General features: G+C 40.4%; 3 protein-coding genes and 1 non-coding gene across 4 annotated transcripts in view; 2 read left to right on the top strand and 2 right to left on the bottom strand.

Moving 5' to 3' along the window:
* LOC131248010 (transcription factor MYB53-like) overlaps positions 1-1,762 on the bottom strand; it is a 2,211-nt gene extending 449 nt beyond the window's left edge. Inside the window, exons 1-2 of the mRNA XM_058248042.1 lie at positions 1,346-1,762; positions 21-821 (exon numbers count right to left, since the gene is read on the bottom strand). Of these exons, the coding sequence (XP_058104025.1) occupies positions 21-821; positions 1,346-1,608 (1,064 nt within the window). The 5' untranslated portion in view covers positions 1,609-1,762. The remainder of the gene's footprint in view (positions 1-20; positions 822-1,345) is intronic.
* A 53,716-nt stretch (positions 1,763-55,478) lies between these two features.
* On the top strand, positions 55,479-57,540 carry LOC131248009 (norbelladine synthase-like). The gene is made up of 2 exons (XM_058248041.1): positions 55,479-55,740; positions 57,127-57,540. The coding sequence occupies exons 1-2, from the start codon at positions 55,494-55,496 to the stop codon at positions 57,426-57,428; spliced, it is 549 nt and encodes a 182-aa protein (XP_058104024.1). The 5' UTR covers positions 55,479-55,493; the 3' UTR covers positions 57,429-57,540.
* A 6,116-nt stretch (positions 57,541-63,656) lies between these two features.
* On the top strand, positions 63,657-66,662 carry LOC131249465 (norbelladine synthase-like). Its single transcript, XM_058250277.1, has 2 exons — positions 63,657-63,977; positions 66,406-66,662. Exons 1-2 carry the CDS (start codon positions 63,683-63,685, stop codon positions 66,660-66,662), a joined length of 552 nt encoding a protein of 183 aa, XP_058106260.1. The 5' UTR covers positions 63,657-63,682.
* Positions 66,663-70,444: 3,782 nt separating this feature from the next.
* On the bottom strand, positions 70,445-70,518 carry TRNAI-AAU (transfer RNA isoleucine (anticodon AAU)). The gene has a single exon. It is a non-coding gene; the product is annotated as a tRNA-Ile (tRNA).
* Between the last annotated feature and the right edge of the window lie 1,571 nt (positions 70,519-72,089).

Genomic DNA, 72,089 nt, shown 5'->3' with positions numbered 1-72,089 from the left:
AAAAGATGAGAATTGCTTACTCTATGATGTCTGCCCAGCAATAATCACTTGGTTGATCATCTAAGTTGAGTTCTCCCCATGCATCTAAGGTCGTCGAGGTGGATGAATGGGCAGATATCTCAGTTGGGTTGTTTTGATCCTGCATTGGATTGATTGCTGCAAGCTTGGGAGAGGCTGGAACCAAGCAAGGGGTGGGATTTGCAGATGTAGTGGCATAAGAATCAGTCATGCTGATATTGTTATGATTAGTGCTGTAGGTGTGCATATCTGAGCCCTGCCCATTAATTGCTGCCGGTCCTTCTTGTCCATCGAAGCTAATGCATGGTTCCGCAACGGCTAGATAATCATCAGGCATTTTCATGGTTCTTGAATTTGGAAAATTGTGAGGCATTGGGATCGGGTCATGAACATGGCCAATGGGACCATCAAGAAGCCCATCAAATCGGTGATTTGAATGCAGGAATTCATTGAAATGGTAATCGTGAGAGGAAGGCGATCCCATGATCAGAGCAAGTGCTTCCATTTTTGGAGGAGCATTATTAGTTATGGCATGTAGCACAGTTTGTAAGATTTGAATTCTGGCTAGATGTGCCGCGTCCTCCCGTAGTCTAAGCGCGTTGTCCCAAGGGCTGACTGAATTGTGAAGGTTGGAGGCAGAGAGCAAATGTGAAAGACTTCGAAGGAGACTAAGATCGCCCCTTGGCTTGTGGGTAACTGGGTCGATGCCCATCTGAAGGAGCTTTTTCTTCATACGAGTGTTCCAAAAGTTCTTGATTTCATTATCCGTCCGTCCTGGAAGTCGGGCAGCGATAGCAGACCACCTGAAGCACAAGTAAAATAGAGAAAGAATGTTACAGCTCAACTATTTTATTATGAGTTTAGTGAAGGGATGATGGTTCCCTATTGGCAATAAGCAAGCATCATTGGATAGTTCCAGCGTCCCATTATTTCATTAGATTAATGTTCGGGCTGACTAATGGACTAGGCCACTACCCTTTGGGTGGACTAATCAACTAGGCAACTACCGTTTTGGCAGACTAATGAACTGGGCCACTGTAAATTACTACTACTCTATACCAAGGACACTTAATTTTAGGTGCTTTCGATACATGGACTTTGTTACGAATTTCTAAATTTGAGAAGTCATGAGAGTTTTACCAGATGCGATTTTGGCATTTGGATTTGTTAGATACTAGAAATTTAATTATTTCATTTTGGTTTGTTATGAATTCAGAGGAATCGTTTTTTAGAGGTCACCCATCTTAGTACTACTCTTACCCAAACACCCTCACCTATAGGACTCAACTCAAATAATGAAAGAAAGAAAAAACAATCAAAAACTTACTTATTTCCAAGAACCGAATGAAGGTTGACAATGATCCGCTCTTCTTCACTGGAGAATTTTCCTCTCTTGATATCAGGCCTCAGATAATTCGTCCACCGAAGCCTGCAGCTCTTTCCACACCTATTCAGGTCCGCGAGCTTCGGGAGTGCTCTCCAACTTCCATGACCATGCTTCTCAATGTAGTCCACAAGCCTTTGATCTTCTTCTGGGGTCCATGGACCCTTCTTTACAACATGTTCATCACAACAAGGAGACCTCCCCATCACAACTATGGCTAGAGAAATCAATGACAATGATGAAAAAAAAAAGAAAGAAAGAAAAGAAAATCCCTCGATTTCTTTGGCTTTTCTCAAACTGATGTGAGATTAGGAAAAGCAAGATTAGTGTGGGAAATCCAATTTCGTTGTGCGATTTTTATAGCCCAGTGTTGCAGTTTCTGCAAGTTTTTGTGTATGGGAGACGCAGTCATATATTGTAATTTTATATTTTTATATTGGAGGTTTGCTAACTCCACACGCTTTAAGGGCCTTAAATATCCACACACGAGCCTACAAAACATGTGTGAAATCTGAGCTTTCTGTAAAGCTAGAAAGGGATATTCTGCCTAAAAGGTAAGATGATTTCTCTCTTCATGTGGGTACGGCGTACAAAGTATAGATTGGCCGTTTATGCTTTTTTTCTGGCCATTCATTTATTTTGATACAGTGGGACCCACCTGAGATGTCGAGTAGCACGACGTTTTATTTAATAAGATCTAAACGGTCTCACATTATAGGAAGCTCAAATCTCACACGTCAGATTATGACGTCATAGGACTCGTTGTATGCGTACGCCCTTGACTTTTTGCAGAAGTAGCAGACTTTTAAGAAAAAAAAAATGCTATTCCATGTTTGCATTATCTTTTCTTAATTTCCAAATAACCCCACATCACGTAAATTATTCTAAGGAAATCATCTCTACTATATATGATACTGATAGCTTTGGACAATTTTACCCATGCAATTAGTTTTATATTAACTATAAGGTTTAAAATTTAAAGAAGTATATATTGAATAGGAGAGAGTCTTTAAGTGATTCAGTCCGTGTACCCTCACCCACACACTCTATACTCTTCAACTTCTTTTCTTATTCTCTCTTTACATGTAGCTTATACCTTTTTATTTTTATTTGTACAGGTTTGCCTTTTTCCTCCAAATCTCTTTTCCTTTTTTCTTTCCATTAATGTTACATACATTACAATAACAAATAATTTCTCAAAATTAGCAATTAGAAAAGGAACTTAATGTAGACTAATAGGACTTGAGAGAAATGGATTCAGTGAGGCCTTTGCATAACGAGATTTGATTAGTCTATCATGCATGGCAACGGTGGAGTATGTAATCTACCGAACCACTTTCAAATATGCTCGGCAAGGCCTTACAATCAAATATCACCATGTTCAACCCTCAACGGCATAACCCAGTCCGGTTCCGTACTTGAAGAACCTGAATGGTGGAGAGTTGTTTTGGTAATTTTAATAAAACGTTCCTTTCATTATCAAGGCAGTCCAGGTACGTTGCCAGGCCAACTGCTATTCCAGTATTCTCTTCTCAGGAGCTTTCTCTGGTCCATCACCATCATCCCAATGATCATTTACGAGTCCTTGCAAATCACCATGCCTTTCTATACAGTTCACGAATCCAGAGCTTCCATGCAGTGGGCCCTACTGTGGATGGACCACCTTGCGAAAACTGCAGCAATTAAACCATCCTAATTATCCAATTACTGGACATGCTAATTTACCATCCGTTTTAATGGCATGCATCAGACGGGTAGGATTATCCACTAAAAGTAGTTTTTCTATGGTGGGCCATCCATGGAAGGGCCACCAGAACAACGATCTGAATCAACTGACTATGGAGCCACATGTACGGGAGTGAGTGGAGATGAACCCAGAAAAGAATTAGGTTGGATTTTCCACGTGGCAAGTTATTATTGTGCGAAGCCATTGAATTTCCAACGGAAATAAAGAAGAAGAAACCCTCTCCCCCTAATTTCCTTTGTTGGATACAAATAATTATGAAAACAGGTCCCTAAGACACGCAAAAGATCTGCTAGTCTGTTGTGGGGCCCACCAACCCTTGAAGCACCCTACTAACGTGAATTGTCAAAGCTCATGAGGTATGTTTTGCTTCTCTTTTTATTCAACACTTATTAAATAAAGTAGCATTAGACTAGGTTTAAAATCCTATGAAAAGGATACCTGATCACCTGCAGGCGCACTGTACCGCAACAGCACTGGCGAGTGTTTCCGGCCACGATACAAACACGTTCTATGTTTAGTGTGGAACTCTAGAGAAGTCCCCAATCCTTTTGAAAGACAAATAGAATTCCCAATTATCTATCCAAACTGTTCATTCAAATGTAATAGAGCAAGCCAGGGTGCAAAAAAACACGTGGATAATGGGATGATCCTATCCATTTGAATGGGGTTAATTTATTACGACCTTCTATAGTTTACAAGCCATATATCACATGGTTATATTGGGGAATCCTAGAAACAATTCCCGAATTCGACATAGAGATATAAACACAATCAAACACCACATAAAACATGCAAATTTATGTGAAAAAACTTTGTGATAGAAAACCACGGCACAAAACGACAAGGAATCTACCATACAATATAAATTACAAGAGATGTGGAAACTTACCGTTTTGAAAAACCCATAAAATCTCTTTGCAAAACCTTATTTATGCTCTAGAACACCTTAGGAATGACTTAGCCTTGCCCTAATCCCGATTACACCTACTTATATAGTGTTACAATCAAATTATGAAACAAAATACGCATTTCCACAAAATCTTACGATTCTGTCAATCGGACATTCGATAAGATCAACAACCATCGAGGCTTGTCAATTGGATTGAAGAATGCCCCATGTTGAGGGTCAAATATTGCATATTAGACCCCAATTATCACATGATTTTGCGTACATGATAAGCTTAACGGCCTATTTTAATCGTGTTTTTGTTGCAGGGTGAATTTATGAGCTTAGACTACAAAAGGGTGTTAAAAGCATGAATTTAATGTTTAGAATTCACCAAAGCAAGGGACGAGTCTAGGGGACCGAGATCGATGAGTTTACACGCCAGAGATCTAAGAAAACCAAGCCGTTCATGTTAAACGGGCCTGAAAGTCAGCCAGAATGCAAGATCACAGGGTTCTCACCATCCGTTTGCCTCGAGACTTTGTATATGGCCTGAGGACCATAAATTAACCGTACACAGAAATTTTGAGCCAGTGGATCCCTATGGAAATGGCCCAACGGACAGATCAGACCCTCAAATCCTGACGTGGGGCCTAGCTGATGTATGGACATGCTTCATGTTTGGTTTGAACGCTTAAAATAAGATAGATAAGCATATGGTCGATGTGGATTATATAAAAACATCAAGGTATGACCCACCTTATGTGTTTGGCGTGCACACAGTGCACGTCCACTCGCATTGCACCGAACCAATAACGCAGTCAAACTACGTTTGACCGATCCTTTCTAAAAAGGGATTTAAATTCCTGTTTTTCGCCACTGCGAACGCCGAATAGAGGGACCTGCGGTCCACACTTGTGGGCCATCATCACGGTTCAAAAGTCTAATCTGAACCATCAGTTAGAATCTCAGGGTCCATATTACTAGGGCCTAGGTGTCGAAACTTCAAGAAGATAGCAAGAATGGTGTCCCAACTATTACAACATAGGATTAACGTCTGTAAGATGGATCATATGTACCACATCAACGGGCAGCTGGAACCATTCCTCTCGACCTAAAATCCCGACACATTCAATGAACGGTCTGGATTTCTCAGAAGATCTCCTTCATGGGCCCCACCGTCAGCCAGCACAAGATGTGCTATCTTTGTTACGCACACTCTGGAAGAACAGGATGTTTTGGAGAGGTGGTGGCCCACCACCATTGATCAGACCAAAGATCCGATCCGTCCAGATGAAGCCCAGGCTCAAGACGAGCACCACCAAAAGGCAGATGGGGAGTCAAGACAGTCAGCACTCTGGAAACTTGCTCCCAACTCCACTGACTGCGTAAGCAGTTTCTAAAAACACCTGGCTTCCGCAAGGCTCTGTCTCGCACGCTGTTTCCTCTTTGCGTAAGTAGTTGCATAAACAGCTGTCCACTTCTCCCATACACCGTCTTTTACACTTATAAAAGAGAGAGAAGGAAGGGGAAGAAGACATTCAATTTCTAAGGAAGGCAGCCATGGAGCAGACAGAGAGAGAGTAGAGTACTGCTTATTCTACTATTATTTCAATTCTACTGTTTTATTTATTTATTTTAAAGATGTTTAGCCTAATCATGTCTGGCTAAACCTCTTAGCTAGGGCTAAGAGGTGAAGCTTGTAGCGTGATGGGGAGACTTTGCTTATGCCTTTTGTTTATACTGAACTGATGTTGATTTTAGTTAATTAAGGAAATATTTTTAGTTTTTAATGGTCTGTTGTGACTGAAATTACAATGAGTCTGCAATAGCTTTGAGTATGTTCCTATTTCTTTTATGTTTATGACATCAGGAAGCCCTATTGTTCACCATCGTCCCCTGGGCATGGTCGGATGACGGTACCCTTCCTAACCTTCATAACATGTTGACTGGTTGGTAATTAGTTTAATTTTGTTGTTTACTTTGTCTCATGGGCATGCTTTGGTGATGGAATCCATTCTAATTCATATACCTTTTATCTCTTGAAAACTATATCAAATGAAGTTCAGTTTGATGGTTACACCCTTCAACTGGATGAAGATAGGACTTTAAGTCCAGTTGAATTCTTGAAATAGGCATAAGATCTCCCTAATCTCTACAAGTGGATCCTCTGAATCCCTAGTGTCATTTCCCTGAATTCTTTAAGTTTTAGATAATTATTTTATTATTATTCATCAAATTACACTCGATTTAGATTTCATCTCATTCTAGTTCTAGTTCTATTTAGTTTCAGATTACGTACAGGTTTCAGTCTCTTGGGATTCGACCTCGGTCTCACCGAGTTTGTTACTACATCACAACCCTATACTTGGGAAGTGAACACCCCAAAAACTGTCCAACAAATATAGGAAAAATTTTAAATTTTCTTGATATCTTCGATGGAATAGAGTGACCTATCAATGACATTAACAAACCCTTGTTCTAGTCAGATTGAAAATATCTGACAATAATCTCCACCCTGACTTCAATTATCACGATCCATAGCTCCAAGCTCAATCTTTCATCTCTAATCGCCTCCATCATGCATCACCATTGTTGCTTTTAGTGCACATTTCGTCTTCATTAAACTTTCTGTAGGCCTAGAGAAATCGAACAAAATTAGAATTTCTGAGTGGGAACTACCTTTTTAAGCATGTCTATCGGATTCCTACTCGCATGGATTTTCTCGAGAGCAACACTGTCTTCTTTAATAAATTACATGTCGGATAAAATGATGATGAACATCAATATATTTAGTTCTAGAATGGTAAATCGAATTCTTTACCAAATTGTTCACACTTTCACTGTCATAATTAACCTGCATAGTCTCATGCTTAAGCCCGAGTTTGTTCATTATTCCTCTTAACCAAACACTTTCTTTAAAAGCTCCTGTCACTGCCATATATTTAGCTTCGGTTGTAGAAAGGGCAACCAGAAACTGAAGCTTCAACAATCAACTGATCGTTGTACCTGCTAGCACAAACGAGTAACCGAAAGTCAACCTTTTGTCGTTCACATTCCTTGCATGATCTGGATCCATGTAGTGTACCAATTTTTTCCCCTAACATCTAAAATGTTAGGATGTAGTTCATTGTACCTTGTATATAATGAAATATTCTCTGAGGCTAGCCGATATAATCGGATCTTACCCATAAGAAATCTTAGTCGATTAGTCGTCATTTTAAGCATACACATTGCATTCCATCGTTTTCTCGTATTTGAATGACAGGCGTATGATTTGAGACTTGTCGATACAATCGCAGCATGTCTATCAGACACCTTAGTCAGTTGGCCATTGTTTTATCATAAGCATCCACACAACATCATACGCATCTCATACATATACCTTGTATTTGATCGTTTCAAACGTATGCTCTGTAGCTTGCTGACATAGTTAGAACATGTTCATCAGAAATTTGGATTGGTTAAACATCACTACCGTTATATCGCATTACATTTTCTACACACGAGAACTACCATTATTCTTAAAAAATTAGTCAGATCTTGTGAAGTAGAGATTGTACATCGATCTGTACGGATAGAATGTGTGCCTAACACATTCCCTCTCGGCAATTACAATCTCTTAAAATCTTTAAAACATAAACTCACGAGTCATCTCAGAATTAAGGATCTATGGGTTCTTAATCTTAAGCATTTCTATAGGGTTTAACCAACTGTAGAATTGTAATAATTGGTTAGTGACAACTTTAGTAAAATATTACACCATTTTCCTTCTTTTACAAAAGCCCCTGAGCGAGACAACCAATGAAAAGAAGAGAGTAAATCTCCCATACTCTCGGAAAATTCGCCCACCAAAGTACACAAGGACATACTTGGTTGTCAAAATGGATTTCACGTAAAAATCAAGGTCAAGACTCACCTAAGCCTCCAACCACTTAGACAGTTAGTAAGGTCTCCTAAGATCTTGCTTGCTCGCAAGAGACTATTACAACGTATATCACACATATGCGCGCATTCACACACATGTGAGAAGCATCTAATGGTTGAATTAACCTAATATTTTAGGCCAATTTATTATAACCATTTGTCACTTACAAGCCACACATATCACATGGTTAGAATCATCAAACCCAAGTGTAGCTTTAAAATCATAAGCAATACAAAGTGGAATTTATCTACTAGATGTTCCAAGATAATGATTGAAGCTATTTTATTTCTTTGCTCAATTTTAGTTGTCCATTTCCATGCCATTGATGTGATGTATGATTATTTGATTGGCATGGTTTTTCAAACCATGGTATGCACCTAGGCACCTAGTATGAATGAATTAACAGTTTAGATCAATGATAAGTCACCCCACGTGGACATAAGCAAAACCATATATAGAAAGAGAGGCACTCCTCATAACTAGTTGTACCTCCAAGTTAACCAGTTGGCAAGTGGGACCTACCATGGCATTTGTATGACATCTCACCTATCCAACAAGGTCGTCCCTCCATGAAAATGAGATCCCAAAAGTCAGGTAAATCCAACTATCAAGTTGGGCATAGAGTAAAAATTCATGAATAAACACCCAAAAAAAGCATCTAATGGTGGGATCAACTGATTTTTCAGGGGATCCTATTTTCAGGTGAGACAAGCACACGGAGCGAAAATCTTGTTGGACAGGTGAGATATAATACAAACACCGTGGTAGCCCCACATGCACATACAGATACATATATAGATATATGCATGTATATGTACCTGGGGCGCGCACACACAGGGAAAAGTACCATGAAGTCTCATTCCATGGGCTCCAATGTGACGTGTGTCCGACATCCACACTTTGCATTTTGTGAGTCCCCAGTAGACCGTGAGATGTCTTAAAAATCAGCCATATCTGGAACTCAGTTTCACCACACTAAGGAATATTATGACTAAAATATCTAAAAGCACTTGACCTAATTTTTCGAATGGCCTGAAATTTTGGTGTAACACTTCATCCAAGTGAGACACACACAATAGATGGGCTGGACGTCTAAATCACATCTCAGTGCATTCTATAAACAATTAGAAAAGTTCTAATGTGTTGTCTATGGTGTAGCCCACCTAAGTCGTGGATTGACTTGATTTTTAGGTCGATGGACCACCATGAGAGGATGCATCTGATTGATGGTGTAGATGTCCATCACACATCATGGAGGTGCCCACATTGAGGTTGAATTTAAGAATACCTCCACCTCAAGTAATTTTTCTGTGACTGAATTAAAACGCACCAGTAGCCTATCAGCTACTATTTTCTCACCAACAGCACTTACACTATCGAAGAAGCATGTCTCCATATTACATTTCCAAGGTAGTGGTGCAGGCGGGTGTAAGTGATCTTCCCATGGTATATGATACCATTTAAACGGTGTAATAGGCCGTTTCATTCTTCTTCTTCTTTTCACTTTTTCTCTTTTCCTTTTACCCATCAGCTGTCCTCTCTCTCTCTCTCTCTTCCCATTTTGCCTTCTTTACAATTCTATAAGGGCTGTTACCTTGACATAACGGTAGGGCAATGGCCGTTAGTGAAAATGAACGCTGCATCAGGGCCATCGGATGCAAAACAAGAGTCTACTTCTTGCGTAGCACTGAGCTGGTAAGATCTCCTCGCCATATGTGCTTCTTTTCCAGGACTAATCCTATGTGGCCACATTGCATACTCATAGCCGTCCGATCAAAGGACCCTTGGCCTTTTAGATGAGGGAGTGACCAACCTTGAATTAATCTATGCACAATTGCACATGTTCCACACTGCAATTTGGTATAGTTCCTCATCAAACTATATATTCAGGGTTTCCTCATTTGAACTTTCGACTATCTACAGACACGACCATGTATGCCTAGGTGGTCCACATCTGCAAGCTCCTAACTGTCTAGCTAGCATGTGAGCCCCACCGTGTCCATAGATGCCCAAATCCATAATAATAAATAAATAAACAAAAATAAAAATCAGGCTGGTTTTGTTTATCCCATGGGCCACATTGCCTAATGGAAATTGAATTGACCAACATCAGACTTTTCTTTGGGGCCAGAGTGGCCCACCTCATGAAAGACTTGGATCTCCAATGCCAACCTTCCAATATTTCTCTTACGTACCATGGCCATTATGATGATTGAGACTCAAACCCAATGGGGCAATATCGAGTTCATGGGCCCCACACCATCTTAGCCAAACAAATCAAAACTATCAATCCAAGTATACCCATACCTTTGGCAAGCAATTAAGAAAGGCAGACCCAACTTAAAATTTGCATATTAAAACCCCAAGAACACATGATTGGCTTGATTTGGTCTGAGTATTCCAAGTTAATCTTGGTTTTTCCGCCTCATATTTTTCACTGAGTAATCAACATCATCGTGCCATTGCCGCAGCATCTATAATTTTAGAATAGTTAATTTTCATATTAAAAGAAGAACTATCACAGGAGAGGCGGCGGGAAGCTTTGCACCGCACGCACCGAATTTAGTTCCAACGAGCAGGGCCCGTCCTTCAATAATCTACTCCACTATTCTGTTCTGTCCAACTGTTGATAGGTCATGCCCAAAATCCTACATACCAGATCGAAAGATCCTAGCCACTCAACTATCGACCATTGCAATATTTCTCTAGATAATCGTCTATTTCTAGGCTTCAAACAAAAATGCTATATTCATCCAAGGAAACTTCTTTAGGATTTTTGGGAACGATCCACCCACTGTGAGAATGCAACAGAGTAATGGTCAGGATTACTGAAGAATGGGCCGACATACCAGATTCATGAATACCGTTGATCATTCCACTGAGTTGTACGTGATTGCACGGTTCAGCCTCCCTCTCCAAACAATTACTATTCTAAGGTCGTGACAGTTCCCATGCAAAATCCATTCAACGATGAATTTAAAAAATAAATAAATTTTTAAAAAAAATAAAATAAAATCTCGAAATGGTGATATCAGAATAAAATAACTCCCACCACTGAAATTTTAAATCGGGAGTCATGAAAATATGGACTGGTTGGATTATTTATTCTGGATTTGGTATACATCCCACCATTGTAGCTTCCTTCTCTATTTGATGTGATCAGGGTCTGCACACTGCTCTATGCATGGTGAATCCAGACCCTCTATCGGGTGTGACCTAATGCATGGACAAGGATAACCAAAAACATGGAGATTGGATGATCCCAATCATCCGACCAATGGACCCTTTTTTCTTCCCTTTGAATGTTGAACCTGGACCTTCCAAAATGTATCGCTGGTTTGGAGTTCACTGATCAGACAGCTAAGATTACCCCATTGGTGTGGTATTTCTACAGTCGGCCATGAACGGTGGGGCCCACAACCATGGATAATTTTGTTTCCATCATTATACAGATTCGTGGCGGTACAATGAATCAAGACGGTTCATCGTGATGCAACAAATAAAATTAATGTAAATTTTTTCTTATGCCACAACTTCGTGCGTGGGGTCCACCATAATGCTGGAACCGAATAGACTCTGTCCATCATGTGGGTCCCATCGTGTTATCTATAGAGCCCAAAAATCAGTGCGACCCAAAACTCAGTTGCGTCATACACAAGGTTAAATCATGACTAAAAGCTCTAAAATCAGGTATTGTGGCTGACATGAGATTTGGACTGGATTACTTTTTGGGCATTCCATTCCTCCAGATGGGACGTTTCTAATGAATGGATTGGATGACGTGCAACAGATTAATCTGGAAGGTTTCGATGGGGTCCATCCTCATCAAGTTTTTCACCGTGGTGTGACCTACTCGTGTCTTGGATCTGCCTGATTTTTAGTTTCTAATGAATGGATTGGATGACGTGCAACAGATTAATCTGGAAGGTTTCGATGGGGTCCATCCTCATCAAGTTTTTCACCGTGGTGTGACCTACTCGTGTCTTGGATCTGCCTGATTTTTAGGATTCCGGATTATCTTGAAGAGACGAATCTCATGGAGGGAGTGGATGTGGGTCCCAGATAGGCAGTTACAGGATACCCTTATTTTACAAACGTTGAACCAGCATCTTTCGAATAAAATATTTATGTTCACATCATAAAAAGAAAATTGTTCTACACGGATAAAGTAAGGCCGGATCCTCCAGTCTCTTCAAGTTTTTATCTGTCATGCGTGTAAAAGTTACTAACGTTAACGTATGTCTAAAACTTATTTACCTACCTATAAATGTTATTCAATTCTGTTCGGGGTCCACCATCTTGTGTGTATGCCATCCAACCTGCGCATCAGGCCGCATGTTGAATGGCCCAGATCTCTAACATGTGTGACAAGTTGGCAGACATGAGGCACGTGCGTTTGGCACCCTCAAGTAGCATCTTCCTCAATTAAAAATGAAGTAACCACCTATGATAAACGAGTGGACAAAATAAATTGAAGACTGATTACCTACAGCCAGCAGTATGCTCCCTTACCGCGCCGCCCCAATTTCCTACCAATGCGTCACACGTGTAGATCATCTGAACGGTGCCAAAGTTCGGCCACACTACACTCGTCACACATGTCTAAAATCATACGGATCCACTCGTTGTATGGGTCAAACCAGTGCGTTGAGCCAGACCATCAGCTGTCTATTTATTTCATGTTTGGCCAGTTCGCATCCATCAGCCGCTTCGTAACTTAGTTTGTTTCGAATAAACGCGTGCAAGACACTCAATGGGGATACCCTTTCGTAGAAATATCTATTATATTCTCTCAGAGAGTGCACATGCACGATGCTCTTGATTTTAATTTCAGGCAACTAGACCCCACATATCAGTGATCCGAACCGTTGATGTAATTTAATGGGCCCCAATCTGGATATTAAATGCTTTCAAAAATTCCCAGATTGATATCCACCCATTTTTTATTTTTTTTTGGTCTCTCTAAACAGGAAAGAGTCCAGTATTCTCTTCTTAATCATCTTTCCGCAATCCGCGGTGGTGCTGATAAGATCAACGGTCTGGATCACCGTTCCGTGGGTCTCAGTTTTTCGAAAACTTAAAAGGCTCGAATATCTTGCGGTGCCTTCTCTCCATACGGCTTGTTTTCATCCATGGACGGCGTCAACTGGAACAGGTGAAGGCTGCTGCCGTATCATTGCGAAAGACCTTCTTTTCCATGCTCTTCCCGGACCACACGCCGGTCTCCATCGACTATTACTCTAACGTGGCCCAATCAAATCTCGCCGTTTCTTAAACAACTGTGAGTCTGTGATTGGTGGGAGCCACTGAATCTGCGTGTCCCGATCGAGATTGTCACTTGCTTCCAAAACGACTAACATGCTTCCTTTCCTGAAATTACCGAAATTCCCCCGATCAGGTGTACCAAAACGTTTCGTGGGTCCACCGTGCTCAGTCTATCAGTTGCGCCAGCTTAAGATGCCAGTTTCAAAATCAAGAAGATTCAAAAGTAAAGAGGACCACACCACATGTAGTACTGCGACGCTCACCATTGAAAACTTCTTTGATCAGGTTGATGATTTTGTTTCCCTTCCGACTGATGGGACTCATTCTATGAACGGTTAGATGGCACATAAACATCCAACTGGACCCACGAACGGTCAGATGGTTTTGCGCCTTGCAGCCCATTTTTCCTGCTAACGTGCCGTCCATTTAGGATATCAATACCATGCAAAGTGTAGGCCCTGACGTGAGCATTACCTGTTACAAAAATCAGGCGGGTTTGCTCATTAGGTGGGCCACACCATTGTAATCAACCGTCTGACTAAACATTCAGATGTGGCCCACCTATGAGGGCATCGGCTTATTATTATTTGCGATGATTTTCAGGGAGGGGCCCACTTTGCAGGCAGCAGATGTCCTGCAGAAGTGGGTCTTGGTAGGAGAGATGAGGCTGCCTAACAAGTTAGTGTGCAGCAGGCTGTTTGCAGTAACATCTTGTAACTTATCCGGCACGTTAAGGGTAGGTTATGTTCAACAGGGTGCCGACAAAATTATAATTTGTGGTCCATGCTAGACACGCACACGTGGTTATTGTCTACTTGGGGTAGGTACATTACCCAACTTAAAACGGAAACGGGTTGGCTACTCCCCCTGCCACCAGCCTGGTGGCTGTTAAAGGGTGCTCTGGGGGCCCCACCATGATGTATATGTTTCATCCATGCGGTTCATCCATTTTTAAAGATCATTTTAGGGCTTGAACCCAAAAATGAGAGGGATATAAATGTCAGGTGGACCACACCACAGGAAAACAATAGTGATTGGATATCCACCATTAAAATCCTCCTAAGGTCCAATGTACTGTTTATTTGACATCCGATCTGTTGATTGGGTCGAAAAGACCCGGATGAAGGGAAAAAAACAAAGATCAGCTCGATCCAAAACTTTTATGGCCCCAAATTTTTTTTCATGGTTGACTATTCAATACTGTTTCTTGTAATGTGGTCCACTTGAGATTGGGAGGTACATCATTTTTGGTCTCATATGATAAAATGATCTATAAAAATAGATGGACGGCATGGATGAAACACATACATCACATCGGGGCCCACAAAGCACTGACCACTAGCCATTGGCTAGTGGGAGGGGGAATACCCAATCCGTTATCACTTAAAACTCTTGTCAATGCCTAGTGATGTATGATGTGGCACCGAAACAATACTACCATAGTTGAACCAAAAGAAGGTGATCAATTGTAAATTGGCCATAACTTGGGTATTATTGTGGGGCGTCCAACGTATCAATCTTTACTTAAGGGACCATCGAAGGTAAAACAACCCATGTTGTGGGTCGTGTGTCTGTTCGTTTTGCCAGAAAATGTGTACTTTTAATAATTTTTTATTTTTAGAGTTTTAGATTTATTTATTTTTTTAGAAATAATTCATAATCATGCTAGGACTTTTTTGGTGAAAGTTTATTTGAAAATTTTATTTTTAGAAATTAAGTTTTATAAGAGTTTACTAGAATTAGAATTTTTACTAAAGTTAGAATTTTGTTATTTTTGGTAATTATGAATTTCAGTTTAGATTTTTCTTTATTAATGGTATAACATGAATACATACATATTAAACAATCATCAACCAGTCTATTTTCGAATTTATTGTAATTTATTTCTATTTTCCTATTTTTCCTCGTAAATTTGAGGGATCTCTATGAGGAGTCCAGAAAAGCTCCTGGATTCAGAGTAATTATCCCTTGAGGAAGATGTTAGATCCCTGTGTCACCTAGTCACTAAGCCTCGAGAGCGGATTAGATGCGGGCCGGCCTCCTAAAATGGTGCGGCCCTTACTGTGGGGCCCACCATAATATATGCATTCTATGTTCTCACCATCCATCCATTTTTCCATATCATTTTAGGGCATGAGCCTAAAAATATAGCTGCTTCAATTTTTAGGTGAACCACACTATAGGAAGTGATGATGATTAGCCATTAATGGGCTACAGCTTTGGATCAAGTTAGATATTTGTTTTTTTTTTTTTTTTTTTTTTTTCTTCATTTAACTTTATATGACTTTATCAACAAGTTGATGGCAAATACACATTGTGTTAGGCTCAGGAATTTTTTAATGGGCATTCATCACCACTATTTCCTAAAGCATGGTCGATCTGAGATTAATATTTTCATTATTTATGGGATCATGCTTTAAAATGATTTAGAAAAATGAATAGACTGTATGGATCATACATAATAAATACATCAAGGTGGGCCTCGCTCAAAGTAAGGGCCACACCATCTTGGGCAAGGCTAGCCCCACTTAATCTGCTCTCGTAGGCCTCTGACTTGAAAACCGAGAGGAGCTGAAAGCTTTTCTGTATTTGAGACAACCCAAAGGAGTTGAATATATAGAGATTACAATCATCTATACAAGGAAAATAATAAAATCAAAATCCTCTACCTATACAAACGAACTATATAAGGTATACTAGCTATAGAAGGTATGTGAGACTGTCTAACATCCCTCCTCAAACTAATGATGGTCATCGATAAGTAATAGTTTGCTAACTAGAAATAAGTGACGTGCAGAAGTGAGAGACTTGGTGAGAATGTTGGCAATCTTATCGTGGGATGCAATATGTGGAAGAGAAATAAGCCCAGACTGAAATTTCTAGCGGATAAAATGACAGTCAACTTCAATATGCTTCGTCCGTTCATGAAAAATCGATTTAGAGGTAATCTGAATGACACTTAGATTATTAACATGGAGTGTGGTAGGATTCTGCAGAGGAATGCCCAAGTTGAAAAGAAGTCCACGTAACCAGACAAACTCATTACACGCAACAGACATCGCCCAATACTCGGCTTCTATGCTTGATTTGAAAATAGTGGCCTACTTCTTACACTTCCAGGAGATGAAAGAAGTGCCGAAAAAAATATAGTAGCCAGTGGTAGATCTTCGTGTGAGAGTGCAACCGGCCCAATCAGCATCCGAATAAGCACGACGGTCCAAAGTTGCCGTGGAAGAGAAAAACAGTAATCGATCTAAAGTTCCACGTAGGTACCGTATGATGCGTAACACCACAATCATATGAAAAGTTCGAGGAGAAGAAACAAAATGACTAACGACTTGAATAGTGTAGGCAATATCAGGGCGAGTCATAGTTAAGTAAACCAGACTCCTAACCAAACAATAGTATAAGTCGGGCTGTGCAAGTAGATCACCATCGTCACGGCCATATTGAACGTTAAGTTCTAAGAGAGTCTGAACTGTCTTATGATCCGTCAATAATGTCAAGGTGAGAAGATCCTTGGTATGTTTACGCTAGCTGACTAGGATCCAACGTTTAGAACGTGAAATTTCAAGTCCAAGAAAGTATGTGAGATAACCGAGATTTTTCAACTTAAAGGAGGATTGCAGAACTTTCTTTAAAGCCGAGATGTCAGTAACATCGCTACCAGTCAGAAGTAGGTCATCAACATAGACTAGAACAATGACAATTTCGCGAGCATTGGTGTATAAAAATAAGAATGGGTTATGACTACTTTGAGTAAAGCAAGCACCTGTAACAACATCGTGAAAGCATTGGAACCATGCCCGAGGTGCCTGTTTGAGGCCATACAGGGCTTTCTTTAGGCGACATACCTTATTGTCAGGGATTAAAGAGCCAGGAGGGGGTTTCAAATATACTATTTATTGGAGGTCTCCATGAAGAAAAGCATTTTTCACTTCCATCTGAACAAGTGGCCAAGAGCGAACAAAAGATATTGCCAGAAGAGTATGAACAGTTTTCATCTTGGCCACGGGAGCGAATGTCTCATCATAATCAATTTTGTATTCTTGTTTGTATCCCTTAGCAACAAGTTAAGCCTTGTATCAATCCAATGATCCATCAGACTTGAGCTCGACAATCTATTTGCTACCAATTAGCTGTTGGTCAGCGGGTCGAGTGACAATGTCTCACGTATGATTATCATCAAATGTCGCAAGTTCTTCTGACATAGCCTTCTTCCAACAGTCATGAGTGGCTACGTGAGAGTATGAAGTAGGAATAGAAACAGTATCCAGAGTAGCATTCATGGCAAACATAGAACATATCAAGCGATCAGGCGCTTGATGTGCACGATTGGAACAACGTATCGAGGTAGATTTAGGATCTTCAACAGGTACAGTAGGTTCAAGTTGAGTAAGAGGTGGTGGAGCTGTACATGGCTGACGCGAGTAAACCTGCAACGGACGAGGGAGAGTACTCGAGGTAAAAGAAATATCAAAAAATGTTGTTAGACCAGGAGATTTTGGGGCATGCGGAGGAGGAAGAGATGAATGAAAGGTAATATATTCAAGAAAAATAACATGTCATGAAACTCGAACACGACGAGAAACCGGATCATAACATCAAAAACCCTTTTGAGTTTCTCCAAATCCTAAATACATACATTTGATCGATTTTGGAGATAGTTTGTTATGCTCATGTGAAGTCAGGTGAACATAACAGATACAACCAAAAACACGAAATGTGGAATATGTAGGAACTAAGCCATTGAGAACAAAGTATAGAGATTTACTGTTCAGAACGTTGGTTGGCATCCGGTTAATTAAGTATACTGAATGTAATATTGCTTCAGCCCAGAAAGAATAAGGAACACTCATTGTTGTCATCAGGGTGTTGACAGTTTCAATAATATGAAGATTTTTTCATTCAGCCACCCTGTTCTGTTGTGAAGTATGAGAACAGGTAGTTGTTGAGGGTCAAATATTGCATATCAGACCCAGTTGTTGCATAGATTTACACGCATGATACCGCTTAATGGCCTTATTAATCGTGTTTGTAATGCAGAGTGTATGCACGAGCCTGGACCGAAAAGGGTGCTTAAAGCATGGACTTAACGCTCTAATGACACCAAAGCATGGGACGGACTCCAGAGATCCAAGATCAACAAGATTACACATCAGGGACCCGGAAAAATCGAGAAACCGAAGCTCAAACGGCCTGAAAGTCAGCCAGAATGCAAGATCACAGGGTTTCTACCATCCGTTCGGTTCGAAACTTCACATATGGCCTAAAAACTAAAAACTAACCGAACATGTCAAATTTCAGCCATTGGATCCCCCTGGAAGTGGCCCAACGGACAGATCAACCCATAAATCAGTGAACTGGGGCCCGCCTGGTGTCTGAAAGTGCTTCAATCTTGGGCTCAACGATTCAAATGAGCTGACAAAACGGATAGACAGATCAGATCTCTCAAAAAAATATCATAATGGACCCTATGGGAAGCAGCAGTGCATAGTGCAAAAGTGCACTCTCGTGCACCGAATCAAGCCGATCGGGTCAGCACTGCTGACCCGATCCTTCTCGCAGACGGAAACAGCAGGCGGACGCTGTTCGTCCGTTTTCACGTAGTGGGCCCCATCAATCACAGTTCTCGACGATCAGAACCGTCCATATGCTCTGCAAGGTGACTAACACCGTCGCCTAGCTTTCCTTTTTGGCCCATGCACACACACAAAGGCAGATTACCTGATAAATGTCAGATGGACGGCGGAGTAAGCAAGCTTATGGACCACACCAATTTTCTCCAAAAAATACTCATTTTCGGAGGGTTTTTCGTCCTGAACCTAGTGGACGGAATGGATTTCTCAAAATACATCACTGTGGGGTCCACCGACCATCACAGCGCATTCACGTGGGCTCTGTTTCGTAGCAGAGCCTGCAGTTGATCTCAGTGGGCCACCATCAGGTGATCGGATTGGTGATCCAAACCGTCTAAATGATAACCAAGCCAGGAATGACCCTAGCCAAGAAGTTATTTTTGCGTTTACTGGACAGCAAGCCTCCCAAACTGAGGCCGAACCAACGCCTTTTGCGTTGCCTGCGCACGCCGTTGCAACACTGGATGCGTAAGAGGTTTTCGAAGAAGCTTTCCCAGCCTAATCCTTCCAGGACTCAGCCTCTCCACGTCCATACGCACCTGCCTATAAGGGAGGTCAGCTGGAACGTGTTGGGGGGAAGAAAAGAAAAAAAAAAAAGAGTGCGGCTGGATGGTGGCTGTTCTCCAGGAAGTGCGGAAAGGCTGGCAGCGTTTTGAGGATTGGAGGACAGACAGAAGAAAAGAAGACAGGGAGAGAAGATGAGAGAGAAAAGATAAGGAATTTTTCTTCATTTTTCTTCTCTTTTTCATTTTCTTTTTCCTTCTATTTGTTTTGGGTTTAGGCCAATCATGAGTGGCTAAACCTCTTAGCTAGGGCTAAGAGGTGAAGCTTGTAGCGTGATGGGATAAGTCTTCGCTTGCGCCTTTGTTTAGACTGAATTGATGTTGATTTAATTTTATTCTGGGAATGTACTTTTTGTCTTTAATGGTCTTGTGACTAAAATTACAATGGATTTGCGATGATTTTGGTATTACTTTTTCCCCCTTTCATGTTTGTAAAGTCGGGAAGCCCCGTTGTTCACCATTGTCTCATGGCATGGGAGGATGACAGTACCCTTCCCGATCCTCATACATGGTTGATTGGTTGGTAATTAGTTTAATTCTTGTGTTGACTGTCTCCTCGGCATGGTTAGATGATGGAATCCATTCTAATTCATATACCTTTCATCTCAAAACCAAATCAAGTAAGTTCTTTGAATTCCATATGCGAGCATAAGATCTCCCGATCTCTCCAAGTGGATCCTCCGAATCCCTAGTTTCCATCCTCAAATCCTTAAAGTTTTAATTATTCCACAATTATTTCTTAAATTCTATTTTTGTTTAGATCGCATCTTAGTCTAGTTCTAGTTCTACTTGGTTTCAGATAACGTACAGGTCTCTGTGGATTCGACCTCGGTCTTTCCGAGTTTATTACTACATCACAACCCTATACTTGGGGAGTGAACAAGTTTTTGGCGCCGTTGGGGCGAGATCTTTCTGAAATTGATTAGTTTTAGAATTAGGTTAGGATTAGGATTTTACTTACTGTAGGATAGAAGTTTTTATTTTATTTTATTCTATTTTTAGAACTTAACCTGCTTTCCTGTTTTGTAGGATCCTGACATAAGTTCTAAATTGGTAATTCCTTCCTAATCTCTCTCTCTTTCTACCTTTTAGAATTAAGGTTTAAATTTTGAAATTTTTAATTCTAGTATTTTTATTTTATTTTATTTTTAGGAAGCAGTTTATTTTTAGAAACTAGGGTAGTTATTTCCCTTTCTAGAAGAAATCCTCTAATTTTCGAAACTTTTCTCTTTTGTTTTTCACTATCTATTTTTAACTATTTTTAAATCTAATTTGTTTCCTCAGATATTTTTAGGATTTTTGTTTAGAAACTAACCTTTCTATTTTGTAGGCTTTTAAGATATAAATTCGGTGAGCTCTTTCCCTACTTCCTATCTTTCAGTTCTCTTTTAATAATCTACTTTCTAGTTTAGATATTTCCTAATTTATTTTAGAAATCTCCATTTTCTTTTAAGAATTCCTTCTTTTAGAAATTAATTTACTGCTATTTTTCTTTTTCGAATCTAACTTATTTTTGTTTTATTTTGCAGGTTTTTAACCTAGGACTTCAATTTGGTAATTTCTTTCCAACTCTCTCTTTCTTTCTAGATTTTCTTTTCCTTTCCTAGGGTTAAGTTTTTAACTGAGGGCTGCGAGTGTTTTCATGCCCAAGTGGGCCCGTGACGACACTCGACGTCTCTTGACTGAAGGAGGATTGGTTGAGGGGTTGACTATCCATCGCAGGACTAGACACCGCTCGAAATCCCCTGAGTTAACTGAAGTTATGGCTGAACACCAACCTCCTCTACTTCCACCCAGGGTGGAGGATACCCAAGATGAGAATGAGGTGCAACAGGCACCCCCGCCTCGTACTTTACGAGATTTTCTACAACCGGCGGGAGTGAGTACGCCCTCATGCATGATTTTTCCTGAAAACACAGGACAAATGGACATCAAGCCAGGAGTTATCCAACTCCTTCCCAAATTCCATGGACTTGAATCTGAAAGTCCATATTTACATTTGAAAGAGTTCGATGAAATAATAGCTACATTATGTTTTCCTAATGTATCCTTAAATATCGAGGTGAATCTTAATGTTGACATAAAAGAGAAAGCTAAGACGTGGTTACATTCACTGCGCCCTAGATCCATTGGCACATGGAACGATATGCAGAGGGAATTCATAAAAAAATTCTTCCCACATCATAAAACGATTACCCTCGAAAGCGATCATGAACTTTGCCCAAAAGGAAGATGAAACATTCTTCCAATGTTGGGAAAGGTTCAAAGATTTGGTCGTTCATGCCCACAACACGGATTTGAAACGTGGCGCATTACAAATTTTTTCTACGATGGACTGACATCTTCCATGCGCCAAATGGTCGAGACAATGTGTAATGGAGAATTCATTAATAAAGATGTCAACGAGGTATGGGACTACCTCGACAGTTTGGCTGAAAAAACACAATCTTGGGACTATTACCCAAAGTCGAACACCACGTCTAGGCCAACTCAATCAAAGGAGAAAGGTGGATTATATCTCTTGAAAGAAGAGGATGATCTCAAGTGTAAAGTGACTACGCTCATAAGGAAAGTTGAGGCCATGGAAGGAAAGAAGGATAAGGTCAATGAAATTGTTTGCGGCATCTGTGATTGCAACATTCACACAACTGAAAACTGTCCTACAATACCTGCCTTTCGAGGAGTGTTGAATGAACAAGCCAATGCCGTAAATAACTATCAAAGACCTTTTACTGGACCTAACTCCAATACATACAATCCTGGCTGGAAAAATCATCCAAACTTTAGTTGGAGGAATGGACAAACGGCGACTCCTCCAGGTTTCTTCAATCAAAATCCAAATCAAGTGAAACCTCAAGAGGAACCGGTTCAAAATCCCATACAAGAGCTGGCTCAGGCAATGCGGGGAATCACAGATTTTATGCAAAAGATAGATTCTCGTATGACGGTTATAGAAAAGGGGATGCTTCCTGCACAACCTCTCCCCAATCCTAAACCGCAGTACGAGAATAATGATCCCAGCTCTTCAAATCAGATGGGACATGCTAAATCCATCACCACTCTTAGGAGTGGGAAGATCATTGATAAAACTCTTCCTCGGTTAGGCCCGAAAAGCCTCAAGAACCAAAAGAGGACAACAATGATGGATCCGGTGATGCCCCACAAAAAGTAGAACCGGAACTTCTAGAGAAGCCAGTTGCTCCATTCCCCAACGGTTGGTTTCACCAAAACCTCTCTCTAACTCTCGGGATATCCTAGAGGTGTTGAAACAGTGAAAGTCAACATTCCTCTACTTGATGTCGTTAAAGATACCTTTATATGCCAAATTCCTAAAAGACTTATGCACGACCAAGCGCAAAAATTATTCAAAAGAAAATCTTCTTGACGAGAAAGTGAGTGCCATCCTCAAGCAAGACGTGCCGCAGAAATTCAAGGATCCCGATAGCTCAACCATATCATGTGTAATCGGGAACCATCGAATTGATCACGCACTTCTTGACTTAGGAGAGAGCGTCAATCGATTCCCTACTCGGTATACAAACAGTTAGGTTTGGGTGAATTAAAACCCACCCTAACCACACTACAACTTCTGATCGCCTCTGTTCGTGTACCAAGAGGGATAATTGAGGATGTGTTGGTCCAAGTTGATAGATTTTACTACCCTGTAGACTTTATCATCCTGGACACCGAACCCATCAATAACATGAGCACTCAGATTCCCGTCATTCTTGGTCGCCCATTCCTTGCCACGTCAAATGCAATTATCAATTGTAGGAATGGTATCATGACTATGTCTTTTGGAAATTTGACATTGGAGTCAAACATTTTTTTCAATAACGGCAGTAACTCAGAGGATGATGACGATTTCCACGACATTAACATGATTGACTCTTTCGTGGAAGATACGACACCTCTGACCTTATCCTCCGACCATCTAGAGACGTGCCTGGCCCACTCCCATGATTTTGATGATGACATGATTAGGGAGACGTGCGCCTTGCTTGATACTGCACCGGTACTTGAAGTTAACCGATGGAGGCCACAATTTGAAGAATTACCACAAACTGATGTAGTGCCTCTACCGTCTAACCTCAAGCCGCCGAAGCTTGACCTAAAACCTTTGCCCTCTGATTTGAAATATGCATATTTGGGTCAAGATGAGACATACCCGGTGGTGATCTCTGCCCACCTGGAGAAAGAACAGGAGAGTATGCTTATATCTACTCTCATTGAGCATAAAGGAGCCCTGGGATGGACGATAGCGGACCTCAAAGGAATCGATCCCTCGATTTGTACTCACCGCATATATCTTGAGGATAATGCAAAAATCGCTCGGCAACCACAACGTAAACTAAATCCAAATATGAAGGAAGTGGTTAAGGCCGAGGTTCTTAAGCTATTGGATGTGGATATTATATACCCTATATCTGATAGTCAATGGGTGAGTCCAACTCAAGTGGTCCCTAAGAAGTCCGGAATCACCATCGTAGCCAATGCTAATAATGAACTCGTGCCAACTAGAGTCACTACCGGTTGGAGAATGTGCATTGACTACAGGGAAGTTGAATACCGTCACGAGGAAAGACCACTTTCCTTTACCATTCATTGATCGGATCCTATAAAGGTTAGCTGGTCATTCCTAATACTAAAAATCAAATAAAAAATTAAAAGAATAAAAAGATAAGGTGTAAACCAAGTTGGGTTATCGTGATTTCTCTTATTTGTTACCAATGATATCCAATCATAATGTTGACAAGTCGAGATTGGACTATACATCCATGGAATTCAATATTTAGAATTATACTAATTGATGGACTAATATTTTGAACTTGATTATGAAGTTTACCGTAAGCTTGATTTCAGGAAAAAGTAATGCCAACATTCATGAATCTTAGAATTCGAGTATCTGAACTATTTTTCATAAATCCCTTGAATTGTAGAAATTATCCTGTAATTCTCAATTTATTTTTCGCATACTTTGCTCGGGACTAGCAAAATGCTGGTTGGGGGTTGTGTTGAGGGTCAAATATTGCATATCAGACCCAGTTGTTACCTGGATTTACAAACATAGTATTGTTTAAAGACCTGATTTAATCGTGTTTGTAATGCAGGGTGTATTTACGAGCATGGACTGAAAAAAGGGTGGTAAAAGCATGGATTTGACGCTCCGAGAGCACCAAGGCAAGGAACGGACTCTAGAAGACCAAGAGTGATGAAATTATACACCAGGGGTCCGCGAAAATCGAGGAATTGAAGCTCAAGTGGCCTGAAAAGTGTCCAGAATGCAAGATCATAGGGTTCCCACCATCTGATCAGTTCGAAACTTCATACGTGGCTTGAGGACCATAAATAAACCGTACACGTAAAATTTCAACCCCTGGATCACTGTGGAAGTGGCCCAACGGACAGATCAGCCCCTTTAATCATTATGTGGGGCCCGCCTGATATCCGGATATGCAGAAAAATTGTTCTAGACTGTTTAAACCACGTGCCAAGACGGATGGACGGAGCAGATTTCTCACGATCATCACAGTGGTCTCCGTATGCACAGTGCGTGTACACAGTGCACCGCTGCCCGCGCCGCACCGGACGGTCAGCCCAGTCAAAGACGGGCTGACCCGTCTTCCTTGCGCACCAGCGTCCAGCGGACGGACGCTGGCCGACCATTTTTTAGCTAGTGGGCCCCACCCATCATCCCTATGGAAGATCTAAACCGTCCAATGCATTCGGAATGGGGGTTTAACCCACGCCTAGGTCTCCTTTTAGGCATCATGAAAATTACCTCACTTTCTTAGTTATTAAGCACAGGATGGACGGTGACTTGAAAGATAACGTGGGCCACATAGGATTTGGTCCAAAAATAGTGCTTCCCACCTGGTTTTTCGAGTAGAACGCAGTGGACGGATTGGATTTCTCAAAAAGACAGTGAAGTGGGTCCCACCATCAGTACAGCGTAACGTATTACGCACCCTGTTTTCGCGTCCGGGAAATCCGGAATTTCCGGCCGATGGTGGGCCACTGACTTTGATCGGTTTGGTGATCCAAACCATCTAAATGATAACCAAGCCAGGAATGACCCTAGCCAAGAAGTTATTTTTGCGTTTACTGGACAGCAAGCCTCCCAAACTGAGGCTGAACCAACGCCTTTTGCGTTGCCTGCGCACGCCGTTGCAACACTGGATGCGTAAGAGGCTTTCGAAGAAGCTTTCCCAGCCTAATCCTTCCAGGACTCAGCCTCTCCAGGTCCATACGCACCTGCCTATAAGGGAGGTCAGTTGGAACGTGTTGGGGGGAAGAAAAGAAAAAACGGCTTAGGAGAAAGACAGGGACGTGGAAAGGCTGGCAGCGTTTTGAGGACAGACAGAAGAAAAGAAGACAGGGAGAGAAGATGAGAGAGAAAAGATAAGGAATTTTTCTTCATTTTTCTTCTCTTTTTCATTTTCTTTTTCCTTCTATTTGTTTTGGGTTTAGGCCAATCATGAGTGGCTAAACCTCTTAGCTAGGGCTAAGAGGTGAAGCTTGTAGCGTGATGGGATAAGTCTTCGGTTGCGCCTTTGTTTAGACTGAATTGATGTTGATTTAATTTTATTCTGGGAATGTGCTTTTTGTCTTTAATGGTCTGTTGTGACTAAAATTACAATGGATCTGCGATGATTTTGAGTATTACTTTTTCCCCCTTTCATGTTTGTAAAGTCAGGAAGCCCTGTTGTTCACCATTGTCCCACGGGCATGGTAGGATGACAGTACCCTTCCTGATCCTCATACATGGTTGATTGATTGGTAATTAGTTTAATTCTGTTGTTTGCTTTGTCTCCTAGGCATGGTTAGATGATGGAATCCATTCTAATTCATACACCTTTCATCTCTTGAAAACCAAATCAAGTAAGTTCAGTTTGAATTCTGTAATCCTTGATGCAGGCCTGATCTCTCCAAGTGGATCCTCTGAATCCCTAGTTTCCATCCTCTGAAATCCTTAAAGTTTTAATTATTCCACAATTATTTCTTAAATTCTATTTTTGTTTAGATCGCATCTTAGTCTAGTTCTAGTTCTACTTGGTTTCAGATAACGTTCAGTTCCTGTGGATTCGACCTCGGCCTTACCGAGTTTATTACTACATCACAACCCTATACTTGGGGAGTGAACATTGGCTAACCGCCCGAACTAAAGGAGTGACCCAAGTTAAGGCGGCCACCCTAAGCTTGTTCGATTGACCGGGTTTAACACGAAGCAGTAGTTGGACTACATGAGTTGCTTGCACCCAATGCTAGTTGCATCGGAGTTCTCCTAGTCAATCAAATTAGTCCACTAGCCGACTGATCATGTATGTTCACAATGTATTGTTGAGGGTCAAATATCGCATATTAGACCCCAATTATTTCCTCTGAATTTACAAGCATGATGCCGATTAATGACATGATTTAATCGTATTTGTGATGCGAGTATGTTTACGAGCATGGGCTGGAAAGGATGTTAAAAGCATGGATTTAACAAGTCTAAAGTCGGACTCCAGGGGACAAAGATCGAAGAAATTACACGCCAGGGGTCCGAGAAAATTGAGAAACTGAAGCTCAAGTGGCCTGAAAATCAGCCAGATTACAAGATCACAAAGTTTCCACCATCCACTTACTTCGAAACTTCATACATGGCCTGAGGACCATAAATTAACCGTACACGTCGAAAATCAGCCATTGGATCTTTTTAGAAATGTCCCAACGGATAGATCAGCCCACAACTTATCAATCTGGGGCCCGCCTGATATCTTGAAATACTTCAATTTTGGTGTCAACCATTTAAATCATATGGCAACCAGGTTGGACGGAGCTGATCTCTCATATATATCAGCATGGGACCCACATGTGCATCGCACATGTACAACGTGGGTGCACCAGGCGTGCACGGAAACTCCAGGACGGTCAAACCGTCCTGGACTCGAACTCTCTCTCAAACAGAGAAGGAAACAATCTCTGTTTTTCAGAAGTTGGTGGGCCACCACCGTGCATCAAATGATCAATCCGGACCTTCCAGTCATTCCAGAGGATCCAACCAACCGTACAAAAGGGGTTTCTCCAAACCCATACACGCATATATGCGTGGGTCTCTGTTTAAATGCAGGATGGACGGCTGAGTTACAATTCAATGGGCGCATCAACGGACAACCAAAACCATCCATCTCCAACCGGAATTCCGAGGCGAATCCAACTGACGGAGTGGATTTCCTCTCCAGCATCGTTCATGGGCTCCACCGACAGCACAGCGCAAGGAGTGTGCAGGCTCTGTTGCGCGCAGCCGGGACTTCCGGGCCGTTCTCTGATCAAGATGGTGATCGGATCAGCAATCCAAACCGTTCATTCTCATCAACAGGGAGCCGTGACCACCACCAAGAAGTCCGATTCTGATTTTGGACGATCAGTCGTCCAAATCTCAAGCCAAACGCGGGTTGATCGCGAGTCCTCCGCCTGCTGCTGCGGAAGTTTGTTTTATTCCGACTCCAACACGTTCTCTTGTGCGGAAGATTTTCGCCTAGAGTTGGGAAATCCGCCTCGGACGACAGTTCTATATAAGTAAAAACAGAAAACGAGTTCTATAAAGGGAGATCAGCGTGTGGAGGTTGGGGGGCTGCACGTCAGGAAGAGAGAAAGAGAAACGGAAGGAGCTGTGGAGGCTGAAAACGGGGAAGCAGGGAGCAAGAGCTGAGCTTTTTGCTGCTGGGACGTCGGCAGAGGTTCTCGTTTTGGAAGGAAGAAAGGAAGAAACATGAAGACATGGCTGGAGAGAGAGTTGCTGGCATGTGAGGCTGGATCTTTCTTCTTTCTTTCTTGTGCTTTTCTGTTCCCTTTTATTTTTCTATTTGCTTTGGGTTTAAGCCAATCATGTGTGGCTAAACCTCTTAGCTAGGGCTAAGAGGTGAAGCCTGTAGCGAGATGGGAGATACTGTTTCATGCGTTTAAGTTAAAATTTCTGAACTGAACTTGGTTTTAAGTTGATTATTAAAAGAATATTCTTTTAGTCTTTAATGGTCTATTGTGATTGAAATTACAATGGGTTTGCAATGACTTTTGAATATTTCTTTTTCCTTTTTTTGTGTTTATGAAGTTAAGAAGCCTGTTGTTCATCATTGTTCCATGGGCATGGTAGGATGACAGACTTCCGATCTTCATACATTGTTGGTGTTGGTAATTAGTTTAATTTTTGTTTACTTTGTCTCCTGGGCATGGTTTGGTGATGGAATCCATTCTAATTGACATCGCAGATTGTTTAGGGGCTCCCGTACAGGGGGTGTTGCCCTACATGAGCGTACGATACGCGCAGGATTGCTACATGACTGGATAGTGTGATTCATGCATTCGCATTGTGTGATATGGTTACTGTACACCCTAGCGACATCAGGGCTGTAGCCTCCACAGACGTATCGTGGTTGGCAGGATTGGATACCTAAAATACTGTTCTACATGGGGTGCGATAGATATCCCTGGGTGAAAGTCCCTAAACGCTTATGGTACTAGGAGGTTGCTCCAACGTCTAGACCGAGTGGATGCATGAGCGCTGAATGCCGATTACCAGATGATTGCGCTTTTCACTGTGTCGTGGTCGGTTGGAAGGGAGTGCGGCCTTACCCGCCCGAGAGTAGAGGGCAATGCTAGGCTGAGTCTGACCAGCTCGAGGAATGGGTCCGCTATTGACGAGCCGAGCCCGATATTGGCAGGCGGATATTGAGGTCTTTTCCACTCACCTTATTGCGCGCGATGGGGCGGCAATCTGGCTTGGAGTGAACTAGACCCCGGTGATATTCCAGATTTGAGCCGTATTGACATGTGGACTTAGATGAGGATTTGTATGCTTGACTTGCATTTCGCATTGCATGGCCTTGGTATGGCCGACATCATTCTCTGCACTGCATGGCCTTGGTACGGCTAATGGTATTCTTGGCATTCATCAGTATGTTCCGCATTACTCTGATACTGCATAACTACATTACCATCTTGAGCATACACTTTCACCACCCTCTAAGCTTTCTATAAGCTTATGCACGACCGTTGCGTGCAGGTGACGTAGGATCGCAGCAGCGCTGAGGCTTGGGCGCGTAGCTGATCTTTTTGGAGCTTTTGGTCTATCATCATTGTATTTCCCTTATGCTCATTGTACTTGTAAAGTTTTTGATTATAGTGAAAATATGATGGAGTTTTTGGTTGTTATTTGTGGGATTGGCCTTTGGTTATACTTATTACGAATCAAACTGATGTTGAAAATCCTCCTTGTAGCATCCCAGGATCGGAACCTGGCGAATGGGCGCTGGGAGCCGAGAATGGGGTTCCACGGAGGCTGTCGGCGCCAGATTCGGCGATCGAGAATTTTGTGAGCCCGGTTTCCGAGTTTGGAGCGTGACAGTAGGTGTGTTGCTTCTATTGATGCTCACATGTTCAATGAAATACTTGAGTGATTGTGCAGTAGAACCCATGTTATAATTGTGTGATGTAATGTCTAGTCCGTAGCAATACTTAGAATTTCTATGGTGTTGGGTCAGTTGGCTAACCGCCTGAACTAAAGGAGTGGCCCAAGTTAAGGCGGCCACCCTAAGCTTGTTCAATTGACCCGAGTTGAACACAGACGACCGATAGTAGCTGGACTACATGAGCTGCTTGTACCTAATGCTAGTTGCGTCGTAGTTCTCCTAGGTCAATCAAATTAGTCCACTAGCCGACTGATTATGTATGTTCACAATGTATGACACGACTAAATGAAATATAGGATACCCCGTTCCCAATGGATGTGTCCATTCATAACCATTAATGTGATACGATCCCACTAAGACTCATGAGCCAGGGATGGTGGTATGGGACACCGTGTCCGAGCTGTCAGCCTACGCTGAGGTGACGAGCCTCTCCGTAGTGACTAGTGAGTAACTAAGACTTAAGAGTCGGGCATGGTGATATGGAACACCGTGTCTGAGCTATTGGCCTATGCTGCGGTGACGAGCCTCCCCATAGTGACCAGTGAATACTAATGGAGGTGATAGACCATTGTTCGAACAACCCTCATCAAATTATCCGGCCAATGGTTCCGTGCCAGAGTACCATTCGAATGACCGGGCATGAATGAAATTGGGTTACAAGCCCTTTTCCTTTATGTGTTTTGATTTTATGTGACAAGCCCGCGCCTCGGAATTAAGTGATCATACCTGGTATTGGATGACGATTCATACCGGGTTGATCCTCATACATTTAAGTATTCTACCATACTTTTGGAATTGTTGATTTGTGAGATAAACGGGTGATACTTAAACTTGGATCAAGGGACACGGGTAAGGAGTCGTTACGTGTGGCAACGAGCCATGTGATCCGGATAAGGATTCTTGATATAACGCCGGTATCCTATCTTCGTCAATATGCTGGATGAATTGAACTTAATAAATAATCGGCTAACATGATCATTTATCGCATCATGTTAGATTAGAATGTGGCGAAATAGGCGTGGTTGTCACGTGATGAGGAAGTGTTGTCATTTGCGAACCAAGTGGTCTGAGTTGCGTGTGAGGAAGTGTTGTCATTTGCGAACCAGGTGGTCGGAGTTGCGTGTGAGGAAGTGTTGTTTAGAAAGGGCATGCATCATATCATTTCTTGATATGCATATGTAATAAGAGTATTTAGGAATTGTTTAATTTCTTGTTTCTTATTAACTGCATTGATTGTGTCGATAGCATGTGTAATTTAAAACTAATGGAACAACTGAGTTAGTTACTCACTCTTACTTGAGATAGTGTTTTAAAATACTAACTAGGCATATTATTGATGCAGGTTCTATCGAGGCTTCCGGTGGGTAGACTTAGATTGGTTTGCGCCACCACCATTATGTTTTGGAAGATTTAAAATAAACTGAAAACTTTACACTTTAACCATCATGGGTATGTAATTGTGGCTTGTATAATCCTGATTAGGACGGACACCATTTTTCAATTGTACTTTAACTGTTTGCCCTATATTTATTAATTTTTGTTATCTCTGCCTTGCTTTGGTTCCGCTAAGTTGAATTGCGCAGCTCTGATTATTCATATGCGTACTTAATGTGAATTAGAATGAAGACGCATGTGCATTTTATTAAGTTAACACCTGGAACTCAAAATCGGAGTCTATATACTCGGGTGCCGATTTTCGGGGCGTTATATGTGTTCAAGAAAAGAAAACGAAACATATCCTACTTCATTTGTAATAAGACATTATTTTTAAGAAAGTAAAAAATGAGCAAATTGGAAAGTACTAACATGAGACATATTATGTTTTTCTTCATTTGTAGTAATACAAATTCCAACCTATTTTAAACTCGGGACAAGCAAAGAGCAATACCCAATCTGCTTCTAATTGTCTAATGCCAATGGGGAAGCCGATTGCGCACCGACACTGTCAGAACCAGGTCACTCTTGGACGGTTCTCTATGGGCCCACAATAATGTATCTCTTTTATCTACGGTGTCCATCCATTTTGGATCATAATTTTAAGGCATGAGGCTAACAATGAGACAGATCTAGATGTTAGGTGGACCACACCACAGGCAAACAATGGTGATTGAACGTTCACCATCCCAAAGACTTGCCATCCAACCTGTTGATTAGGTTACAAAGACTTGGATGAAGTAAAAAAAACAACCATCAGCTTGATCCAAAACTTTTGTGGCTTCTAAGAAGTTTTTAATGATGAGTGTTAAATCACCACTGTTTCCAGTGGTGTGATCCACCTGACAGGTTTTGATCAACTTCATTTTTGGACACATGCTCTAAAATTATCTGAAAAAATGGATGGACAGTGTGGATAAAACACATATATCATGGTGGGCCCACAGAGCACCGTCCAGGACTAGTCGCAGTCAGTCGGCAAACAGCCTCCAGGAAGGCACGAAAAGGCAAACACAGACACGTCTCCTTAGCAATAAAAGTGAATTACTCTCAAATAAGTAATTATTAGGATCGAAAAGCAGTTTCTCAAATCTTATCTATTAGAATCATGTCTGAAATTCGACAAATCTGGGAGCATTTTTGAAAAATCATACTTTGGCATGTGTGCGTGTGGAGCTGTAAAGGGTATACCGATAATTTCAAAGAATCTTAAACAATTTCTCCATTCACACCACCATGGTGAACCCCACAGAAAAACTGAAAATTCATACCATGAGCATCCTCTCCTCATTGTTTCTTGTGGTGTGGCCCACTTGAGTTTTGGATCAGGCTTTTTTTTTTTTCCAATGGGTCCACACAGCTGGAATGCAATCATGGGAATATTTCACACAATGGACTGTATTGGATCATTCAAACTGACATGGTACTGATTTATTTTATTAAGTCAATGAGAAGATAAAATGAGTAGGAACTGCTATGCTTTTTTTTTTCCTCATTTTCTTACCTCATTAGCTACAATTACAAGTCTCTTTTAATTAAAAAACCATAGTAAATCGTATTCAACGGTTACCAAACCTTGAAATTTCCTTGTAATACTCACCACATTGATTTGGGTTTTCTTCTCCGCCTTTGTTTCCTCGAAGATGGATATTGGACTTCCTTAATTTTTTCAACTTCCATCATCTTTTCTTCTCTATTTAAATACATTCAAGTAGACTGAATTATTATTATTTAATTAGGAGGGGCCCACTCACTAAGTGAACACTGCTCGTTCAATTCCCATTACTCAATTCATAGTCAGTGGGCAGTGGATCCTGACCGTTACTCTATTGGGTCCTATCAGGAAATGGCCTATGCTTGAAAATTGCACCAATGGAAGGATCCTAGCCATCAGATTTTTAGATTGACTATTGATCCATAACCGTTGTCGTTTTTACATCCATTTGAATTGTATGGCTAAAATAGTCCGTCCGTTCAGTGTTGATGTGAGAGATGGGCCGTCTGCATATAGGGCCCACTAGATGGACAGTGTGGATCCATTTCCCATCTGGCGCCTGTACGGTTAAGAAAGAAGGTATTACTATAGACGAATTATTAGGTATAAGTGATGCAATGTACTCGGTTTTTCAGTTCTTACAACTGGGGTCCATATGTCGCAATCAAGACCATTAGTACGTTGCGTGCGGCTGTGGATGGACATTGGCCAAAAAGTCTTGTTGATGATGCTATAAGACAAGTGTAACCTTTGATTGGCTGTCTGTAGATAGATGGTTAAGAAGAGAAATAAAGCAAGGGTCTACATCCGACTGAAAAGGAATTGATGGCTAGGATCATCCAATCTGTAAAACTTTTGGTTGATTGGCCATTCATGGTGGTGAACAACAGAACAGTGTTCTGGGCCCCACTTGTCCGAACCGAAAACGTTGAGTACACGTTTGGGATTGGGTTTTCAAATTTGTAGGATTAGATGCGTTGGGTCTCACCGTGGATGGCCCATGCACCAAAAAAAAACTACAAGGGTGTAACTTGTAATTAAGGACGCGGTTTGGCTGATGACCCCAACATCAGCTAGCTACCAGTGTCAAAGCCGTGTGGGCCCCACTATGAAGTATGTGTTTTATCCACACCGTACATCCACTTTGATTATTTGATTATTGAAGAGTCAAAGGCATGAATGGGAGGACTCCCAACTTGGGAACATCGCTATTAGAACAAGGCAAATGGCATCACGAGCATTTTCAACAGTAGGTTGTTGGGATTGAGTGCATATTGTTGGAAACATTAATTGCGCCACGGAAAGTTTTGAATCAAGCTGATATTTATATTTTCTCTTCATCCAGGTTTATTTGACCTTATAAACATGTTAAAATGAAATAATTATTATAGTGAGGTTTAGGAAGTTTTTAATGGTCGAAATTGAATCAATAATATTTTTCTATGGTGTGGTCCACTTGTGATTTAGATTTGCCTATTTATTTTTTTGGCCGTGCCCTAAAATCAGATGAAAAATTAGATAAACAGCATGAGTAAAAGACATACATTATGGTGGGGTTCACAAAGCTTTTACACTAGCCAGCTAATGGGTGTTGGGTCACTAGCCAACAGCTAGCACTAGTGATCCCACCAGAGGCAAAAATGGATGGCCGACGTGGATAAAACACCTAACACTAGCTAGCTAGCTGGTGTCAAAGCCGTGCACGTGGGCTCCACCATTAGGCATGTCCAAAACTCATGTGTGTAATGCCATACAATTTTGTGGGGATTGAATGTTGGTGGGTGACAAAAGTTTTGTATCAGAATTAGATTTGGGCATTTCTAACCCGATCCGGTGGATCCAACCCAATCCAACCCGATTCGAATAGAACAGAAGGCTTGGATCAGTGCGATTCGAGTAGGATCAGGCAGATCCAATTGTTTATCGAATCAATGTCAATCCGAACTGATCCGATCCGAAATCCGATTCGATCCGATCCAATCCGAATTTATTATTAAGTGTGTGTGTCTATATATATATATATATATATATATACTTTTTTTTACCTGTTTCTATTTTATATCTTTTACTTTTTAGTTTTTACCCCGCACCTGAACAGCCGGTCGTGACCTGTCAATTTTGTGCATAAGAAAAAGCTCACCCTCCATAGTCCATACCCATCCACGTGTACTTTGTAGGCCGAAATATCATTCATGCAATTTATCCACTCCGTCCATCTCTTTTAATAGGGCTTTATCCCAAAAATGGAGTGTATCCAATCCTCAAGTGGAGCTAGAGGTGGGCATAATGGACCTGATCCGGTGGATCCGACCCGATCCGATCTGATTCGAACAGAACCGATAGCTTGGATCGGGCAGGTTCGAGTAGGATCAAGTAGATCCGACCGTTAATCGGATTGGGTTCGGGTCGATAGCAAATCCGACTGGACCGATTCGAAATCCGATCAATTTGGAACCGATCAGATCAGATTCGAACAGAACCGGGTGTAGTTAGTAACATATAATTATAAATTTACTGCTTACCTGTATATATATCTTCTACCATTAATCAGGCGTGTTTGTTTTTTCAGGTGGTGGTGAACTCATTGCGAAATCTGTCATTATGACGGTTTCCTCGTTTGACAGATCGGCTAAGGCGGCGTCAGCATGCAGAGGCAGCTGGAAAATAAAACCTTGGTGGAGAGATTTCAATGGAAATCTCGGGCGATCCGGCGGATTCCCAGATCTGTCAGTGATATGCTTATAGTAATCTCCATGTGCAAGTGTATATAACATGCGTACTCCACCAATGATATGCTTATACTATAATTTTGGATAATCAGAACTATCGATTTCTCTGGTGTTATCCATGATGGAACACGGTAAAAAGTTTATGCTAAATGGATGAATTTTACCACTGTTATTTCTAGAGAAATTGGAACACTGAAAGGAAACTTTTGGGGCGTGTTTGATTCTCCAGAGCTTTGGTAAATACATTTGAAATGGGTAATAATTACTTCACTGTGTAGTTACATTGTCGTTATCAATGTGGATTTGACACTTACTTTTTCAAGCTTTACAACCGATGACATTGTGAAATATATGCGGGGCCCATCGTTATGTCTATGTCTTATCCACACCGTCCATCTGTTATAATAATTGAATTTAAGGTTGACAAAAAAAAATGAGGCTGATACAAAGCTCCTGTGGACCACACCACAAGATTTATGGAATTGAACATTTATCGTTAAAAACACATTAGTGTCACTGTTTCTTTTAGTGTGGGCCCCTTGAGTGTTGGATAAGGCTCATTTTTTGGCCCCTCTCTCAAAATGTTACGCTAAAACTGATGGACGACGCAGATATATCATATATATCATGGTGGGGTCCAAAAACTTAAACCAGTCGTTTTAACTCGGTTTTCCTTACGAAAATGCAACTACAATTTCAAGATCAGTACGTTAGTTTTTGTATTGCCATCCACAATAGTACTTGCAGGATGGATGGTACAGGTTATCCAATTATCTTTGCATGGCCCATGGAACAAAAGGCTATGGTGATCCTGAGCAGAGCAGCAACACATGCAACACGATCACATTAGAAAGGTACATCTCTCTCTCGTATACACTAAAAATCGAAATCTAGATCTTTCTAGTTGTGCATTCACGGCAATCGAAAGAAAGACTCACATATTTAGTATGTCTCGGTTTATCATCTTCTTTTCCCTTTGCTAGTGCAGGTGGAAAAGCAAAGCCCCTGAAATAACCCAAGGCGGAAAAGAAAGACTGCGACGAGGTATTATACCTTTTTATTATTATTATAAATCTCTAGGAATTGTATGGTATTTGAATCTAGGATCGGCCTATCGGCTCACCAAATGTAGTACAATTATATGGTATTTCCGACATGATGGATGGTACAAATCGATGTTTTAGACTCACTAAATCCAGTACAATGATTTACACCTTAAGACTGCGAATGTGAGCTGGAACAGATAATTATTTGAACCACAACTGATCCGGACCTAGCCAAATTCGATCTGACTTGGTTTTTCTGACCGAGTTGGACTCGAATCGGTTCAACCCAGCATGGGTTAGGATCGGATCGAGTCAGATGACCTAGAATCGATCTCAGATCGGACTGAGTTCAGATCATGCCATTCAAAATTCGGACCGAGTCGAGTTGGACCCAAACCAATTCGACTCGATCTGATGCCCACACCATCGGAAACAGTGTGAATTGAACATCTACCGTTGAAAAATTATTGGGAGCGAAAGAAGTTTTAGATCAAGCTGATATTTGTTTTTTCCTTTAATCCATGTCTTTTTGATCTTTTGAACAGGTTGGATGACAAATAAACATCACTAGGCCTTATAAAGTTTTCAACAGTGGAAATCAATACATCTACTTTTTCTTGTGGTATGGTCCACTCGAGCTTTGGATATTCATCAATTTTGGGTTCAACCCCCTAAATGATCTAGAAAAAATGAATGGACGGCATGGATAAACCGCATGCATTCACGGTGGGCCCAACAGAGTTCACTCAGTACAATAAGAGCGTACCGAGTAACATACTGTAACAATCTAATTTTGTATGAGATGCCAGCAATACAACTGGTGTAGATACGTGTCATGCAAAGACAATCCCCGACGTGCCTCTAGCTCCGAGTTGTATGAATGGCTCAAATGAGATCAAAGTTACATAGGCCCCATCATAACATTTATTTTCCATCTAATCTGTTAATAAGACTAAAAATACATGGGTGAATAGGAAAAAGAAATTTTATATTGTTTCAAAACTTCTATGATCTTTAAAAAGGTTTCAATGGTAAACGTTCAATCCCCAACTGTTTTTTGCAGTGTGGTCTAACTGATCTTTAGATCTGTTTTATTTTTCAGCTGAAGCCTTAGGCCGAGCTCTCCAAATGGATGGACGGATTGGATATAACACATACCTCATAATTTGACCCACAGACCTAACCCGATCCGACTTGGTTTCCCTGACCGAGTCGGACTCTGTTCGGGTCAGGCCAACCATGCATCAGATTGGTTCGAGTCAGATGTCCTAGACTCGGTCCCGGATCGGATCAAGTTTGGGTGAGCCCATGTAGATTTTGGACCAAATCGAGTTGGACCCAATCCCATCTGACTTGGTCCGATGCCCAGCTCTAATCAAAATGATATCTTTGTAATAACCCTACGAACCGCGTTTAAACATCATGGTCAATTTAAGGAAGGTTTCAACTGTGGATGTTTCGCTTAATTTTCGGATTCTTGTTTTATTGTGGTCTTTTAAAATAGATAGATGCAGTGGCTTTGTCACAGACATCTCTTGGGCCCCAGGTGCTGTGGTCCCAAGCAATCCCCTCTCTTTAAAGAGGGTGAAAATAGAAAATTGCCAACAATGCACATTCAAATGGGAGAAATTGATTTAATCGAACAACCAGGATCCTCCAGTCAGAATGTTCCTCCTATTGTGAAAGATCCATGATTGCTCTACTTGTTGGACGGTCGAGATTCACGACCCTGTAACGGGTCTACCTTAGCAATGTCGATTGACCAAGGCTAAGAGGAAGCATAGGGTATACCATTGAAAACTTCCCAGGGCCATAGAAGTTTTGGACCAATTTGATTTCATCCGCGCGCATGTGTGTGACATTTTGAACACGTTTGATGACAAATAACCATCATGTTGTGCCCTCAAAAGGTTTCAATGGTGGCAATCATTGTCCCTCCTCCTTTCTGTTATGTGCTTAGCTTGAGCTTTAGATTTGCTTCTTCTTCTTCTTTTTTAAAATTTTTCCATGCCCTAAAATGATTTGAAAAATGGATGGATAGTGTGGGTATAACACATATGATGGGCCACTGAACTTGGTGACTTCCACACACCACGGAGGTGGGTGGTGCGTGGTACACCATGCAATCCGCTTCCCAATTGGAGTGCCACTTAGATGCCACCTAGAACCAATTGTGTTGGTGTGACCCTGACTGTAAGGCCCATAGATGCATTTATTGTATATCCACTCTGTCCATCTGCTTTGCTAGCTTAATTTAGTGCTTGATAAAATAAAGTTAATTAAAATTTCACCTAGACCACACCACAGGAAACAATGGTTATTGACAATTAAAAATATTTTGTAAGCCACCAAAGTTTTGGATCAAGTTGATATTTATATTTTTAATTACTTTATGTAAGTCTATTTGACCTTATCAACAAGTTTATTGGTCAACAAACATTACAATAGACTTAAGAAAGTTTTTAATGGTGGGTGTTCGACAACCACAGATTCCTATGGTGCAGTCCACCTAAAAGTTGTACTTTTCATATGGACGGCATGGATATGAAATAATCACACCCCGCATAGCTGGTTCAGGGCTGGAAGCCCACTCGTGCACCATGAATTGGTTGAGAGTCAACACGGCCTATGACAATTTCCAAACATACTTTATGTGGGCCCTATCTCTAGCAGGGGCACATGGTTCAATATTCAGACGTGGTTATATCCCAATACCTTCAAGCTACATGGTATTGGGTCACCACATAATCCATTGGATCCCCAATTAAGAATGTAAATTGCATTGTGACCCTAACACCACCGACTTTAGTAGCCAATGGTGACCTAATGTGGTGGCCTTTGTTCAGGTCGCTAGCCCCAGTCAAAGAGCCACCCAAAATATATTTGAAAGTTAAGATAGAATATTTAGTGGGCCATCGCCCACCAATGCAGGTGCTCAATCAAATCCAGCCATGACCCGGAGGTTGGTGACCATTACGCAAAATACCTATATCATTGGGCGCAGTTAGGTGTACAAAGTACAGATGTGGCCCCTGAATAAAATAGCTTCGTTAATTCATAAGCCTAACGAATCCATACACATCCACAGGATGTGATGCCTGACCTATTTTGATAGTTTGGCCTGAAAATCAGGCCATCTTAGAACTCATGTGGGCTACAACGGATTAAAACAAGTAAATGGCTAGAAATTAACCGCCAATTTACCCTATACATTGTGGGCCACCTCAAGAGTGAAGTTTTCTAAGTTTTTAGGCAGAAGATCTAAGCTATATTTCCAACCTAATGAAAAGCTCAGATCTCAAAAGATAGTTCATTGAATTTAACCATAGGGTGTTCATACAAATACAAGAAGTTAGGTGGTTTTACAAGTACAGCAGGTAGAAGGTTTTTTTTTTTTTCATTATATAGCAAAAGTGAGAGGATTTAAATAAATAAATAAATCATGAATATGTGCTATCTTGCTATACAGATTTATGAAGGTTAACTACACCTGGACAATTATACATGCCTTCCCTCTATTTTTTGGATCGTTACAAATAACAGGCTTCTTTCAAAGATGTGCTGCAAATTCTCCAATACAAGGACATATGCTGAGGTTGTTATCTTTAAGTAATTGACCATTTCACACTTATCTCTCGTAGACAACTAGTTGTAGACATGCATGGCATCATAATGTGTGTGTAGCTCCCAACCCATTGAGCATGGTGAATCACCAAAGAGGTGGCAGTGGGCTGGGCTGCTTGGTATGACCCTAGCGACCGACCTGGTCCTAAAGGCCAAGGCTTAGGCCCATAAACTTAGCCCCAGTGTCAAGCGAAGGACAATGATGAATAGCCCAGTCCAATCATCAAGTAGGGTTACTCTTACACAAAAGAGTGAACGATTTTATGATATATAACTCACGTCGTGGTCCCATGTACACGTCTAGTTTAAAAGATCTTTAACAATTTGAGGCCATGTTTCTGTATCAAGACCATATGATGGTATTCACGGTGGATGAGGGAGCTTGGGATGTATTCATTGTGGATGAATAGCCCTAGCCCTAACCCTATATATAGGACCAGCCAAGGCCTTTTTAGTCCAATCAAGGCTATGGCTAGGGCCACTGCCAAGGCTTATGAGACAAGATTTGGGACAATTTGCCACCCGGCCTACTCTATGAAAATGGGATAACCTGAAAAACTAGGTTAATTTAGCCATTAACTGGGCCATCATGTTAATCCACTTGTTGATTTTTTTAAAAAAAATGGTACTACCCACCACCTGATGATTGTATTAGCCTAACCTTTTGAGCCCCAAGTTTTATGAAGGAACCTTCACAATTGGGTTGGAGGCCTCTTGCACAAAATGGGAGTCCTTCCAAGATATATATTCACCAGCACACCTTACTTGAGTACCTTTGCACACGTGTCATGGGCATAGAATTTGAACAATCCACGTGATGTAGCACTCTTAAATTGTTTCCTTTTGCCATGGCCTACTAGAATTTTGTATCAGGCTAAAAGTTGGACTAGTGATGTTTCAAGGAGTGCTGCATCATGTGGATCATTTAGATTTTGTGCCTATGATATGTGAGCAAAGCTGCGCATAGATGCTAACCTGAGAAGGTATGCAGGTGATCATTATATTAACCTGGCAGCAACTCAAGCGCATGTTATACCTCACAAGGGAACTCAATTACAGAGGCAGCTATTTAAAATAAAAAAATTAAATAAATAAATAAATTTTTTTAAAAAAGCACACTATCAGACATTGTTGTACATGTACATCAGTGAGACCGTGGCCTCATTCATTTGTTTTTATTATCCTGTTCCATGATATTTTGAGTTGGTATGCAAAGGCTACTAAGGATTTTGTGGCTTTAGCCCTTGCATTTGTAAAATGTCTAGGATGGGTTTTAAGTGTTGGCTTAACCAAAAAAACCCAATTTTAGTCATATCTTTGCAAAATAAAACAGGGTACATGGACCATTCTGCTGGTCCATTAATGGGTTGGTTGGCATTTCTTTTCATGTGCTTTATATAATGCCCATGCCAAGCCATGTTTTCATTACCTATCTTTAATTGAAATTTTGATAGCTGCTTGAGATGCTTTCCATGTCGGTGCTCTAATTGTCATTTCAGATACGTGGTACTATTTGTTACTTTGGAATTTTGCCTAAATCTCTTTAGGAGATGCTGCGCTAAAGATGTTGCCGTTAGTGTTTTCCATGTCAGCATGTGAGCAACATTCAATCAAGAAATATTTATGGATTGTAAATGTGAAAAAGAAAATTCAAGATTTATATTTTTAGCATTTTGTTGGTAGAAGTGTGAAATATGAGACGAGTGATGGACCGCATATAATGGATCCCGTGGTATCCAAAATCACCCTCCTATGCAGTCTCTGTCTTTGTTGACAGAATTAAAGATTTGCTTGATGCCCAAAAGAAAGAAAGGGAACAAAAACAAAAAAACAAAACAAAATAAAAATTAAAAAAAAAAAAGGAAGAATGTACTAAAATGAGCCAAAATGAGGTGGGAATATTATAAAACTAGGGTCAAGAGCAATGATGGAGAGATGGAGTTTTATATTCATAGTTGTCGAGTGGAAAGTGGGTAGAGCTGCAACTTGGGTTCAGGTCAACCCAAACACGACTGACACAACCGGATGTGTTGTTAGGATCCTCAGGTTGGGTTAGGGTTGGAAAATTCCAACCCAATCTGAGAAATTTCAGATTAGGTTAGAATAATCACATCCATTTAGGATTAGGCCAGGTTGGGAATGATAAAATGTCTTTGGGTGCAACTTGGGTGGGTTGGGTTCAGAGCAGGTTGACCCTGAAAGTGAGTAAGAAACCTTCAACCCAACCCACCCAAGTTGCACCCCTAAAAGTGAGTATGCATTGTTTAAAAGTTCGTTTTGAATAATATTTTGTGAGGAAATATATTGCATTATAGCACATAAAATAACAAATACACAATTATAAGATGTGGCTGTAGGTGGGCCCCCACCAAATCATGTGCCTGATGGCCCTGATCGCATATTTTTGGAAGAATCATGCTACAACAGAGATTAGAAGTAAACAACCAAGGGCCAAGATATAGTAAGGATGTTAGAGTAATGTTTTGGGGCTTTAAAGATTTTTTTAATGAGCTTGTTTGTGGGGTTTCAATTCTATGTTTTGCCTGGCCTTTGAAGACCTTACATAATTTTCATCTCTATCACAAGATTGGTTATCTATCATTCAGCTTCCTTCTCTGTTCCAAAGCGATTTGAGAGCATCTATTCTACATGGGTGGCTAAATGGAGCTTTGCTAAGCCAAAACACATCTGCAAGTTGGCAAATGCACATGCGTGAGCATGGCAGACTGATGATGCAATATTCAAGATATCCATCAGAAGACGCCACAGGAAACAATGGGAATGGACTTGGACCACCATGGTGTTCATCTTTCATCAAACCCATTCATCAGGCGCAACTCGTCTGGATGAAGGAAATATACAAAAAATTAGCCTAATCAAAAACCCATAAGGACCACAACACGTGAATAGAGGTTTTAACCATAACTTTAGATTACCACTTTGATGTGGCCCACAATATTTCGTTGGTCTGATATTTTTATACGTATAGTGAATGTAAGTGTAAACACTTGATTGGATGGAGTGGATTTGGTATATAAAACATGGTGGACCCAAAAGAGTTTAAGTGGGTGTTATACCCTACTCTGGAAACATTTCAGATATATGGTAGAGCCATCTCTACAGTGGTATGCAAATCAGGCCCGCCCGTATGAAAATCCATAGATCACCCTGCACATGTCCTAAACATTCTTCTAACCATTGACAAGGTGGTCAGGGTCATTGAATCAAACCGATACTTGGTTCAGATCAATTGAGAGAGGAGGTGGTATATCATACCATCCTAGCTTTCCAATGCACAAGATCAATTTACTTCTTTGGCCATTATATAATAAAAATTCCTTAAAAAATATTTCTTATATCATATCATCCTACGTTCGAGCCTCAGTTACACAGGCCCGGACCTGATTTTCTCGCTTAACAGATTAGTAGTCCAGGCCATGGTCCAGATGTTAATATATATTGGGGCCTTCCTATGGATGAGCCTAGTTTTAGAGGCAGGACTGGATTTCAAGACCACAACTAGAACCGAGCCTATCCACCGAATTATTATTTCTAAGGATGTTAACAGATGCTTAGACCTGACACGATTTCAACAGGTCCGGCTCATATTCTCAGACCCGTTTATGAATCGGGTCAGGTTTGGGTCGTCCATTTCAGACCAGGTTAAAAATGTGTCTAGTTAGGCACAGGGAATATAGGTCGGGTCCACTTTCTTGTATTAGTTGGGTTAAAATTCGGCCAGGTCAAGTACAGCTATTTTAATATTAACCTGACCTAAGGCAGAGCTGAACCTGATCAATAGTGTCTAAAAACCCTAACCAATATTATGACAAATATATATCATCATGATTTCGAAAATCTCACAGTGTTTTATATATATATATATATATATATATATATATATATATATATATTGTTGTTGATAGATGTATTAAATCTGTAATATCAACAGTTTGTTGATGACAAATTCGACGTCATCAAGCAGACTTGGATGCCATTGAAGTCGGCTCGATGCCATCGAGTATTTTTTCGAATCTCCTCTGTTGGTTACTGGACATATTGCTATCATTTTTCAGTGACATCAAAAATGTGTTTGATGTCATCGAAGCTGAGTCGAACAATCGAAGATTTTCGAAAAATTTATGTTTTGTTGCTGGATGATTTTGGCAATTTTTCGATGTCATCGAAGGACATCCGATGATATCGAACGGTTTCACGCAGAATTTTGCAAATCCACCGGATTTACGAAATTTACTTCCTATTTCGTTTGAGATTCTTTCTAAAGCTATATATGGGTGTAAACATGATTGAGAGGTATTCCAAGGGTTTCTAAATAGTCCTAGGGTTTTAAAGGGGTATAGCAAGGGGAGATTCGAGGTTATTTGAATCAGATAAACTTTTTTCTTTGTAATTTCTACTTTCATAGTAGTCATCTATCGCTTTGTGTCATGGTTTTTTCCCACAAGGGTCTCTATGTTTTCTTTGTGTTTGCTTGGTGTTATTTGATTGTTATCCTAAATTTACCTTTGTGTGCTTCTGTAGTTCCCTATATATATATATATATATATATATATATTAGATGATATTAACATGAGATTTTCAAAATATTGGATAGTTGTAAAATATTTTAATTTTATTACAAAAATAGTTAAAACAAATAGAATTTTGAGTAATTTCCAACTGTACGACCCATATATGGCCCATCAACCTTTTGAAGCCCACTCGCTTTTTACCTCCCAAGAATAAGCCCCAGCTATACAGCCCCATTTTTCAGGTCGAAAATGCCCCTGCTTTTTCGGCTTTTTGATTTGTGAAAGCTGGGGCTACCTTTGGCTACGGATTATAACCGTAGCTATAGCCATCCCCATTACCCAACTATACAGCCCCATCTCTCCTACATTTTTCTCGAATACATATTTATATAAATATGTATATATAAGCATATAAAATTTTTGTTCTCTCTTTTTATTCATTTCTTTCTTTAATCATTTAATAAACATATCTCTTAAACCAGAATGAGTTACTTGACGTACCATATAGGATTTGGGGGTAGGAGAAGCTACTTTAGCTAACCAACCTACTTATTTTTCAAGATTCCATCAGGTCGATGGTCGAAAATTCATTTCATTCACTTCGTGGCCAATTTCAATCAGTTCGTGGTCAATTTCATTCATTTCATTTCACGATCAATTCCCTTCACTTTCACGATCAATTCGCTTCACTCACGATCAATTCCATTCATTTCATGATCAATTCGCTTCACTACACGGTCAATTCCATGCATTTCATGGTCAATTCCCTTCACTTCACGGTCATTTCCATGCATTTCATGGTCATTCTCGGCGATTCCGTGTTGATTCACGATTAATTCCCTTCACTTCACGGTCATTTCCATGCATTTCATGGTCATTCTCGGCGATTCCGTGTTGATTCACGGTCATTTCCATGCATTTCACGGTCAATTCCCTTCACTTCATGGTCATTTCCAGGCATTTCACGGTTATTCCCAGCGATTGCGTGTTGATTCAAGGTCATTGCCACACATTTCGCGGTCAATTCCCTTCACTTCACGGTCATTTCTATGCATTTCACGGTCAATTCGCTTCACTTCACGGTCATTTCCATGCATTTCACGGTCATTTTTGACAATTTCGTGTTGATTCACGGTCAATTCCCTTCACTTCACAGTCAATTCCCTTCACTTCACAGTCATTTCCATGCATTTCACGGTCATTCCCGGCAATTTTGTGTTGATTCCTGGTCATTTCCACGCATTTCACGGTGATCACTTACGCCATTCCTTCATTTCACGTCATTTCCAGCCATTCCCCTGCATTTCCCTTCACTTCACAAGCATTTCCATGCATTTCACGATCCCGAATGCAATTCTGGAATCTGACTCCGAAATTGTGAATTCACCTGAAGTCAGATTTCGACGCATTTACGGCCAATTCCTTCACTATCACGGCATTTCCACTGCATACTAATCATGGCAAATTCCGTGACTAGCACAGTGAAATTGAAATGACCTTAGTGAATGGAATTCGACGTGAAATGCTGGAATTCCATGATTCAGCATTTCACGATATCACGCCGAATTCCGTGAAATGCATGGAAATGACCGTGAATTTAACGGATTCCGTGAAATGCGTGGAAATGACCGTGAAGTGAAGGGAATTGACCGTGAAATGCATGGAAATGACCGTGAATCAACACGGAATCGCCGGGAATGACCGTGAAATGCATGGAAATGACCGTGAAGTGAAGCGAATTGACCGTGAAATGCGTGGAAATGACCGTGAAGTGAAGGGAATTGACAGTGAAATGCATGGAAATGACCGTGAATCAACACAGAATCGCCAGGAATGACCATGAAATGCATGGAAATGACCGTGAAGTGAAGCGAATTGACTATGAAATGCATGGAAATGACCGTGAATCAACAAGGAATCGCCGGGGATGACCGTGAAATGCATGGAAATGACCGTGAAGTGAAGGGAATTGACCGTGAAATGCTTGGAAATGACCGTGAATCAACATAAAATCGCTGTGAATGACCGTGAAATGCATGGAAATGACTGTGAAGTGAAGCGAATTGACCGTGAAGTGAAGGGAATTGACCTTGAAGTGAATTGAATTGACCGTGAAGTGAAGCGAATTGACCTTGAAATGCGTGGAAATGACCATGAAGTGAAGGGAATTGACCGTGAAATGCATGAAAATGACCGTGAATCAACACGGAATCGTCGGGAATGACCGTGAAATGCATGGAAATGATCGTGAAGTGAAGCGAATTGACCGTGAAATGCGTGGAAATGACCGTGAAGTGAAGGGAATTGACCGTGAAATGCGTGGAAATGACCGTGAATCAACACGGAATCGCCGTGAAATGCATGGAAATGAACGTGAAGTGAAGCAAATTGACCGTGAAATGTGTGGAAATGATCGTGAAGTGAAGGGAATTGATCGTAAAATGCGTGAAAATGACCATGAATCAACACGGAATCGCCAGGAAGTGAAGCAAATTGACCGTGAAATAAAGGGAATTGACCATGAAGTGAATGAATTGACTATGAAATGCATGGAAATGACCGTGAATCAACACGAAATCGCCGGAAATGACCGTGAAGTGAAGCGAATTGACCGTGAAATACGTGGAAATGACTGTGAAGTGAAGGGAATTGACCGTGAAATGCGTGGAAATGACCGTGAATCAATACGGAATCGCCAGGAATGATCGTGAAATGCATGGAAATGACCGTGAAGTGAAGCGAAGCGAATTGACCGTGAAATGCATGGAAATGATCGTGAATCAACACGGAATCGCCAAGAATGACCGTGAAATGCATGGAAATGACCGTGAAGTGAAGCGAATTGACCGTGAAGTGAAGGGAATTGACCGTGAAATGCATGGAAATAACCGTGAATCAACACGGAATCACCGGGAATGACCGTGAAATGCATGAAAATGACCTTGAAGTGAAGCGAATTGACCGTGAAATGCGTGGAAATGACCGTGAAGTGAAGGGAATTGACCATGAAATGCATGGAAATAACCGTGAATCAACACGAAATGGACGGGAATGACTGTGAAATGCATGGAAATGACCGTGAAGTGAAGCAAATTGACCGTGAAATGTGTGGAAATGACTGTGAAGTAAAGGGAATTAACTATGAAATGCATGGAAATGACCGTGAATCAACACGAAATCGACGGGAATGACGGTAAAATGCATGAAAATGACCGTGAAGTGAAGTGAATTGACTGTGAAGTGAAGGGAATTGACCGTGAAATGCATGGAATTGACCGTGAAGTGAAGCGAATTGACCGTGAAATGAATGGAATTGTGAAGTGAAGTGAAGCGAGTTGACCGTGAAAGTGAAGGGAATTGACCATGAAATGCATGGAATTGAACGTGAAATGAAATGAATGAAATTGACCACGGACCGATTGAAAATTGGCCACGAAGTGAATGAAATGAATTTTCGACCATTAACTTGATGGAATCTTGGAAAATAAGTAGGTTGGTTAGCTAAAGTAGCATCTCCTACCCCCAAATCCTATATGGTACGTCAAGTAACTCATTCTGGTTTAAGAGAGATGTTTATTAAATGAATAAGGAAGGAAATGAATAAAAAGAGAGAAAATTTTTTTTGTATACTTATACATATTTATATAAATATGTATTAGAGAAAAATGTAGGAGAGAAAAAGTTTTCCTTGTAAATAAATAAATAAATAAAAGTACAAAAGTGGAACAGCGAGTTGGGGTTGACCGGGTTTGGACCCGATCCACCGGGTCAGTGGGACAACAAGTCCCGGGTCAGGCTGGTTGTTTTTCCTATTGCAATTCTATTGCTGTTTATGGGTCCCATTATGATGTATGTGTTATATCCAAACCGTCCATCTATTTGACGTACTCATATTAAGGCTTGAGACAAAAAATAAGTCAGATCTAGCTATCAAGTGGACCACACCGTAAAAGGCAGTGGAGGATTGAACGTCTACCATTGAAACCTTTCATGGGTTACAGAAGTTTTGGATCATTATGAAAATTGTTTTTCCTCTTCATCCAGGTCTTTGTGACCTTATGAATAGATTGGATGGAAAATATATGTTATGGATTGGTGGGCCCTACAAAATTTTTAACGGTGAAAATCAATTTTCCCACTGCTCGTTTTGGTGTGGTCCAGTTGATCTTTGAGTATGATTTTTTTTTTTTTTTTTTTTTTGATAATGCTCCGAAATGATCTCGAAATATGGATGAACGTTGTGGATATAATAAATATATAACTTTGGGTCCCATGTAACTTTGATATCTTTTGAACCGTTCGTACAACTCGGAGTTCGTGGAGCGTAAGCGCTCGTCTTCGAGCACCAGGCGATCCGGCTCAGGAAGGAAAGCAGGGGTATTTTCGACCTGAGAAATGGGGCCGTACAGCTGGAAATTATTCTTGGAAGGTAAAAACCAAGTGGGCTTAAAAAGGTTGTAGGCCACAAGTCTATTAATTGCTCTTTAGAATGGTGATTGTGTACTCATATTTAAATTCAAAGGGTTTTATATAATATCAGTAAAATATGATACTGGCTTCCGTATGGTAGTAATGAGAGTATGACAGTTCAAATTAGCAATATAAGGATCCAACCTACTGGAAGCAAGCCACCATTTTCTGTTGTACCTATCAAAAGCCCTGCCTTTGCTAATGATCAGATAGAAGTATCCTTGATGCCATCTCTACGGAGATCTCGCATGTGTATACGGCATCTCATTTATAGGTCATCAAATGGGACACCAGAGCACACAAGCTTGAGATCTGAACCATCCATCAACTTTATTCCACTACTTTGATTTTCAATCACAAAAATCAAATCACTTTGTACATTATATGAGGCACAATTCACCAAAGAATTTAATGATGAAAAAACTTTAAAAGCATAATTTTCTAAGATTCTAACATTATCGTCCACATGAAGAGTAGACCATCTTGTCTTTTGGCAATGTGATATACATGTACTTGTGTGAGCCAAGTATCTAGGACATGGACATCCACTTCTTTTAACGTGTAGACTTAAAAAACCTCTCTTAGTCCCTTAAATGTTCTCTTCCTCGGTACGTCTCTTAATTTTCAAGGAGTTCGAATCTCTCTTTTTCACAAGAAGAGGCCTACTCTATCGTTTAAACCGTGAATTAGTATCATCCTACATGCATCACCCAATCTCTATATAGGACTCACTATTTTGTAAACGTGAAATCCCAATGGTTCATCACATAAACCTTTTCATCTTCACCATACCTAGCATAAATCAGCTCAATCTAGAATTCAGGAGAGCCACACCGCACGAAATAATGAGTGAGTATGTCCACTGCTAAAATCCTTTTTGGGCCCACCATGATGTTTATATGCCATCGAACCCGATTATAAGGTGAGCACCACTAGTATATAAAGAAAACCAAGTATTATCCAGATATAAAGCTTAAGTGGGCCAAGAAGGATTAAATAGCTAGCGAAGTCTCATGCCTTTTCACGAGGTGTAGCTTACTTTTAAAAGTTTCAAATTGGTTTGATTTTTGAGGCCATGTCCTAAGATGATGTTGAGTGGATGTAATACACAGATGGTAGGCCGAGATAACTTTTTTTACAAGAGTTCTCCATTAAAATTTGTGTCTTTGGAGAGCTTGCAAAACAAGTTTAGAAGTAAAAAGTTTCTCCATTAAATAGAGGGAATAAATGAAGAGGGGGATTGATAGTTGCAGACAACTAATTTTTGCAACCTCATACTGATTTGAACCTTCATGTTTTCATTACTATTATATAAAAAAATTATAATCAGGCTTTACTTGTTTTATATCAAGACCCTTAAATCTTGGATTCGAATGTGAACACGCAATCCAAATAAATGTTTATTAGGATGGCATAAAAATCCAGAGCGTGAATGGTCCATACCATTTTAAGATGCATTTAGTGCAAAGAGAAAAAAAAAAAAAAAAAGAAGCAAAACTCTCTGTCTCTCTCTCTCTCTCTCTCTCCCCTTGAGGAGAGAAAAAAAAATGTTAGATGTAGGTCCATCTGTGTGTAAGTAGGGGTGTACACAAACCAAGTTAGCTGGGTTAGCTCGCTCAGCTCGATTCAACTCGGTTTGAAACTAAGTTCGAGCCGAGTTGAGCTGAATTTTTGAGCTCGAAACTAAGTTCGAGCCGAGTTGATCTGAGTTTTTGAGCTAATCTTGGCCGAGCTCGACTCAATGCAATGGTGACTTGGGTATTTTGATATTTATGTTGCTCGGCAAGAGTTTGATGAAATAACTCAATGAAATATTGGCCAGTAGTAAGGAAGGTATGGATGTGAAACAAATACCTTTATATCTTGATTTTTATATTATCTATTAAGTGTTCCTTGCAATACTAAACTAATGTTGCCGCTTTATATTTCATGAGAAATTGAAGTTGGAATCCATATGTTGGAGAAAATGTCGAAGATGCTTGATCTTGGCTCAAGCTTAGCTTGAACTGGCTCGAGTTGCTGACCAGACCAAGCCGAGCTGGCAAATTAAGCTCGAGAACTGAGCGGAGCTGAGTTCAAGCTAGGATGAGCTAGTGGCCGAGCTGAATTGAGCTGTGCTAAGCTGACTCGTGTACACCCCCTGCATTTAAGCATATGTGAGGGTTGGGGGTATTTTTAAATTTATTTAATTTACAATAAATTTATTTATTATTTTATTTTATTTTTAACCCAAGATTTTACTAATAATATGCCAAGAAAAATCTTAAATTCGTAGCCAAATAGGTCACTATCACTCTCAGAAACAGCCAAAAACCTGACCAACCGACAAGCCTAATTATTCCCGAGGATTTAATCTGAGTCGATATCCGGTCCATGTCCTACGGTTGTTTCAGATCCTCCTTCCAAAACATTACAATTTACAATCGGTTGTAGCCGTCCCGTTTCTCTTTGATTTTAAAGATAATAACAAGCATGCCGGCTAACGAGGAAGGGACGTGTCCCACGGCCGTTCGAGTGACACGTGGTTGGTTGAAGGCCGGATCTAATCCTGGCATCTAGTGGAACTGGCTGAAAATGATATCCGATGGACTATACAAACCAACAGTTTCTTCCGTCAGATCCTATTTCATATAAACCGTCCATTTGAAAACCATGATCGACGTGGATAGGGTTCTCCAGTGCATTTGAATCTTGACTACGGCCTTTCATGCTATTGAATCACTATGGACGGCCTGGATGCACCGGATCACCTGCCACGTGTCATTTATTCGATGACAAACGTCCTGTCCAGATCCATCGCGCCAACGGCAGGAAGAACCAGTTCGGGTTTTTTGGACGCGGATTTCCTGCGAAAGCCTTTCGCCGGAAGTTCCTGCGCATGGATGCCGGGTGGGGCCCAACTCGATGTTTTTGAGAAATCCACCCCGTCCATCCTAATTTAGAGCTCATTTAGGATCTAGGACCGAAAATCAAGTGTATCCAACACTCAAATGGGCCACACGAGAGGAAACAGTGGAACTTAAGTAAGAACCGTTGAAGAATTCTCATGGCCATAAAACTTTTGTATCAGGATAATTTTTTCGTATATTCACTTCATCGCATTAGGAATGACTTTATAAACGGTTTGGATAACATATAAACATCAAGGTGGAGCCTAAGAAGGTCTCAACAGTAGGAATTTCTTTCCCCAATTTACCCTCTCGTGTGACCCACTTGAATTTTGTATCCACCTAATTTTCGATCGCACGTTCTAAATTGAGCTCACAAAACGGATGGACGGAATGGATTTCTCACATACGTTCCAGTAGGCCCCACCCACCATCCTTGCGGCTTTTGCAGGAAATCCGCGTCCAGGTTTTTTTCCTCTAATTTACGCTTGGTTGTATTATTGGCAAATCCACACCATCCAAATGATGTACCGTATTGCTGATGCCCCATTGTAGGAAAGCTACTGCTACAATCCCAGCCATCCAGCTTAGGCTCTTCAAAGATATGGTGATCATAGAAAACTGCCAATGGAGCAAATTCCCCTCGATGGACGGTCGAGATTCACGACCCAGCAACCACGTCTACCTTCGCGAGGAAACTGACCAAGATAAGGAGCGCATTAGGTGAGACCCCGGATCCACCGAGGTGGGCGGGACCCCTGACTGTGGGGCCCACTGTGATGTATGTGACTACATCCACCCCATCCATCCGTATTGAAAGCTCACTTTCGGGCATGATCCAAAATATGAAGCAGATCCAAATCTCATGTGGACCACAATACAGGAAACAGTGGTAATCGACCATTAAGAATTTCTGATGGGCCACAAAAGTTTTGAATCAAGCTGATATTTGTGTGGTATCTTCATCCATATCTTTGTGACATTATCAAAAGGTTGGATGGTAAATAACCATTCTGGTGGCCCCATGAAGTTTTTAATGGTGGGGATTCAATAACTACTGTTTCATGTGGTATCGTCCACATAAGATTTGTATCTGCTTCATTTTGGGGATCTTGCCCTAAAATGAGCTTTCAAGATGGTTAGACGGTGTGGATATAAGGCACATGCAATACTATGAGCCCCACAGTCAGGGGTACCACCCAACTGGCTGGATCAGGGTCTCACCTAATCCGCCCCCAAGATGAGGAGGAACCGTAGGAACCCGATGCATCATAATGATAACGTATGGCCCATGGTCTGGGGATCTCCACCGTTGATATGAAATAACTCATGATGGATGGATGATGCCTAGAAAATATCCGTATCTTGAGCCTCTAACCATTGGATCAATGAACTCAAATAAACGGTCAGGAATTGTCAACAGCCCAACTTCAGCAAACATATATGCCTGATGGTGAGAGGTCAGGGTTTTTTCGGTAAATGGGATTATGGGGTTATTGGAAATGGGCCCTTGTATTCAACGGTCTGATATGAGATACTTCCCTGGTCAAGGGATCTTTATTTTTTATAAAAATAAATAAAAATAATAATAAATAAATAAATTGCATCTATAATATAGGACCCACTTGATTAAAATGAAAAGATGACGAAAAAGAAAAAGAAAAAGAAGAACCACCCTTCTCGCTTTTTGACGAGATGCCGCGACATTTTACCACGCGTGCCCATTAACCACTTTGTCCGGGAATTATAAGGTCCTGATGCATCAGAACTTAACCAGTATCATGATGATTTCATTTTGTGAAAGTTGGACCTACATTTCAGTAATCGAAACCGCTAATATGATTTTTTCGACCATGGATAAAGGATATCCCAAAAATGGAGTGGCCAAAACAATCCATCCAATTTGTGATTTTTAGTTTGGACCATTGGTGTGTGTTTTCTCCAACCATGGACATTTAGGCCATGTATCCAGGGACTAGTATCTCCTGTTCTAGGTTTTTTTTCCCTTTGGATTAACCGTCGAGATCCCCACCGATAGGTCTTACGTATACTAACAGACGCCTCAGGACACCATCGCGTTCTCATACATCTGGACCCTATAATTACTCACCGTTCGTTCCCTTGTTGGGGTGTCACTCTCAAGAGAAATTGAGAAAAGCGACTTACCGGAGTAAATATCGAGGAGCCCAGTAGTCCACTTATCCGGTGGTCCACATGAGTACATTGAATGTAGACCTTTTGGCCCACCTAATGGGTGCACTGGACCGATTTCCTGGCCAGTTAATGTTTATTATGGAAAATAACCCGATGGATGGCCCCGATCTTTCATTGTATGCGGCACGTCCGCACATGTTCAACGACTTCACATCCGCGCGAATCGCCTCAGCTTCTTCATTTTCTCCGAACTGATGCGACTCTTGTCGAGTCGCCACTGGACGGTGCTATGTGGAAACACCATGATGTGTGTATTCTATCCACGCCGTCCATCCATTTTTTCAGATCGTTATAGGGAATAAATCTTAAAAGTGAGTGGTATCCAAATATCATATGGACCACACCACAGGAAAAAAGTGGTGAATGAACGACCACCGTTAAAAACTTCTTGCGGCCAAAGAAGTTTTTGATGAATCTGATATTTGTGTTTTACCTTCATCCAGATTTTTATGAGCTAATAAAAAGGTTGGATTGAAAATAAAATTTATGGTGGGCCCTAGGAAATTTTTAATGGTAGGCGTTCAATCACCACTGTTTTCCTATGGTGTGGTCCACCTGAGATTTGGATCTACCTCGTTTTTGGGTTCATACCCGGAAATAATGATCCAGAATGGATGGACGGCGTGATAAACACATACATCATGGTGGAGCCCACGAGCACCGTCCAGTAGCCACGTCGCTACTGGTTGTCAGCATGCAATCCGCGTCGCTCTAGCCAACCAAACCTTGTCCGCAGAGTATCTGAAGCCTAAGGGTGGGAATTTCCTTAGCCCGGCTGGTCATGCAATGAACTGGACATGATTTGTTGGCACTCTACTGTAAATTTGAATATACAGTTGCTGATGATGGACCGTCCATTAAGTGGTACAAACTGTGGATGAACGACAGTAGCAAAATCACGCCGAATTTGCATTGCTGTGTACCGATTTCCAGCATTCAAATCGACGGTGCGAATAAAATACTAGCAACAGTCTGGATTAAAGGGAAAAAGGCACCCTTGAGATGGCAATTTTTTTTCAGTTAGATTGTTTTCTATACATGGTCCACCGAAAGTAGGCCCAACTACATGGACGGAAAAAGGTTCACAGACCACATCATGTGCTATATGGAGTAGCAACGAACCGTGGCTGGTCTGTTGCGCAACGAACCGGAAAGCTTCTCATATCCTTGTATACAAGAGATGTACCACAAGGAGGAAGAGCGTTGTGGTGTCACCGAAAAGCAGAAGAAGAAATTCAAGAAAATGCAAGGGAAGTTGTCACATGAGTGGGAGGTACGTGTGCCAGCGTCAATCGTGTGGGAAACGTATGGCACGCTTGAACTGGGAAAGGTGGTGGCCCAACTGCTCCCAAACCTCATAGAAAAGGTAGAACTTGTAGAAGGCGACGGAGGCGTTGGCACCGTCCTTGCACTCACCCTCCCCGAAGGTAAGTCATCTGTTATCCTTCTTCAGTGTCCGTCGCCCAATAAAGGACACATGATAGGTGTTTAAGTGCATCCATACCGTCCATCTTGTTCTTCCTGTCCATTTAAGGACAACAGTTGAAAATCAAACAAAACGGGTAATTCTATTTGTTTGTACGGTGATCTCTGAATGGACGGTCAAGTGTTTCATCAAACACCTTCTCAGCAACATAAAAATTAAGGAAAAAAAAAAAAAAAAGAGTATTTATTTTGATATACATATCTTCCTTGCCACCGCCCACACTTCGTTGAGTCATTTCATCAAACACTTGGTGAGCAACATCAATATCAAAGAAACCGAGTCACCGAACTGGTTCGATTCGAGCTGGGTTTGAAATTTCAGCTCGAACTCAGTTTCGAACCGGGTTGAATGGAGCTTGTTCAAGTCGAGTCGAGCGAGCTAACTCGATTCGTGTACAGTTAGTAGGAAAGGTAGCCCCTGTGCGCGGTAGGTGATCAGTTCTCTCCCAGAAAATCCCTCGGATTGGAAGATTCTAAGCGTTAAAGGGGCGGCCTACAGCAACGGCCCATGATCAATGGGAAAAGGCCAAGAAATGAAAGGTTGGGATCTTCCCATCTGGGAGGTTTTTGGGGGGTCTCCTATCCACGGCGTGGCGCATCTGATTAGCCGACCGTGGGCCACACATAAGCGAAATGGGAAAGTCCCTAAACTGTGACCCGAAATCCGTTGGAGGTGGTTCGACTAGTGACCCCAACACTAGCCAGCTAGCTGGTGTAAAAGCTCCGTGGCCCCACCATGATGTGTGTATTTTATCCATGCCGTCCATCCATTTTTTTTCAGCTCATTTTAGTGTATGATCCAAAAAATTAGGTAGATCCAAATCTCACGCGGACCACACCACAAGAAAAGGTGGGGATTGAACGCTTACGGTTGAAATCATTTTGGGGGTCACTGAACTTTTGGATCAACCTCATATTTGTGTTTTCCCTTCGTCCAGGTCTTTGGGACCTTATCAACAGGTTGGATGGTAAATAAACATTACAGTGGGCCCTAGGAAGTTTTTAATGGTGGATGTTCAATCAATACTATTTTCCTGTGGTGTGATCCACCTGTGATTTGGATCTATCAAATTTTTGGGCTCACGCCCCAAAGTAATATGGAAAAATGGATGGACAGAGTGGATAAAGCACATACATCATGGTGGGGCCCACAGAGCTTTGACATCAGCTAGCTGGCTGATGTTTGGGGTTACTAGCCAAACCGCGTCAGGGTTAACATTAGACTAGTCGTGGGCCCGTTGTGATCTTAACGGATAAATGATCGCGTGCGATATTGTCAATTTCTGTGATCTACGGTCCTGATTATTTGTCCACTGCAATTCCATTAGGAACTCCGGGATTCAATTTCTACAAAGAGAAGTTTACAAAGATCGACCACGAGAATCGTGTGAAAGAGACCGAAGTGGTCGAAGGCGGGTACTTGCTATTCGGGTTTACCCTTTATCGGGTCCGCTTGGAAATCATCGAGAAAGATAACGGTACGTCCATCATCCGATCGTCGGTTGAGTATGAAATTGGAGAAGGTTCTGCAGCTGACCCGTCCATCGTCTCTACTAAGGCGCTGGAGGTGATGGCCCAGGTCGTCGGCAGAAATCTTGAAGAGAAGAACGCTAGCGTTGGCAATGCCTAAGAAATTCAGAGAATTTTTCAAGTTGTTCTTCTTATGATTTGGGTGCGTTTGGATTCTCAATCGAACTGAATTGCAATAATTCTAATAAAATATGAGGAATTAGCAAGGAGTATCATACAACTTGTATCGTACACCTGATTATAAAAATAAAATTATTTTTTTTTTTAAAAAAAAAAAAAAGACATCCTCGCTTTCAAAGCACATTTTAATATGCCCGACCACTAACCAGCTTTTCGGGGAATTGTAAGGTCCTGTTGCATCAGGATGTGAACACTATCCTGATGATTCCATTTGTGAAAGTGAGACAAGACCTACTATTCAGTGATCCAGACCATTAATATGATTATTTTTTCCCACCGTGGATGGAGGATATGCCAAAAATGGAGTGAACGATACAATCCATCCGATCTATAATTTTTAGTTTGGACCATTGGTGTGTATTTTCTCCAACCATGGATATTTACATCACGGATCCAGGGATTAGAATATCCTGATCTCGGTTTTTCTATTTCCCTTAGGATCAACCGTCGAGATCCCACCGATAGGATTTCCTTGTACAAACTGACGCCTCAGGATGATAATATTAGAGCAAAAAAAATAAGAGAAGAAATAAAAAGCAAAGAATAAATTACCATTGATATTTGTACAATCTCTGTATAAATAGGGAACGTGTAATTAAAAGAGAATCAATTTGTACTCAGAAAAGTGACATGCCCGAGTAAAGACTGAGGAGCCCAATTCGGGACGAGAGTTTCCGGCGAAAGCCTTTCGCGGTAAGTTCCTGCTCAGGGATCCTAGGTGAGCAAAAGACCACGCGTCCATCCATTTTTCAAGATCACCTTAGGATATGTGACCGAATTTTAGGATATGTGATCGAAAATGGGTTGGATTCAAAACTCGAGTGTGACACAAGATGAGAAAAAGTAGGGATTTAGTGAACATTATTGAAATATCCATGCGGCAGCAAAAGCTTTTTATCAGGCTAATTTCTCTGTGATTTCACTACATCTCGGTGCAAAGAACCTTATAAATAGTTTGGATGGCATATGAACATCGAGGTGAAACGTAGAAAGGTTTCAATGGTAGGGAACTGCTTCCCCAGTTTTCCCTCTAGTATGGCCCGTTTGAGTTTTAGATCTTTCTACTTTTTGTCACATGTCTTAAAATGATTTCATAATACAGATGGACGGGGTGGATTTCTCCCCAACATCAGTGGGCCCCACCTAGCATCCCAGCGGGCATAAAGTTCCACAGGAGGCTTTGTAGACCATTTATCAGGTGGCCCACATGAGTACATTGAATGTAGACCATTTGGCTCACTTGATGGGTGCAGTGGCCCGATTTCGTTGTGGGAAAGAAACTAATAAATGGCCCCAATGGCTCATTGTATGTTTACGTGTGTGCCCAGCTCAAGGCACACACATCCGTAATATTTTTGAAACACATCCGTCTTTATGGATCATTTTAGGAGAAGCGACAAAAAATCATGTCGATCCAATATTCAAAGGCCTCCATATGAGAGGGAAAATTGGGAAAAGAATTTCCAACGGTTGAAACTTTTATGGCCTCCACCTTATGTTTATATGCCATCCAAATTATTTATAACGTCGTTAAGACTTGGATAAAGTGAAAACACAAAAATCTTAACATAATATGAAACTTTTGTTGCCAAGCAAATATTTCAATGATAATCACTGAATCCCCATTGTTTTCTTCCGTATGGCTGTCTTGAGTTTTGAATGTATTTAGTTTTTATTATATTATTATAAAATGATCCTGAAAACGGATGGACGGCATCCCAGGAAATTTATGCCAAAGGCTTTTGCAGGAAACCCGCGGGTCTTGTCAACCTAGCTTTGTCCTCTTCCCTGCATAATATCTGACGATGCCTAAAGGATTAAGGGTGGAGATTCCCTCCAATCCGACGGCCATCCGTCGCGCAATGAACAAGACTTGGTTTGTTGATACTCTCCCCTAAATTTTAATATACGGTTGCTGGTGATGGACCGGTCGTTAAGTCGTACAAACTATGTGACACAAGGATGAGCGTAACATGGTCAAGCACCATCTTGCTCAGGGAATAATTACTCTGAATTCATGGAACTTCTCTAGGTTCATTACATAGATTCCTAGAATATACAATGAGAAATAGAAAATAAAAATAAAATTCAATAAAATCTGAAAATAAATTAATTGGTGATAAAAAAAAACTTACAATCCTTTAAATAATGATATGATGTAGAACCTGTCACATACACGTTCCTAGCATGGTTGAGCCAAAAGAAGATGGACCATGAATTGACCATAACTTTTGATCCGGGTATCTTTATGGGGCACACAACCTATCAATCTTTACTGAAATGGGTCATCCCACGTGAACCAACTCAAAAAGTGGGTCGCATTTGTCCGTTTCGTCAGAAAACGTACGCTTTCAGCTCAAAAACGAATATTTAGAAAAAATTTACTATTTTTAGTAATTTCAATTTTTTAAATATTTTTAGAGTTTTAGATTTTCTTTCCTTTTAGAAATAACTTTTAGTTATACTAGAATTTTTCTTGAAAAAGTTTATTTACAATTTTTATTTTTAGAAATTAGGTCTTAGAAAAGTTTTATTATAATTAGAATTTTTATTAGAGTTAGAATTTTACTATTTTTAGTAATTACAAATTTTAGTTTATTTTTTATTTATTAATGGTGTAAGGAGACGTATTAGACGATTATCAATTATTCATTAATCAATTTTAAATTTATTAGAATTTATTTATATTTTCTGCTTTCTTTCCTCGTAGATTCGAAAAATCTCTGTGAGGAATCCAGAGAAATTCCGTGAATTAGGAATAGTTATCCTTTTGAGGAAAACGGTGATCGACCTCACGTCCTCCCCTACATCATGATACCAAACTATAAAAAAATTTCATTATCAAACTTCACCTCAAGCTCTCTAAGTTATAATAAATAGTAAACTTATTATTTATAGACGGTATGGATTACTTCCACCTACGATCGAGCCTTCTTTACACCATCCTTGACATGAAAGTGTCCACGACTGGCTCTATATCACTGTGTGGATGAACGAAAGTAGAAAAGCAACACTGAATAGCACTGTTGATTACCGATTTTCGGTAATCAAATGGACGTTTGGAATAAAATACTAGCAATCGTCAGGATTCTAAATGAAAATGCAACGAACCGGAAAGCTTCTCATATCTTGGTATACAAGAGATCAGCACAAGAAGGGGAAGAGCTCTGTGGTGTCGACAAAAAAGGAGAAGAAATTCAAGAAAATGCAAGGGAAACTGTCGCACGAGTGGGAGGTACGTGTGGCAGCATCGATCGTGTGGGAAACGTATGGCACGATTGAGCTGGGAAAGCTGGTAGTCCAATTGCTCCCAAACGTAGTAGAAAAGGTAGAAGTTGTAGAAGGCGACGGAGGCGTTGACACCGTCCTCGCAGTTACTTTCCTCGAAGGTAAGTCATCCGTCATCCTTCTTCAGTGTCCGTCGCCCAATACGCGGCACATGATAGGCGTTTAAGTGTATCCGGACCGTCCATCTAATTCTTCCTGTCGATGGATGGATGACAGTTGAGAATCAAACAAAAAGGGAGATTGTATGTGTTTGTACGGTGACCTCTGTATGGACGGTCAGGATGAGAATGGATTCTACAGGATAAACTGATGGATAAGTTTCTCCGTCCGGTATGATAAGGACCGACGCCCTTTCCGTACATGTAGCATCCAGACCATAGATTTGATGTTCCCACGTGATGGGCGATTCTCAACTGTTCAAAATCCAGGCTGATCCACTCACTAGATGGACCATAACTGTATGACGAGTCAGACCGCTCGTTGCCCATTGATTCCAACAGAGTGGCCCATCAGATGAGCTGATGTGGATGATTCTTGTGCCAGGTGATCTTCATGTTTAGGCCTACACTTTCTCAGTACGGATGTCATGCAGCCGAGGCTGTGGGGCCCACCGTGATGTATTCTTCTTATAGCCACATCATCCATCTATTTCCACAGTTCATCTTAGGGCATGATTCAAAAAATGCAGCAGATTTAAATCTCAGGTGAACCATGTCTTGTTCCTTCATTCAAAAAATGCAGCAGATCGGAAAAGAGCGGTGATTAAAAGTAGACTATTAAAAACTTATTGGTTTTGGATCAAGTTGACATTTGTATGCTCCTTCGTTCAAGAGCCACTTTAACAAGAAATTTGGATCCTCTACTTGCCACCAACAAGAAAATCCTGCTTTCCAGCGTCATGCATGAAGTTGTCTGCACTGTTATATTAAATGAAGGGTGTGATGATGTGTTCCAATTAGATTGCAACAAGCGGGATTTTCTTGCTTGTGGCAAGCCAAGGATCCGGATTTGGGTGACTCCAAAGAAGTCTTTGACTATAGTCATGGCACTTTTCTATGATGTGGTAGATTTGGATCTACTTCCTATGATGTCTTAAAATGAGCAGTCAAAATGGATGAACGGCGTGTGCATATAATAAGCATACATCACAGTGGCTCCACAGTAAGGGATCTACCCTCCACTGAAGTTGCATGCATCCTCATTAAACATTATAAGGCCATGATGTGGTGAGGTTTGATTGGACCAACTGCAATTTGTCAGTTGACATAAATTGGCTAAACACCTTGCCTCAGTAGGTTACTTCCGTCTAAAGCTAAGTGGGACCCCTATGTTTGTAAGAAATCCACCTTATCCATATATATTGTTCCAAAAATGAGTTGGATCCACGGCTGTAAGTGAGACACACCACAAGGAAAAGTGGAGAGGAAAATGACCACTCTTGATACCTTCCTAGGGCCCACCTTGATGTTTATGTGCCATCCAAACGATCCATAAGATCATTCCCACTGAGATTATTTGAAAGCACAAAAATATTAGCAAGATACAAAACTTCTGTGGCCCCAAAAATGTTTCAATAGTGTGTGATGTTAATCTTTACTCTTTCCTTTTCGTTTTCTTTTTTTCCTTTAATGCATGCTTGAGCATTGGATCCATTTTCTATGGTCCCAAAAATGTTTCAATAGTGAATGTTTAATCTTTACTCTTTTCTTCTCTTTATTTTTTTTTAAAAAACTCACCTGAGCTTTTTAAATCCACTTTAATTTTAAGCAAATGTTAAACATACTTTCTAAAGTATAATGGCACATTATCCAATCAAATCTTATATATCATTACATAGATTCCTAGAATATACAATGAGAAATAGAAAATAAAAATAAAATTCAATAAAATCTGAAAATAAATTAATTGGTGATAAAAAAAAACTTACAATCCTTTAAATAATGATATGATGTAGAACCTGTCACATACACGTTCCTAGCATGGTTGAGCCAAAAGAAGATGGACCATGAATTGACCATAACTTTTGATCCGGGTATCTTTATGGGGCACACAACCTATCAATCTTTACTGAAATGGGTCATCCCACGTGAACCAACTCAAAAAGTGGGTCGCATTTGTCCGTTTCGTCAGAAAACGTACGCTTTCAGCTCAAAAACGAATATTTAGAAAAAATTTACTATTTTTAGTAATTTCAATTTTTTAAATATTTTTAGAGTTTTAGATTTTCTTTCCTTTTAGAAATAACTTTTAGTTATACTAGAATTTTTCTTGAAAAAGTTTATTTACAATTTTTATTTTTAGAAATTAGGTCTTAGAAAAGTTTTATTATAATTAGAATTTTTATTAGAGTTAGAATTTTACTATTTTTAGTAATTACAAATTTTAGTTTATTTTTTATTTATTAATGGTGTAAGGAGACGTATTAGACGATTATCAATTATTCATTAATCAATTTTAAATTTATTAGAATTTATTTATATTTTCTGCTTTCTTTCCTCGTAGATTCGAAAAATCTCTGTGAGGAATCCAGAGAAATTCCGTGAATTAGGAATAGTTATCCTTTTGAGGAAAACGGTGATCGACCTCACGTCCTCCCCTACATCATGATACCAAACTATAAAAAAATTTCATTATCAAACTTCACCTCAAGCTCTCTAAGTTATAATAAATAGTAAACTTATTATTTATAGACGGTATGGATTACTTCCACCTACGATCGAGCCTTCTTTACACCATCCTTGACATGAAAGTGTCCACGACTGGCTCTATATCACTGTGTGGATGAACGAAAGTAGAAAAGCAACACTGAATAGCACTGTTGATTACCGATTTTCGGTAATCAAATGGACGTTTGGAATAAAATACTAGCAATCGTCAGGATTCTAAATGAAAATGCAACGAACCGGAAAGCTTCTCATATCTTGGTATACAAGAGATCAGCACAAGAAGGGGAAGAGCTCTGTGGTGTCGACAAAAAAGGAGAAGAAATTCAAGAAAATGCAAGGGAAACTGTCGCACGAGTGGGAGGTACGTGTGGCAGCATCGATCGTGTGGGAAACGTATGGCACGATTGAGCTGGGAAAGCTGGTAGTCCAATTGCTCCCAAACGTAGTAGAAAAGGTAGAAGTTGTAGAAGGCGACGGAGGCGTTGACACCGTCCTCGCAGTTACTTTCCTCGAAGGTAAGTCATCCGTCATCCTTCTTCAGTGTCCGTCGCCCAATACGCGGCACATGATAGGCGTTTAAGTGTATCCGGACCGTCCATCTAATTCTTCCTGTCGATGGATGGATGACAGTTGAGAATCAAACAAAAAGGGAGATTGTATGTGTTTGTACGGTGACCTCTGTATGGACGGTCAGGATGAGAATGGATTCTACAGGATAAACTGATGGATAAGTTTCTCCGTCCGGTATGATAAGGACCGACGCCCTTTCCGTACATGTAGCATCCAGACCATAGATTTGATGTTCCCACGTGATGGGCGATTCTCAACTATTCAAAATCCAGGCTGATCCACTCACTAGATGGACCATAACTGTATGACGAGCCAGACCGCTGGTTGCCCATTGATTCCAACAGAGTGGCCCATCAGATGAGCTGATGGGCATGATTCTTGTGCCAGGTGATCTTCATGTTTGGGCCTACACTTTCTCAGTAGGGATGCCATGCAGCCGAGGCTGTGGGGACCCACCGTGATGTATTCTTCTTATAGTCACATCATCCATCTACTTCGACGGTTCACCTTAGGGCATGATTCAAGAAATGTAGCAGATTTAAATCTCAGGTGAACCACCCCACGGAAAAGAGCGGTGATTAAAAGTAGACTATTGAAAACTTATCAGTTTTGGATCAAGTTGACATTTGTATGCACCTTCATTCAAGAGCGATCGACTTTGACAAGAAATCTGGATCATCAACTTGCCACCAACAAGAAAATCCTGCTTTCCTGCGTCATGCATGATGTCGTCTGCACTGTTGTATTAAATGAAGGGTGTGATGATGTGTTACAATCAAGCAGGATTATCTTGCTCGTGGCAAGCCAAGAATCCGGATTTGGGTGATTCCAAAGAAGTCTTCAAGGATAGGCATTCAATCATGACTCTTTCCTATGATGTGGTAGATTTGGATCTGCATGTATATAATACACATACATCACAATGGGTCCACAGTAAGGGATCTACCCTCCACTGAAGCTGCATGCATCCTCATTAAACATATTAAGGCCATGATGTGGTGAGTTTGATTGGACCAACCCCAATTTATGTCAGTTGAGTATGATCGACATAAATTGCCTAAACACCTGGCTACTTCCGTCTAAAGCTAAGTGGGACCCTATGTTTGTAAGAAATCCACCTTATCCATATATATTGCCAGATCATATTATATTTTAACAAAAATGAGTTGGCAATAGCGGATGATTTTAATCTTTACTCTTTCCTTTTCTTTTTTTCTTTTTGTCCTTTAATGATACTTGAGCATTAGATCCATTTTCTATGGGCCCCACTGTCATTTATTCATTGTATCCACTCCGTCTATCTGTTTTAAAACATAATGTTAGGGCTTTATACCAAAAATGGAGTATATAAAAATCACAATTGGACCACACTACAGGAAATAGTGTGAATTGAACATCTACCGTTGAAAAATTCTTGGGGGCAGCCGAAGTTTTAGATCAAGCTGATATTTGTTTTTTCCCTTCATCCATGTCTATATGATCTTATGAACAGGTTGGATGACAAATAAACATCACTGGGGGCCTAAGAAAGTTTTCAACGGTGTAAATCAATACTTCCACTTTTCCCTATAGTATGATCCACTTGAGCTTTGTATATGCAACAATTTTGTCTTGAACCCCTAAAATGATCTGGAAAAACAAATGGACAGCATGGATAAACCACATGCATTCTCGGTGGGCCCAACAGAGTTTACTCAGTACAATAAGTGTAATGAGTAACTCAGTACGCAATCCAATTTCGTTTCAATAGTGAATGTTTAATCTTTACTCTTTTCTTCTCTTTATTTTTTTTTAAAAACTCACCTGAGCTTTTTAAATCCACTTTAATTTTAAGCAAATGTTAAACATACTTTCTAAATTACAATGCCACACTATCCAATCAAATCTTATATATCATGTCCAATAAAACTAAGGGCTCACTAAATCCACTGCCACCCTACACAAGTAGCATGTTGGAAGGAAAGGTAGCCCTGCAACACAGGTTGTGGTACAGGGTAGGTGGTTAGTTCTCTCCAAAAAATCCCTCTCAGATTGGAAGATCCTAAGCCGTTAACAGGCAGCCTATAGCAACGGCCTATGATAAACAGGAAAAGGCCTAAATAGCAAAGCAAAGGTAATTAGGATCTCCCAATATGGGAGATTTTATTTTGGGGCATCGCCAATCCAGCGTGTAGCCCATCTGATTAGCTAACCGTGGGCCACACAAATAGCTACATGGGACTTCCCCCAACTCTTACCCGAAATGCAACAATAAGGGGTTGACATTAGACAAGAGGTGGGCCCGACGTGATCTTAGCGGATAATTCATCGTATCCGATATTCTATATTGCTGTGATCTACAGTCTGTTTATTTGTCGACTGCAATTACATTAGGAACTCGGGGATTCAATTTCTTCAAAGAGAAGTTCGTGAAGATCGACAATGAGAAGTTTGTGAAGGAGACTGAAGTGGTCGAAGGAGGGTACTTGTTAGTCGGGTTTATTCTTTATCGGATCCGCTTGGAAATCATCGAGAAAGATATCGGTGCATCCATCATCCGATCGACAGTCGAGTATGAAACTGGAGAAGGTTATGCATCCAACCCGTCCGACGCTGGAGGTGATTGCCCAAGTCGTCGGCAAGCATCTTGAGGAGAAGCATGCTAGTGCCGGCAATACCTAAGAAATTCAGAGAATTTTCAAGTTGTTCTTGTTATGAATAATTGCAATGATTTATCTACATGTTTTGCAGTTTAAGAAATGTCAGATGGTATGACTTGGGTGCGTTTGGATGTTCATTCTAACTGAATTGTAATACTTCCAATAAATTATTGAGGAATTAGCTAAAATGGAGGTGGGACCATTTTAATTAACTACAGCTATGGCCAACACCTAATTGCTCGGAGTAATTTAAACAACTTGTATCAGATGTTTTGGTTTTCATGTAATACAGGTGGGGCCTATAGATCAGTGATCCACAACATTTACATGACCAGTGTTGCTTTGGATGTTCTATGCACCCAAAATTCCAAACATTCAAAGATATTATATTATATTTTATATATATATATATACACACACACACTAGGGGGATCACAATGACACGCGTGGAGCAAGAGAGAGAGAGAGAGAGAGAGAGAGAGAGAGAGCTCAAGGAAAGAGATTTTTTTTTTTTTTAAATAATAATAATAATAATAAAATAAAAAACAGCTTTTGTGGGTTCTTATAGGTGAATCCCTATCATATATTGGTGAGCCATCACAATTTTATTATTGTTATTTACGCAACACACAGTTTGTCTATCACTGGCTATTAAAATCACTAAAATTCTCTGATCTTTATTCTTCAAACCACTTCCTACATTCTTAAAACTAATTGTAGGGATAAATTTGTCTAGTGTACTTGTGTCTTGCCTGTAGTATAGATAACATTTGGTATTTTCCTTTCTTGTGAGGTTCATTATTTTTTTATTAACATTTATTTGTTAGACCCTTGTCAAAGGGTTTGAGAGTTTTCCATTTTGGAGATGTTTGATGCATTAACCCATCACATGATAAATGGTCCAACAATCATGGGAGTTATAATATGAGTGAAATCATCTGACTTTTTTAGGTAGAAGATACAATTGCGGAAGATCCTGCATATAATTTTTGCAACAAAAATAATCCAAGAAAATGAGAGAATCGGGTTAAAATCCAATTGGTAAAGGAAAAAATAAAAGATAAAAAGGCACATGATTTTTATCATTTAGCAATGTTGACTACGTCCTAAGGGTAACAAATGAAGCTTTCTTCTTCAGTGCTAAACTAAGAGAATTTAAAATATGCAAAGTTATTTTCTCTTTCTCCCACCATCTAGTCATGCACAAACACCTATTGTAAGAAATTCTCTACAAAAAATGACACGTGTGTTGCATTTTGTGTAGACTATACCTTCCAAGAGAAATATATCACTCGCCAAATCCTATCAAAACAAGAATTCATACCTTGTAGTAGAAGACAAAAAACAAGAGATGAGAGTTCACAGTTACGAAAATCACAGATGTACACAACTCTCCTTATTGAAGAGTAGCACTCGAGAATAATAGCACAAACGTCACCAATCACTAAGTTGTGAAACTTTTCTCTACCAATAGACTTTATTAGCATATCAACTACATTATTGTTCCTATGAATTTTATGTGAATATGTTTATTCATCTTCCACCATATCACGAGCAAAGATATATTGTATATCAATGTGTTTGATCTAAGTATAAAAACAAGATTTTTAAGAAAGTATAACACACTTAGATTCATGTTTAATGTTTTATTTAAATCCCATGTATAATTTATATTATCGAACCCAACTAATTCTAAATTTTGAATCCCACGAAAATTACAACCCTCAAAAGTAATAGAAACACTCTATTGCCGTCCAATAATCTCTATCCAAGGTCGCAATGTATTAACTGACCACTCATTACTTGTGCAATACCTATTTTTGTGAGCACCATTGTAGACATAAGATTGCATACTACTAACAAATATAATACTCGAGACATATCTAGCTTTCTACCTTTTTCTAAGAGACTAATATGAAAACAACTTGAAACGTACTAAAATTAAGTTAGGTAATGTTGATGCAGAAATTCGGCTCACCCTCACCAAGCTCTGAGCACTCGTGCTGAGCCCTGTAAGCTTGCACAAAGGGAAGACAAAGAAGACCCTGGCTAGAGTAGGGGACCCTCCGATGCCAAAGTCAGGCTTGAAATCTGGGTCTAAGTAGTGTAGATGGGTTTCGGCTAAGAGATTTTGCATACCTGTTCCTATATATGAGTCTCTTATTTATACCTTTTAGTTGTATTGAACGTGTCTAGCAATCTTGGCACAATCTCTGCCATTGACTGAGACGTACGTGTGCACTGATGTCATCGGTTACTCTATGAACATGGAATAACGATTAATGCTATCGTGTGTTATTGGATTAGGCTCGGCTCAACTGCACTTATCCCGACTGGTCATTTGGACTCAATGAGAGAGGATGAGCCGAGCACATGTTAACCCTGATTGGGCTCGGATTACGCTAGGTCAGCCATAGACAAGTATGCATTGATCACTGGTAATCAGTCCTATCTCGGCAGTTCGAGCCCATACCTTGCCTCGGGTCGGATCCTTGTAGTTTTGTGATCTTACCTGTTAAAGTATCCAATGTGACCGCTTGTTTGACCGAGTAGACCATGAAGAAGCTTGACCGAACCATCCAAGGATGTAGCCAAGCTAAGCTAACTATAATTGAGGTCAGTTCACATTCTCCCATAACAGGTATTAAATTTTGACGTATTGGAGTAACATGGTAATCTTTCAATATAACTTTTTCGTGTTATCCAGACTTTCTTATCTATTGCTCTTTAGGCACAATTATCCCAAAGATCTTAGCTTTTAAATCATTAACATTAAATTTCTTAATTAATAAATCAATTTTCAATGTTGTAATAATATCTTTACCAATGTTTATAATTAAGTATATCATCCAACGATAATGAATTTAACTACAATATAGGCATAAATATAGACAACATATCTGAAATTCCAATCTCACAATAAAGAAATAAACCAGCTTATAAGAACACCTTGGCACCACTTTCAAACCATAATTAATCTGCTCATCTAATGGATTAGATTTTATTTTTATTTTTAGTTATCTTTAACCAATTAAGTTCTTGGATTGAGTTCATCAAGATTTCATGTAAAAAAACCATTTCTCCTTTAAACCTAAAAATATTGTTGTAATATTCAATGCAGTTAAAAAAATAATAATAGAAAATAACCTCTGTATAAAATACAAAACGCCACATGTTAGCCACATGCGCCACAATTTCCAAGATTCCCGCATGTATCACTATCCATCTTCAAACCTCACCCATGTTTTAATGTCCAAAAGTGCCAATATGCCACTGTCCTTCTTAAAGCTCTATGCCACTATTCTTCTTAAAGCTCTGCACCCGTGCCATCATTTGCAAGCTCCCTTTGCCACGTGTGCCACTGTGCCAGTATCCAATGCAAATGTAGGCATCCCACATGTATTGTTGTCCATCTCCGATCGAGTCATACTTCCACACGTGCAATATATATATATATGCCAACTGTTCATCTTCGAGTGCCTCGGCTGTCTCATTGTGCCAAATACCTGCAATAATCCATTTTCAATGCCACACGTGCCTCTTTCGATTGTCAAGTAAAGTCTTCCTGAAAAGTTTGTTTAACCAATGGACATATTCAGAAATGAAAGAAAAAAAAAAAAAATTTAATAAATGGAAAACAACATTTGCATTCCCATGTTTTCTAAAAATAAAAAATGATATTTTATAAATGATATAATACATTAAAACAAATAAAATAGCCCAGGTTTTCTAAAAATAAAAAATAATATTTTATGAATTAAAATAAAAAAAAGTGGCCCATGCAGGTCTCGAATCTGCGACCTTCGCGTTATTAGCACGACGCTCTAACCAACTGAGCTAATAGGCCAGATATTTATAAGACCTCCGTTAATTTATATTGTAACTTTCAAGACTCACTTGCAAGGTTGATGACCAAACAATCCTAACCATTCAATGCGAAATTGGCCGGTTGAATATCAGTGCACCGTTTTGTTATTAGCCATCCATGCACCATCCACCAATCAGATGGCTAGCTAGGATTATCCATCTGCGTATATTAGTGGTTAAAATCTTATACAAAGTGGGCCAACAGGTATTTATCGTCAGTGTGCCACGCATTTGCCATTTGCACGTTTTTAGGCTTTTGTACATACGTTCTCATCTATTATTTAAAAGCCTAGATATTTATATAACAAAAAATATACGTTAAAGGGAATCTTACAAAAATATCAGACGGCAAATTATATTATAATTTTTTGTTATATACAAATATCTAGGCTTTTAAACAATACATGATAACGTATAATACCAACTAGTTATTAATACAATTAGTTCGCATGTGACGGCCTAACATAATACATGTGAGGCATCCAAACCATCCATCAAAGTCTACCCGGTATGAAAATTGGACACTCTGTACATCAGGCAGATCCAACCATCAGGTGGGCCGTTTGTTTATTTGGAGGTGTTTGTGTGGTTGACAGGGGTTTTGAGCCCTGCGTCATTGCCGCTTCCAATATTCCCTTATGATGATCACTTCATCACAGCTCAATACGGACGCGGATTGCTGTGTGGGGCCACAGAGATACCCTTGACAAATCCACTCCGTTTATCAGTTTTTCAAGATCACATAGGACGGTAAACTAAAAATCAGGCAGATCATAAACACACGTGGGCCACAGCACATAAAACAGTGGGAACGGAAACGTCCACCGTTGAAACTTGTTGGAGCCTACCATTGATGTTATCAAACCGTTAGTTAGTATTACCACTCGGATAAACTGTAGGCATAGATATTATCCTGATGAGAAACTTCTGTGGGCCCCAAAAAGTTTCAGATTGTGGTTGTTCAATCCCCGCTGTTTAGCGTGGTGTGGCCCACATGAGTTCTGGGTTCGCTTGATTTTTAGTCTTCGGTCCTAAGTGTAGTTAGCGCTCCATAATTTTTTTATTTTTTATTTTATTTTTTTTTTATGTAAAAGAGGTTTGACTTCTCGGTGAATATGGAATTTCTCTGGGGCCATTGTGATTTGTGTTAGATCCACACCATCCATCAACTTTTACAGATCATTTTAGAACATGACTCCAAAAAATTGGGCACATCCAGAGCTCAAGTGAACCACACCACATAAAGCAGTGGAAATTGAACGACTATCGTTAAAACCTTCTATAAGTTCACTGTAAGGTTTATTTGCCATCTAACCTTTCATAAAGCCACGCAAACCTGGATGAAGGGAAAACACAAATATAAGCTTATTTTATATGAGAGGTTTTAATAGTAGACGCCCAATTCTCACTCTTTCCGGTAGTGTGGCCCACTGTAGTTTTGGATCCAGTTCGATTTTTTTGTTTCTTATTTTAAAATGAGCTTTCAAAATGAATGAACGGAATAGATTTTCTACAAACATCACAGTGGGTCCCACCTAAGCTTCCAAGCGC

Source organism: Magnolia sinica, chromosome 6 (assembly GCF_029962835.1).
Source record: "Magnolia sinica isolate HGM2019 chromosome 6, MsV1, whole genome shotgun sequence".
In the NCBI taxonomy this organism is placed as follows: domain Eukaryota; kingdom Viridiplantae; phylum Streptophyta; class Magnoliopsida; order Magnoliales; family Magnoliaceae; genus Magnolia; species Magnolia sinica.
This window is presented reverse-complemented; position numbering and strand designations above follow the sequence as displayed.

What these genes read in the sequence shown, in the direction of transcription:
- LOC131248009 (XM_058248041.1), top strand. Translation starts at nt 55,494, where the DNA reads ATGTACCACAAGGAGGAAGAGCGTTGTGGTGTCACCGAAAAGCAGAAG. An exon ending in TGCACTCACCCTCCCCGAAG is followed by an intron (nt 55,741 to 57,126) that starts GTAAGTCATCTG and finishes CAATTCCATTAG; the next exon opens with GAACTCCGGGATTCAATTTC.
- LOC131249465 (XM_058250277.1), top strand. Translation starts at nt 63,683, where the DNA reads ATGAAAATGCAACGAACCGGAAAGCTTCTCATATCTTGGTATACAAGA. An exon ending in CGCAGTTACTTTCCTCGAAG is followed by an intron (nt 63,978 to 66,405) that starts GTAAGTCATCCG and finishes CAATTACATTAG; the next exon opens with GAACTCGGGGATTCAATTTC.